The 60779-nt window shown below is 36.8% G+C and overlaps 9 protein-coding genes across 10 annotated transcripts; 3 read left to right on the top strand and 6 right to left on the bottom strand.

Annotated features, from left to right (window-relative positions):
• The first annotated feature begins 5892 nt into the window (after window positions 1-5892).
• Window positions 5893-6738, top strand: LOC120422229 (gonadal protein gdl-like). Its single transcript, XM_039585613.2, has 3 exons — window positions 5893-6159; window positions 6214-6374; window positions 6428-6738. Exons 1-3 carry the CDS (start codon window positions 5930-5932, stop codon window positions 6703-6705), a joined length of 669 nt encoding a protein of 222 aa, XP_039441547.1. The 5' UTR covers window positions 5893-5929; the 3' UTR covers window positions 6706-6738.
• A 1988-nt stretch (window positions 6739-8726) lies between these two features.
• Window positions 8727-9770, bottom strand: LOC120422226 (peptide methionine sulfoxide reductase-like). Its single transcript, XM_039585611.2, has 4 exons — window positions 9622-9770; window positions 9399-9559; window positions 9085-9345; window positions 8727-9025 (listed from the first exon to the last, which is right to left on the bottom strand). Exons 1-4 carry the CDS (start codon window positions 9622-9624, stop codon window positions 8791-8793), a joined length of 660 nt encoding a protein of 219 aa, XP_039441545.1. The 5' UTR covers window positions 9625-9770; the 3' UTR covers window positions 8727-8790.
• A 4415-nt stretch (window positions 9771-14185) lies between these two features.
• On the bottom strand, window positions 14186-15632 carry LOC120422221 (peptide methionine sulfoxide reductase-like). Its single transcript, XM_039585605.2, has 3 exons — window positions 15479-15632; window positions 14953-15413; window positions 14186-14686 (listed from the first exon to the last, which is right to left on the bottom strand). Exons 1-3 carry the CDS (start codon window positions 15488-15490, stop codon window positions 14452-14454), a joined length of 708 nt encoding a protein of 235 aa, XP_039441539.1. The 5' UTR covers window positions 15491-15632; the 3' UTR covers window positions 14186-14451.
• Window positions 15633-21072: 5440 nt separating this feature from the next.
• On the top strand, window positions 21073-26528 carry LOC120422222 (protein midgut expression 1-like). Its single transcript, XM_039585606.2, has 2 exons — window positions 21073-21308; window positions 26241-26528. Exons 1-2 carry the CDS (start codon window positions 21274-21276, stop codon window positions 26425-26427), a joined length of 222 nt encoding a protein of 73 aa, XP_039441540.1. The 5' UTR covers window positions 21073-21273; the 3' UTR covers window positions 26428-26528.
• A 9837-nt stretch (window positions 26529-36365) lies between these two features.
• Window positions 36366-37164, bottom strand: LOC120422214 (DNA-directed RNA polymerases I, II, and III subunit RPABC3). Its single transcript, XM_039585599.2, has 2 exons — window positions 36736-37164; window positions 36366-36679 (listed from the first exon to the last, which is right to left on the bottom strand). Exons 1-2 carry the CDS (start codon window positions 36944-36946, stop codon window positions 36438-36440), a joined length of 453 nt encoding a protein of 150 aa, XP_039441533.1. The 5' UTR covers window positions 36947-37164; the 3' UTR covers window positions 36366-36437.
• A 3202-nt stretch (window positions 37165-40366) lies between these two features.
• Window positions 40367-42152, top strand: LOC120422236 (COP9 signalosome complex subunit 7). 2 transcript variants are annotated; one of them, XM_039585625.1, is made up of 4 exons: window positions 40367-40700; window positions 40766-41239; window positions 41302-41449; window positions 42030-42152. In XM_039585625.1, exons 1-4 carry the CDS (start codon window positions 40500-40502, stop codon window positions 42035-42037), a joined length of 831 nt encoding a protein of 276 aa, XP_039441559.1. In that variant the 5' UTR covers window positions 40367-40499; the 3' UTR covers window positions 42038-42152. The 2 variants fall into 2 exon arrangements, with proteins under 2 accessions (XP_039441559.1, XP_039441557.1); XM_039585623.2 differs by lacking the exon at window positions 42030-42152 and adding an exon at window positions 41797-41940.
• Window positions 42153-45372: 3220 nt separating this feature from the next.
• LOC120422200 (maltase A1-like) lies at window positions 45373-50049 on the bottom strand. Its single transcript, XM_039585582.2, has 3 exons — window positions 49543-50049; window positions 45547-46724; window positions 45373-45490 (listed from the first exon to the last, which is right to left on the bottom strand). Exons 1-3 carry the CDS (start codon window positions 50047-50049, stop codon window positions 45373-45375), a joined length of 1803 nt encoding a protein of 600 aa, XP_039441516.1.
• An 81-nt stretch (window positions 50050-50130) lies between these two features.
• On the bottom strand, window positions 50131-54918 carry LOC120422199 (maltase A1-like). Its single transcript, XM_039585581.2, has 3 exons — window positions 53731-54918; window positions 50871-50978; window positions 50131-50816 (listed from the first exon to the last, which is right to left on the bottom strand). The coding sequence occupies exons 1-3, from the start codon at window positions 54850-54852 to the stop codon at window positions 50208-50210; spliced, it is 1839 nt and encodes a 612-aa protein (XP_039441515.2). The 5' UTR covers window positions 54853-54918; the 3' UTR covers window positions 50131-50207.
• A 203-nt stretch (window positions 54919-55121) lies between these two features.
• On the bottom strand, window positions 55122-59368 carry LOC120422201 (uncharacterized). Its single transcript, XM_039585583.2, is given in 5 exon segments — window positions 55122-56572; window positions 56629-57149; window positions 57434-58103; window positions 58155-58724; window positions 58786-59368. Coding segments are annotated over 5 exon segments (3630 nt in total). The 5' UTR covers window positions 59344-59368; the 3' UTR covers window positions 55122-55261.
• Between the last annotated feature and the right edge of the window lie 1411 nt (window positions 59369-60779).

The following is a 60779-nucleotide window of genomic DNA, read 5'->3' as shown; positions in this document are numbered from 1 at the left end:
ATTATTTTATGTTTTTTTTTTATTAAATCGCCAATTCAAATTAATATTAGTTATGGCCTAATTCATTTTTTATCAGCTTATTTTGTCATTTTAAGTGTTGCTTCAAAAAGACTCATCCACTCGCGAGCACAAATCGGAAGCGACGTAAAACTGCCCTGAACGTTTCCTATCGTTTGTCACTTCCACACCAATCGCTACGGAATAATCTCTTTTGCTCTCCCTTTTTCTCTCGAATTAGCTAGTGCAGCGAATGGTTCAGAAGGGGCTGATTCTAGGGCTGATTGCGCTGTGTCGCTCACAGCTGAATCATAACAGTCAGCGATCAGCTTTGTTTTGATCATTTTATGATTGCTTAAAATCGATTTTATCACAAATATTCTACAATTTTGTTGATAACACAACATTAAAGACGCATTTGATTTACGGAAAACTATGGTAGTGAGCGCCGCGCTGGTATTTTGTTAGATTCTCTCTTCTCTGAATTCACAAAGTATTTGTATCGCTGAGTGAAGCAATTGGCCAATGTCCTGTCCCCAAGCCTAAAACAGCAAACCTCTTCAAACCCAGAACTTTTGCACATCTTACTGCTTCAAATTTATCAACCAGAATGACCCGAATCAACATGAGGTTGATTCGAGTAGGCAGAGAGAATCCTGTACGAACACATGATTTCCTCTCCTAATACTTGCTTTCTCACTCACTCTCCCTTATTCCTCAATTTCTTGTGCCCTTTTCTCACTCTCTCTCTCTCTCTCTCTTTTAATTCGCTCTCCAATGCAATCGCGCCGTCTATTCCGCTTATCTGTCAGCCAAGTCGCTAGCAACTAGCGAGTCGTGTTCGCTCACGAATGGTAGCGCGCATCCGTCGGCAGATTCGTTCGACGATGAGTGAGTGCTTTTAGATCTTTGAACTGAAAATCTTTTGTGTCATTTCTTCAATGTTAGTATTTTTTTTTTTTCCTTTTTGCCTTTGTTACAAAAGAAAGGTTTAAGGTTTGCTTTTGGAAAAACGCTTTTCTCCGAAATCTTAAAAAAATCGTGCACGGCGAGAATTCGTCCCAGGAAAAAATCCTATAACATAATTGAAGGTTTAGATGCGCTCTTTCGATTGAATTTTGGCCCGAAACCCGAAACTCCAAGTCTGATTCGAGCTCTTTTTCTAAATACATGAGCGATGTCTGTATCCGCTCTTAAAAAAATGTGTCTTCCATCATTGGAAAACCGCTCGTAAAACCCACAATTTTTATATTTCAGATCTGTAGCCGTGGGGTCGGAGACGAACATTTTATTTTTACGATTCACAATTTTCGACCAGCAAATGTGGTCAAAGCTATTTTTAGAGGTATTTTTTGGACTAATTTACAGATAACACTATCAAATTAAAAGAATTCAGTTTCAAACAAAAAGCCATTCGAAAATATGCGCCATAAACTGCTTGGGCCCAAAATTTGAAGCTTTTCCAAAATGTATTTCCAGAGATATAGCCATATTAGCGTTTTTCGTCTTATTTTTACCCTATTTTTTCCTATTAAATTTTTGGTTTTATACAAAATCATATACTGAACATCAAATTCGAAGTCCCGGCTCGTTCTCGCTGGAAAGATCGACAAGTCGTCAAGTCGAAGCATAAACGCCAGCACATTTATGCTTGCGCGTGAAAGTGTGCTTTCTGGCTTCTCATAATAGATCGACCAAGTGCAATATCGATACATTTTTTTCAATTTAATCATAGATTAACATTAAAGACTGAGTACCCTTTATTTTTATTTTTTTTTTCTTATAATGTCAATCCAATAAGTTTTTCTTAATCTATAAATATAAAAAATTTCGACGGTTTTGTTCGAACGCGAATCAGTTCCATACGGAGGGTCAGATCAAGTTGCTTTTTGTTACGTTGGGTTCGTAAAAGTCCAAGGAAGGTTTATATGCTGAAAAAATGCCACTATGGCCACTCTGGGACCGATTCCGGAGCATCTGCAGATTGTATGGGAAAAGTTACGTAAAAACAAATTTTGATCACAGGAGGCTGAATAACCAAAAAAGTTAAAAACGTCAACAAACGAAAAAAGGCAGAACGAAGTTTGTCGGATAAGGCTTGTTAAATATAATTATCTTGCGAAATTTAAAAAAATGGCATTCGAGGTTTAGTCTAAAAAGATTCGAAGCTTTAGGTCAAATTCTAACTCTTATTAATTTCTAATCTAATTAATCTTCTAATTAATTGCACCAATATATTTTTCGGAGTTTCATCATTTTGTAAGAAAGGCTCTATTTCACCTCTGGTGATATGAGATCGGGTTTTTCAAACAGCTTTTTTTATTCGAATAAAACTTGAAAACAATAATTAAACAGACCTTAGAAAATTTAAAAAAAAAATGTTTGCTAAATTCAAGTTGGAATCGATTTTTATATATAAAAGCAATGAGACAAAATGAAACAAAATTATAGCTCAACACATCTGCGTAAAGTGATTTTCGAATGATCCCACTTTGTTTACATCTACAAAGTAAAAGGCTGTTCAAGCACAAGCCCGGTTTTTTTCTTGCTGGTAAATGTGCTGTTTATAAATCATGAAAAAGAGAGAATTTACGAGAGATTAAAAGATTTACGAAATTTCCTGAAACAAAATTGCGCTTAAAAACAAATCAAAAGAAAGTTTTGATTTCTCTTTTAAACAAATACTGACGTTGAGCCGAGTTTAATCAAATCAAAATCAAAAAAAACTTTCACCTAGTTCCACAACATTACCTAGTATGGGAAAATTCCTTTCAATTTTTTTTTTTAATTTATGATTTTTCAAACCAGTACATGGAGTACGTTTATATATTTTGATACCAACAAACTTATTTAAACATGTTCAAAGCTTAACAGAAACAAGCATAAACAGCTTTTAAGATTGAGTTTCTACTTTTTTTTTTCAATTTATCGTTTGATTTAATAAAAACACAATAAGCTATTAAGAAACATTAATAAAAAATAATTCATGAAAATAAAAGTTTTCACAAAACATCCACCAACTGCAGCAGTACGAACCAAGCAAGACGAATAAAGTTGAATTTCACAACTTGTGTTCCTCATACGCGTGAGCGAGTGTTGTATTCCACTCTCGTGAAGAGAAAACGAACCAAATGAACAGAGCGATATTTACGTGAATTCACTACCCCTAGGTTTGTGGTGAGTTCGGAATCATAACAAAGACTACACTGTGAATTTTTACTAAAGATATTTGAATTTATTCGTAATTGCACTATTTAATCTATATTTAAATGGAAGATGTACGATTTTACACAAACACTCAAATTGCCACTAACAACTCGCTTACAATCTAAGATGCTTCCGCTGGGGAAGTCTTGGCCGCGCCACAGGCGCCGCAAGAAACTTTCTGTACTTGATTTCCGTTTCCGGCGAGATTTTGCCCCGGGCAAACGTCGTCCGGATGATTTCACCGTCCGCTTCGGTCGGCATTCGCATCATGCAGAACTGGTCCACCAGATTCCGCTCGTACCGGAGTCCCTCGGGGGTGGGCTCCTTGTGGGCAAAGTCGCGCGGACTTTCGATGATGTCGGAGAGGTTGGGTGACACCATTTGCTCCGCCAGGACACCCTTTCCGAGGGGCGTTGAAGTCACTACCGACTTTTCGACTTCGGTAGACGATTTTGCCAGTTGTGGTGTTTTGCTGACACTTTCCATGTTTGGGGCGTCATTTTCTTGATGCGTGACGTCCAGATCATTCCGTGCCGAGTAGTACCGTGAATTGCTGGTGTTCTGTTCCTCAAGCGTTGCCATCGTTTGTCTCAAACTCCAGGATATCCGAATTACCAGTGTTACCAGAATTGCACTAAGCCACTCAACTACATCACCAACTTCCATTGCAAAGGACTTTATCAAAACTTTTTGGTATAGAAAATGCAAAGTTTTACTTGTAGTGAACCACTACCGCTGCTATTCGCCGTTAGACTGACTGACTGATTGGTACCAGAATATCCTCGTACCCTTCTGGGGAAAAAAGAGCAAACACAGCTTTGTCCAGCAGGTAGGTTCGCATTCTTGAGAAGTCCCTTCTACCCCTGCGAAGGCAATGCATGGGAAAGGGAGACCGCAAGAAGAAGGACGAGGAACAAGCATAATGATCGACATATGCTGGTGGTGCGGGGTAGGCCCAACATAGATCTTGATCGATTCGATTGCTTGGTGACAAGAATGTCCCATGATGAGTAATGGCTTGGCGACAAAAGTTGTAATTTCATATTAGAAATGATTATTTTATTCAGCAACTTAAAAGTCATCATTATTTTTACATTTTAAATTTAAAAATCTCAAAACATATAGTTTTCAAACATCAAACAAATATACCGAAAGCATAAACTTAGATATGTTAAGTTTATGCTTTCGGTATATATTTCGGTATAGAAAATCAATATTTTTAAATAAAAACTGATCATGTGATCTCATTTTGTCAAAACTTGTCTGCACTGAAATAAATGCCATCAAAGCAAATAATTTACATTTATACTTGAGCCAAATATGCGAAAATCGTACCGAAAGCTTCTAGGTAGAAAAACGCAATCTATTGAATTCTTGCCAAATAATAAAACGACCGTTGACAAAGCCAAGTGGTACCTGCTGTGATGCTACATTTGTTATGCTTCTTGCAGTAACAGAAAGCAACAAAAAGTGTCAATATAAAGAAGTTAAAATCTTTAACTCTTGCAATTTTGTTATTGTTTTAAGCATGAATTTTCAAAAAATACATTAATTTATGCCAAATATTTTAAAAAAGTAATTGGCGATTCAAGCCACTTAAAAACTCTAAAAAAAACGATTATCAACCCAGAATAGACGTGCGTCAAACAAAACGGAAATGACTCATAAGTTACAAATTTGCACTTCAATTTACATCACAAGGGGACTTGAAACAGTATTGCGTCCTTGATATGGAAATCAAATATCAAAATTAATCAATATTTCTCTGTCTTTAGTAAATTTTGACTTTGTTTGTTAAATTTGTTTAGAGCATAACAGAAATTAATTTTGATGTCAATTTCATTGCTTTAAAATGTATGAAAACCAATATTAATTGAAATTTTGGGAAATAATTAAATGATGACCGGATAATTTCAAACTGCAAGGAACATATGGAAATTAAGAGGAATTTTGACTTGGATCATATTTAACCCTTTCAACTTAAAAGAGTTGACATTTCAAAAAAGTGTCTCTGATTTATTTTTGTGTTGTATATATTTTTTCAGATTTGTTTGATATTTAGGAAAAATAATTAAAATGTCCCTACTCAATTATCTGAATGTCTCGTCAAAAGCTCACATCATATGTAATCGAATCACGATTGTTTTATAATAAACTATTTCTGGGCCACTTAGTTCAAATATGACTTTAAGAATGTTTCAAATCGGTTTGATAATCTTAAAACAAGATGGCGGGCAATATGGCGACGGATTTCTTTAATTTTTAGTGTAACAGGCAGCAACCAATTAAATTGAAGTAATGAGGGGCAGCAAAACTTTAATGTATAAAAAAAATCCATGATTCGATTATCTGAAACCATTTGAAGAACTTTAAACAATTGAGGTTCTGTGAGGACTGTCTTTTTAACGTGTTTTCAGGAATACTTTTTTAACTTAATTACATGAGTAAAACTATAGTTATACTCATGTAAGTAAGTTATTTTACAATACAATTCCTCTGAATAATGTTTACAGTTATTATTATTTTTACATAAAATAACGAAATTCATGTGTTTTATTTTTATTTTGTTATTCTTGCTGGAATTTTCTACACGCCATTTATATTTATTCACCACATTTGAAAGAAACTCACCACCAAAATCATCTTCAGCAAACGTCAAATTTTGTTTACCAACAAACCAAACACGACCTCCGCATTACCTGCAATAACACAACACAGCCCAGCTATGGAGTCCGAATCGGCGGAAACCCTGCCGGAGGCGCCCGAATCGGCCACCACCGATGCCGAAACCGAGGAGGCGCAATCGCAGGACTCCCAGGAAGCGACCAGCAACATCGACGCCACCTCGCAGGAAAGCTTCTCGGACGATCCGTCGTACCAGAGCCAGGAGTTTCTGCAGCGGAAGCTGTACTTTTTGCTGGAACATTTGAAGAAGATGCACTCGTCGGTGCCGGAGTAAGTTTAAGATATGTTTGGTTTGAATTTGTGATAATTTTGATATCGTTTAAGACAATACCAGGTTCGAATTTCATACGAATTACTAGCTGGATTAGCAAATTCTTTGCTGAATGACACAATTTTCGAGATTGTTAAGGGTTTGATGGAGATCCAGCATGTCACCGAGAAGCATCTGATGCAGGTTCGCGAGAAGGTCGAGAACGATCATCAACGTGAGTTATTTTGATTTACATTAAATTCAGATTAATATCCACTCTAATTTTAGTTGAAGTTAAGCAATGGGAATCGAAAATCCAAGATCCAGAAGAGCTGGAACACATCATAGCGTTGATGAAGATCAAGCACTCGAAAAATCTGAAGGAAACTGACATGAAGCTGGTGCTTCACCTTGATCAGAAGGTCAAGGATCAGCAGTCCACGCTGGAAAAGGCGGGCGTGCCTGGGTTTTACGTCACGGACAATCCGAAGGAGATCAAGATTCAGATGTACCTGCTGGACTTTATTCTGCGGCTCAGCAGGACAAAGTTCGAGCACAATAAATAACATCCGGCCAACTGGTGGGAGGGGGAAATTGGATGAGACTGTTAACTTCTTTTTAAGTGTAACATAACTACATACTGACCTAAAATAAATAAATAAATTAATTTATGTCATACAGTTGACATCCCGAGCAGACGGAAATAACTTGGGAATAACATTTTTTTATATTTGAAAATACTAGTCCAATAACATTTTATGTTATTTATAACAAGATTTGTTATTCATCGTTATGATTTTTTTGTTATTGGATGAAATGGCATGAATTTTGTTATTACCGTCTGCCCGGGAGAGGACCTATTGTAAACAAACCCAAAAAAATATCCCATAACCCGAGCAGACGGAAATATCTTGAGAATATTTTTTTTTCTTGATGTTTGAAAAAACTAGGCCAATAACATTTTATGATATTTATAACAAGATTTGTTATTCGTCGTTTTGATTTTTTTTTATTGGATTGTTATTATAATAACAGACTTATAACACTTTTGGTTATTCTTCGAACAAATCTTTGTTATTATTCTTAATTATTTTAACAACTAATCCGATCATCCCAATAACAGTTGGAGGTAATCTGCCATAACAAAAAAAATCCAAAGTTGTTTTGGCTTTCAACCAATATCAGACCAATAACAAATTTTGTTATGATAACATAAACCCTTATGCAAAAATTGATTTTTCAGGAAGATTCCATAACAATTTCTGTTATTTTAACAATATTTGTTATTGAAATGGCATGAATTTTGTTATTACCGTCTGCTCGGGTACCTTTATGCAAACTTGTCAAAAGTATTGTGAGCCTAAATATTGATACTATCATTCTCCACTGTTGAAAACTATTTTAAATAAAGTTAGATTTTTAATGCAACATACCAAAAGAAACAAAACCTTGCATGCAATATTGAATGCAATTACCCCCTCCCAATTTCAGATGCCATGCATCAGTATGAGTACTTGATCAACAAACTCGTACACCTTCAAGCGCACATGGTTTCTTTGCTTTAGTATTAGTGGTACTAGAAAACCGTACATGTGTAAAACCCCAAAAAATCAAAATAAATATGGCAACGCACGCACAAACATAAACAATCAAATTCAACCACTATTTTGGACCTAATCATTGCCAAAATAAAACACGCTCAAAATAACCCAACAACCCCGCTTTGTCTAGCTTTGATACACAAACATTTTGGGAGATCCACTCCTCGGCGGCGGTTATTGACACCGATCTTTGAAATGTTTAGAAATGACCTGCCTTCTACAACTGCGCAGTTAGTCCCAAACAGACGCAATTGTGCTCAATTGGACCCAATCAGTGAGTGTTTCGCTCTAGCTAGATTAGGTCCAAATTTTTGTTATGATTTCGATGTTATAAAAACCCGATTGAGAATCATTTCTGAACACTTTCATTTTAATGCAAAAAAAAAAAATATTACAAGACAACATTTTTTTCGATGGATCAACTATGGTCCCCTTGGAACGAGCTGTCAAGTAGAACCTTTTCTGTTTAGAAGGGCCGTGAAGTTATTTTTTCAAAATTGATTTAAAAATCCATTTCAAATCTTTTGCGGTCGTACAAAGGGTTATTGTTCTCAGAAAAATAAGCTTTATCGTTGTGAACAATAATATCACAAATTTAAGCTTCATTTTAGGACTTAATTCAAGGACTGTAACTAAGGTCAAGCTGGATATAAAAATTTGGATAAAATTAAATTTGACTTGGACTTCGTCAACATTTGTAATCAAATAAATCATTTTTGACACAAATCGGATCACGATATCTATCCTTTTTAGGCTTTCTAAATCAACTTTGAATGAAATTCCCACGGAACACTTCCCATCTCGTTATCAGCTCAAGTACTCCTGAATGGCCCGAGATCGTCGGCATCAAGTGCTGTGCACTTGAACGATGCTTTACTCTACAACACGTCACCGTGATTGTAATTTGCATACACTGCATACTAATCACGCCGTCCGGCATAGTGGCGCGTGCCACCAAGGCAGGTTCACAATATCAACGATTCACGCATGATTGGGCGTGACGGCCAAAAAATGACGATGTTTGTTTATTATGAATCTCTCTCACTTGCCTCAACAGGCAATACCAGCACCGTCGTTTTCGATTAGATAATTCCGGACGTACTGCTTTTGCGCGTCCGACAGGCCCAGCTGGTCGGCTTCGGCTTCGAACTGCTCCAGCCCTCCCGCCCCGACCAGATAACCGTTCAAGCGGGCCGCGACGTGCGAGCTTTGCAGCAGCTCCGAGGTCAGCCCGAGACCCTTGGCCAGATCGACGTGACCCTGCAGCCGATACTTTTGGTTGTGGCTGAAACGAAGTTTTTTGATAGGTGAGCCGCGCTGAATTGGATTGATTCGGTTACTTACTCTGCCGCTGGGTAAAGCGGACTAGCTGGGACGATCTCGGTTGCGACCACTTCTTCATGCTCCTTGGCTTGTTGAGCGGCTTTACTGGCTTCAGCCAACTTCCGTTGATCCTCGCTGTGATACTGGATCATGGTCATGTACTCGCGCTTAAGCCTGGCCGACGCCCGATACTCGTGGTTCTCCCAGAACATTTCCAGCAGCTGAGAGTACGTGATCTTGGTCGGATCGTAGTGAATTTCGATCACCTCAACGTTGTCACCACTAAAAAACAAACCGATAATGACGATTCTCTCTAAAATTCGAACATAACCTACATATCCTTCCCCTTCGGAGCACCGGTCGTTCCACCGGAGTAGCCAACCCTTGTCCTCAAAACCCCAAACGTGGCCCCAAACAACGAATCCGTGCCCCAGTAGCATCCCATACCGAAGGTGGCCTTCTCGAACGGAACGTCAACGTGATGAAGGGGGGCAGCCTAAAAGGGTCGATATCACCTTAATGAAAAATGGCCGAAAACGGCGATCGTCTTTTGTTTACCATGGTCGATGGAGTCTAATCCTTGGTGTCAATGAAACAAAAGAAATTCACGCACTTATCAGGCCCAATCAAAACAAAAGAAGTGTTTAAACTTGGTTTATGAATAGATCGGAACCTGTCACTTTAGCCCCGCAATCGCCGGCTAAGCGAGTGTGCGTGCACTTAATGGTATTGGTGAAAGTTAGTTTGATGTTGAGCTGGTGGTAGTTGAACGAAACGATTGATTAAAGCTTTATGAATGAATAATTGCTAAAAATTAATATTTTACATAACATTCGAGAAAAGTTCGAAAAGATCATTCGAAACGATCAAGTTTCAAAAAAACGAAAATTAGTTGATCTCAATACCAAAAGAAAGCGTTATCACTAACACCTAACCAAACTGACTAACCACCAACACAGATCAACCGATCAAGACCACGTGCGAGTGGTTCGGAAGTGTGCGAGAGCGCGCTAGAGTTGCTCTTGTTGACGAAGCGCCTAAGCTAAGAGAGTAATCAAAACATTAGAAGCGAGTATCTTCAAGTCATTTAAAATGATTTTTGAAGGTGTTTTTGAGAGGGAAAATTTCGAGATTTTTTGCTCAAACTTAAGTATTAGGTTCAACTCGGAAAGATCTACAAAATGGTGTAAAATTTGTTTAAACTTTTCAATTTTGACAATTTAAAATTTTCTTCTGAAAATGTCCAAAGGGTAAAAAATGTGTTAAGAAATCATTTTAAATTAAGTTCATGAAAATGTTTCCACTTATTACAAAATTTCCATGACAACAGGTGCCAAAACTTCCACCGAAATTCGCAAAGCTTGCGAATCTTCGGCCGAGCGTTCTTCGCGCGAGAAAGAGAGCGGGAAGTGACGAGAGCTAAATTTCTCGCGAGCAAACCAAAACAAATCGCGCTCAGCTGACGGACAAGTGCGCGTCATCTGGGCTGGTGATAGCCCTCGAACTGAAGTCATTTAATCTGAACTTTGAAGCGCTTTTTTGGGGTCTTAATATGAACATTTTTAGCTGAAATTTTGCATTTTGGTTGTCTTGAGCTCATATTTTCAAGTGACGTTTAAAATTTTTGTATTGGATCAACTATGAGTGATCCCTAGACAAGACCCCCAAAATACTTCAAAATCTCAAACTTCAATATCCAAGCAATCCAAAAAGCCCACTTTCACCCAAATCCGCCCACCAGATGCCGTCCAAAAAGGGTTCAAAAATCCGATTTGAATGAAATCCATCCCCGGCGACGATCGCGCCGCAAGCCATTCATCATCGTCTCGTGTTGCTTGTACCATCAGCAACCTGTAAGTTCCTCGTGCTTCGCTCTCAGTTGGCGTTGGCTCACGCGAGTTCCTGAAAAAGCGGGAGAGTCGCGCGCGCAATTGCAAACCAATCCAAGTAGGTACAGGGCGATATTGTCCTGTTGTCAACGTGCACTTGTTGCTTAGCTATAGTTGCGATATGCGCTTAAACGGCTTAAACCAAGTCACCAATTTTTTGCCGTGTAAAGGATCTAATATCACGCGGTCGTTGCATGATTTCTGCGGCGGTTGCACAACTCATTCGGCGTATCAAATTGAAATTTATTTCAACAATACCACCGTAATGACGGGAACACGAGCGCGTGCTCACCGATAAGGTGGTGCGGACGCAGGACCGTGCACAAATCCACCAACACAGGCAAAATGACCCACTTACGTAAAGGTTCGCGACGACGGGCGCCTGATAACCTGGAGGAAGCGATTTTTCGTAAAGTCATGGTGAAACTTTGCGAATTTATTGTTTTTGATTGATTTAAGTGATTCGCACTATTGTTTACTTTGCGCTCTAAAACTGTTTGTAAATTACTTATGGTTCGCCAAAGGCATTGATTACATTACAAGATTGGCTACCACAGCTTTGAGCCTTCTAAGAAAGTTTTTGAAAAATATTTCAGGATTTTGTTTGCTTTAGTTTTAAAGCGCAATTTATAGACTCAAATAAAGTTCAACTACAGTGCAGACTCGATTATCTGAAGGCCTCGGCAAATTTTCACTTCAGTTAATTGAAACTTCGGATAATCGAATCACGAAAAAAAAATTCGACGTCTTATTTTTGATTGTAGAGCTTAAATGTGACCCTTAAACTACGCTAAAGTAATTTAGAATTTTTAAATCCAACATGGCGGCCAGAATGGCGGTGATCAAATATTGAAAAAAATAATTTTGTTATTTAATAGGCAGTCAACTATTCAAATCTGACTAAAATGAGGTCGCAGAACTCAAATTTGAGGTTAAAAATGAGAAAATAAAATATAACGAAAAAAAATTGTCGTGATTCGATTATTCAAACCTTCGGATAATCGAACTTCGGATAATCGAAACTTCGGATAATCGAGTCTGGACTGTATTAGTTTTCGGCAAATTCACGAACTGCCTATAATGTTTAGAAATATTTTCTATACCTCCTTTTAACGCTGTAAACTCGAAAACAATGAAAATCCGTTTTTTGAGGAAAAAATCTAACTTGTGTTGCTTGCAGGTCGTGATGGCCATTTCCACTGTAATAAATCCAAAATTGAGTTATAAAATTTAAAATGTTCATGCAAACATTCAGATAAAATTGTGCAAAAAAAACTTATTCAAATATTAAATATTATTTATGGTTTAAATACATAACTGTAAAAGTGCAGCAAAATTATTGAAATATGAAATATTAAAATTTAAGTTCTTGGGACATTTCACTTTATTCACACTTTATCATCAGAACAATTTTAGTAAGTTTTTCTTATAAATGGTTATGCCGCAATGAACAACAATAATTCCTCCAAAATGAATTATGATTTTACTAACAGCTGACAAAAAAATTCGAAACTCAGGAATATAACCGAATTGAATTGAATTATCCTCAGAGATAATTTTTCGTTATTAGCTTTTGGTTCAATTTGCTTAAAAATATATTGATTTTTGTTCATTAATTTGTTTATTTTAATGAAAAATGCATTTCATTGCGTTTGCTTCAAGATACATAATTTTTCATCTGCTTGAAGTTTTTTTTACGGTTTCAAACTTTTTTTTGCAAAGCATATTTTCAAAGCCGTATTTTAATATTAATTAAACAGTGTTCAAAGTCAATGCTTCAAAGTTTGATAATAAATGTAAACATAAACGTAACTACATGTATTTTTTATCATTAAAAAATTTTTTTTTTGTTGTTTGTTCAATCAAAATAACAATATTAAAAAAAAAACATGTAATTTGCTCCCTGATTTTTTGGGAGGAAGAATTAACTTTAAAAGAAAGAGTCTGTCTTGCTCACGTCAATTCACGTTTACATTAGAAACGAACAGGATAGAATCTTTGTTTACGCATCGGTATTGGCCTATTTACATTGTTTAACTTTAAATATAAGCTTGAACGAATATTTGGAGCAAATAAAAGCACAATAGATTAATAAGTAAATAAATAAATGAAACAAAATAATTCGGCTTATAAAATACATAAACTTGAAAAAACAAAGCCTAAGTGGTTGGAAAATAGCAAAAATCAGTACACAATTTATTGCTTAGATTTTTCTATTAAAAATTCAAATTCAATTTTTTTTTCAAGATAAATTAGAAAAAGAAGGATTGAGCTGGCCGAAAAAAAATCAATTCGGATAATCAAATCAATTTTACACAATATAAATATGATTTATTATTGTTGATTGTCGAGCTTGTTAAAATCCAAGATGGCGGTGATGAAATATTTAAGTAAAATATAAAAGTTGAAATAGCAAGCTAAAGTCTCAACATTTGAATGAAAAATGTGTTTTTAAACGCATTTTACACTAGTTCAGTTGTTTTGCAAACATTAGTTTTCAAAAAATGTATAGCGAAAAAAAAACTTTTTACAGTACTGTAAATTGCATTATTTCCAATAATTCAAAAGATTTTTGAACAAACCCAAACATGCTAAAAAAATTCTAAACACAGGGGAATGATTTTTAAATTGAAATTTGAAACATAAAAATTGAAATTACGCCAAGGTTTCAACATTTAGATGAAAAAAAGTGTTTTAAAATGCATTTTACACCAGTTGTTTTGCAATCATTAGTTTTCAAAACATCTATGAATTGAGTGATTTTTTTTCACGAAAAAAAACCTTTTTGCGGGCAGTAGTGGTATTTCATAAAAGTTATACATATTTTAAAAGGAGTTCAAACATGTTAAATAGGATTATAAACGCGAGAAAATGCATTTCAAATGGGTTTCAGTTGATTGAATTTCTATTTCCATTAAAATTTTCAAGTATTTCGATTTTTGACCCTTCAAGCAAAGTGGTGAAATTGTAAAGTACTACTAAAAACAACTTGGAAAATACAATTTAACCAAAGAAGAAAGAATCAACTGAAACAAGGTTTTTTATTGATTACATGGGCGATTGTATATTCAAAGTCCAAAAATAGTTCTTAGGAAAACATCGACCAAATACAAGCAGTACTTTTAACCTTCGAAATTTTAAAACTGATTTTAAAATGTACAGGAAATTGAATGAAAATAATGAGATCAAGGATGTATTCAAACAGTCATCATAAATAAGAAGAAATAATATCATTCATTATAAAAAGCAGGCATGTGTATTTCGTCCATTTTTGATCACATGAATTAACAATTAATACATTTTGTTATCCCTAATTTAGCAAACCACTATACTAATTTGTGCGAACCTAAGCTACCTTAAATCTAGGTAATTGAATCTGATAACATTTTATAAAAACATTACCGCAATTCTAGCAGTCTAGCGCATATTAAAAGTTTGTAAAACAAAAGCTTCTCTCTCTCTCACTGTCTCTCCCTTTTCCTTATCACGACTTCGATCTTCAGCAGAAGATGCCACCGCCCTCGTTATCGCGCACGTAATCTCGCACGTACTGGCTCAGCTCGGCGCTCAGCCCCAACCGATCGGCGTCCTTGTCAAACTGCTCGACCCCCCCAACTCCGATGAGGTAACCGTTGAGGCGGGCCGCTACGTGGGAACTCTGCAGCAGCTCGGGGGTCAACCCGATGGCTTTGGCCAGCTGGCGGTGGCTTTGCAGACGGTACTTTTGGTGGTAGCTGTAAAATAAGTTAAAAGCAATTAAATTAGTTAAGTTCCTTGCGAAATTTTAAGCGTGTTGGTCATTCTCCGTCAAACGCTCTCTGCGAATAAGCATTGCGAGAGAGTGAGAGCGCGCTTGGTTGCGTAGCAACGTCTAGCGCGCGTCCAGCCTTGATCGTGAACCGTTGGCTAAGCAGCGGCGCGCGCAAGGTCGACGCCGCCTGCGATCATCGCACTCTTGGATGGTATTTATATTGCGGAAGCAAAAATGTTTGATACTCACTCTTCAGCGGGGTAGAACGTGCCGGCGGTGGCAATTTCGGTGATGATCAGCTCCGGTGCCCGCTTGATCTGCTCCTCGGCACGGCTCTGCTCGGAAATGCGCCGTTGTTCCTCGTTGTGGCACAGGATCAGCGACATGTACTGGCGCTTGATGCGCTTGGTCAGACCGTACTCGTGGTTGTTCCAGAACAGGTCCAGCAGATCCGAAAAGCTAATCTGGTTCGGATCGTAATGGATCTCGATCACCTCGGTGTGATCGCCCATGTTCCTGTACACCGGCGAGTCGGAAGTTCCGCCGGCGTAGCCAACACGCGTTCGCAGAACTCCCTTGGTAGCGCCAAACAGCGAGTCACAGCCCCAGAAGCATCCCATGCCGAAGGTTGCCTTCTCGTACGGAATGTTCAGCTGATGCAACGGTTGACACTCGACTTTCTCCAACTTCTCCGGAACGTGCAAATTTTGCTGCAATAAAAAGAGAGAAAGTCATTAAAGCGATCAAATTCCCCAAGTCCACGCTCGGATCTTACCGTTGCGACCATGTTGACGATTCGGCAAACTTCTCCAAACTTTAACTTCCCCAAAAAAATAACAAACTTGAAGTTTTAAAGACCTGCGATTAGCTTGCTCAAGCTACCGATGCTGGATGTGAATTGAGTGATGGAGAGCACCGGCGGTCGTAATTTATACGCGAGCTCGAACTTCGGAATTCTCGCGGCGGCGACGCTGGCCCGAAGAATTTGTTTCGTCGCGTTATCAGTTTTGTGACGATGTGGTGGTTGTGTGGAGTAAACTACAAGTGTACCAGACTAAGCAGAGAGCATTTTGTTGGTTTACAGTGTCGCGATAGAGTGCCGGTAAAGAGGCGATTGTTAGTACACGAAATCGCTCATACATGTGCAAAATCACTGAAGACCGTGTGCAGGTGGATGTGCGATGATCGGAGGAGAACTTGGTTTCCCCTGAAATTGAATGTGAACTTGCTTACAAGTGATGCTTTTTATGCGAAAACAATTTTTTTGAAAATATGTACATAGTTGCAACAATGCATTTAATTGCATCATCTTTATGCTGAAATAAACGACCAACTTCTAAAACATTTGTTTCATTTTCCATAGCAGAACTTTTAAAGAATTTTCGTCATTAATTTTTGAATAAGTTGAAAAAATGACTGATTTACCCTGAATCATTTTTTGTTGGGCACACTAATGCAATCTACACCCAGAACTGGGCATCGGCATACGAGAGGATAAAGAGCACGATTTGGTAGTAAAATGGTACTGTGTGCGGACGGAGAGGATAAATCCCGAAATTACCGCGAGTACTTTACTCATGGGTTCATCTTCAAAAAAAGTTCATCTATCAAAAAAAAGTACCGGTATCGAGATTCGAACCCAGGACCTTCGGCATATTGAATCGTGCCTTTGCCGTATGGGCCACCATGGTTCGGTGACTAAGTTGCGGTCATTTGTCCATATACGCCACACAAAAGGATGAACTGTTCCAATGAACGAATGAACACGCGAGAGGACTATACTCTCGCAAAATAGCACTTTCCTCACGCTTCTTTTCGTGAGGACTATCCCCTCGTTCTTTAACTTTGGGTGTATGTAAAATTATTGATACGGGAAATTAACATTCCGTCATATTTTATTTACAATATAGATTTCGGAATTCAGGATTTAAACAGAAAAAATAGAACAATTTAGACTTAATTCTCGCAAAAAATGCTACAACTTTTTTTTTTAAATATAAAATGTAAATAACAATCTCAAACATTTGAATGAAAAAAGTGTTTAAAAAAGCATTTTACACTAGTTAAGTCGTTTTCAAATTTGCTAAAACATAAATTTTAGCGAAAAGAAACTTTTCAAAGATGCTTAAAATGATTCTAAAAGCAAGGGAATGCATTTTTCATTGATTTCAGCTGATTGCACTTGAGGGATATTTTTTAGAAATTTTTATTGAAATTTTGGATTTTTTTTAGCCCCCTGATTCTTTGGGCCAATTTTGAAGGGAGGGATGGGGTGACAAAAACATTAAATAAAATTTGTACCAGCCTTATTTAAAGTTCAATAACAGTCAAAAACCCAGTACCGGTAAGGAAATGAACCCTGGTCCTTTCACTTATGAGGCGATAGCCGGTAGCCACGGGCCAGTCTTTCTAATAGTATTAGGAAATAATAAAAAAAACTAATAATTTTCGTCTTCACGGCAAAATTTACTCACAACCCAAAATATAATGTGCAGTAATGGATTATTAGTTAATTTCATTTATGTAAATGATTTTTGAGTTAATTCAATAATGCATTGAATTTTATTTTTAAAGTCAAATAAAAATGTGAGTTATTCTCTGAACCCTCTTCGATTTGTGTGAAACTTTGTTTTTTTTTTATATCTTATGACGAAATGGCGGTATGACCTCTTCCATTTTTTTACATTCGAAAACAGATGTGTTCTTCAATAATTTGCAATTTGAAATGGTGAACTCAGAATTTCGAAGTAGAGGTGGGCAAAAAAAGAGCGAGCCGCTCAAAGAGCCGGTTCATTAAAAAGAGCGAACGAACCATGGCTCACAAAAAAAAGAACCGCGGTTCTTTTTTAAACTCCGGTCTTCTGAAAGAACCGTTCCGAGATGGAATGATTTTTAAACTTGTTATAAATAACACAGTTCAACAAAAAATCAAATGTTTCTTGTCTCTGAGAAAAGAATATGTGTTCCTAGTAGATTTTTGCCTGCTGAATCCGAATCCGGGTCCCGAATTGCTCCAAATGGTCCCAATTTTGAGATACACCCATTTGAAATGTTAGTTTAGGCCAAAATTAGCTACTTTGTCGACTATTTTACAAAAGAACTTTTGAATAAACAACTAAACCGATACATGTATCTTAAAGTTCACGTTTTCCCCTTTCTGAAACACCCCTGGTTTTTTAAATTTGATTGTTTCTACGCATATTTATAGCCATTTTAAAATTAGAATTTGACTTGCATGCAAGTTGGAAAAACTGGAATGAGAACCAAATGAAAATATAATTTTCAAATGGCTATAAATATGCGTAGAAACAATCAAATTAAAAAAACCAGGGGTGTTTCAGAAAGGTAAAAACGTGAACTTTAAGATACATGTATAGGTTTAGTTGTTTATTCAATAGTTCTTTTGTAAAATAGTCAACAAAGTAGCTAATTTTGGCCTAAACTAACATTTCAAACGGGTGTATCTCAAAATTGGGACCATTTGGAGCAATTCTGGACCCGGATTCGGATTCTGCAGGCAAAATTCTACTAGGAACACATATACTCGTCTCAGAGACAAAATCTTGTTGGACTGTGTAATTATTGAATTTCGAACATATTGCATCATAAAATTTGTTTTTGAAAATGCAATTCTAAATTGAAAAATAGTTGCTTTTAAACATTAATCCCAAAATAACATTGCTGCTTAACACCACTTAAAAGATTAAAACTCATTTTCAGTTTCCTACTTTTCTTTGAAATTCCAAAAGTAAATGTTTTTCTAAACAAAATGAAAAAACTTTTCTTTATATAACAGATCGTACATTAAAATATTATCCGAATACAAGAACACAGAATATTTTCTCCAAATAAAATGTCAGCATAAGTTCAATTTAAGCAAAATTAAACGCAAATAATTTATAAAGGTCCAATGTGATATAACATCAAAAATCACACCATTCTTAAAAATAACCTTTTTATCAAAATTTTGAAAAAGAGCGAAAGAGCCGTTCAAAAGAGCGGCTCTTTTTAATGAGCGAACGAAAATGAGCGGCTCCTAAAAAAGAGCGGTTTTGCCCACCTCTATTTCGAAGAAAAAAACGTCGGAAAAATACAAAAATAGTTTCAATTTTTTTTCATTTATCGTTACAGTTTTGCAGGGGTATAATGATTGAAAAAAAAAATCATTTTCGCTTGCAAACATTTTTCACTCGCGAAAGAGAGAGCAGGCGAAACACGCAAAAGAAAATCGCTCCCGTACTTCTCGAATAAAAGCAAGCAATTGAAGATTTTTTGCGAATTTCGTTGTAAGAATCACTTAATTTATTTTTTTTCATTTCGTTTACACACATTGCCCATTTACAAAAAGTGACAGGTAATTTTTCGACGTGTGACGTTACACCTGGAAGTGTAGCAGTGAAATAAATGATCCGCCGAATAATCAAGATGATGATTTTTTGAGTTTATTCCCACCGATCTTTCGTGCGTGAGAGAGGAGTTTTTTTTTCTCTTAATGCACGTCAAAAGATTTTCTATTGCTTATTGCTCAACTGTAAACATTTTTGGGAAATGGCATTTTATGGTAAATTTATGTACTTTTCGAATCGGCATTAACCATTTTTTCATTGAGAACATAATTTTTCATTTTCAAATTTTGTGTTTTTTTGTAACCTTGAGGGTTATTTTTTAAAGTGTAACAATGATTTGCAAATTTGATTACGATTTATCGCGATTTTACAAAAAAAAGGTTTAAAAAAATGGACGTCGTTGATCATTGTCGTTCAAGTTCACCCGCGACATTTAAAAAAGATCGAGGGTTTCAAAAATTTTCATTGATAATGACGATTTTGCATTTCAATTTCAAAAGATTTTTTGCTATGTTCTTTTTTTTGGTGGGTAGTAGTTTGGTTGTAAACCTTATCAAAAAAAAATCTTGGTTTCGAAATGTAATTGAAAAAAATGTTGTCTTATTATACACTAGGAGAGTTGTTTTCCGATCATAAGTTTTCACATATTCTAAATTTTGGCGAAATTTTATTTTTGTGCGAAAATAAACTTATTCCGATACAGAACACCTCAAATTTGATTTTAACAAGAGGGATCGTAGTAAGCCTCGCGTGTGTGCGGATCGAAAAAAAATAGCTGTCATTTTCCTCCCTCAATTTCGTTTCAAAAAGTGCAAAAAAATCCCGTAATTTCTGCCGATATCCAGTGGAGAAGGTGGTGGTCGCAGAAAAGGTGTCCTGACGGTGGTTTCCAGCGTGACTTCAGGAGCACATCTTTCTGGATTTTCCGAGCCTGTTGCAAAAAATTGAGCTGCTTTCCGGATTTCAACATCAACGTATCCTGGTAGCAACTCATCGGCGGATGGTGATCTTCATCCGGTGCGTTTCCTCGGACAACCATTGGGTCCGTCGGTGACGTTTTCAAACTCGGCGAAAATTCTTATCATCAACCATCTGGCTGTTTCAAGTTTGTCGACGGATCTCAAGTTAATCAAATCGGACCACTCCTGATACTGAAGATGAAGCTGGTGTTGAAGATATATAATTTGGTGAGCCCGTTCTTGTTATAGTACAAAAAAAAACTTTCACTTATACGCTAACATTCACTCATTCCACTCAAGACTAACTACGCCAATTTCCACTAAATACGCGGTAGGGTGTTCCCTTGGTCGTTCGCTGTGAGTTGTGGATTGCCTGCTTCTCTAATGAAGGTTCGACTGGGGGGGCATGCTTATTAATTTCTCGTCGCTCCATACCCTCAGTGACGTGATGGGAGCAAGGGCGTCTATGCAAAGTGTCCCTACACCCGCTACAAATTTCCGGCGCTTGGGGAGGGAAGAGGGAAACCATTTTGATCTATGCGCCGGTATTTGTAGCACTAAAATTCGTGCAAAAAAACTTAAGCACGTGGGTGTACAGATTACGGAGTAAAAGATGATCGAATTGTTCGCCTAGCGCTCACATGTGTTTCGGGACCAAGTTGCCTGCGGGTATGGGGATCATACATACTTACATACATACAAAATAAACTTATTCCGATACAAAACATCTAAATCTCAGAATTATTTTCAAACAAAATCAACAAGCTATAATTAATTATCATGTTGATTCCCAAAATGTTCAACGTTTTAATTGAAATAAGAATATTTTTACGAATCAAAATCATATTTATTAGTAAAACAGTTTAAAACTGATACATCTTTTCAAAATAAACTGTCATATCCCTCGCTCATTGTACCATTAAACTTCATTCCCAACACAAAACAGTTCATCCCCTTACGTTAGTATAAGTACCACCATCATCCCCTTGAATGAACTTCACCGATTCCGGTCATTCAGCTTCGCATCGCATCGCCATTCATCGCCGTTCACCAGTTCAGTCGACGCCTTGACATCACCCAGCATACATCCGCGTAGAGTCGCTCCCTTTCGTTCCCCGTTCATTACCAACCAGTTTTCCACCCTTCACCAACTGAAGCTCAAACGCACAAACATCTCCCTTTTTATAAACAAACCGAGCGAAAACTATCGCCTTTAAGAAATTGTGAAGGTTTTCACTGAAAAAAGCAACAACAAAAACCTCAAAATGTGCAAGTGTATCGCTGGAAGCGTCGTCTGCTGGTGAGTAGCACCTTAATGTAGACTTAACAATTAAAAGCAGAACAATGTGGATGATTGTTTAAAAAAAAATTGTTAACCAGAAACGCCCTTTTTGCAAAACGAATTTTTTTCGCTCATTTATTGATGCAGTAAAAACACCAAGGATCAGTGTTCGTTAGGGTGCCCAGAATATGGGACTTTTTCTCAAAACCTCGCTCCACAAGCTGAATATTGTTCCTTGACCTATTTTAGGACTCTGGGCCAAATATGAGCAAAATCGGTCATAATTTACCCATTGATACTCGGAGGTGACGTTTGTATGGGAAAAATCGAAAAAATGTATGGAAAACGCAAGTTTCTTACCTTTTGGTCTGCACGGTGCGCTACTTCCATCCAAATATTCTCAAAAGTGAGATTCTTATTGGAAATTTAATGCTCTACAACTTTGTAGAACATACCAAAGCTGTAAAACTCGATCCTGAAAAGTTATTAGCGATTTAAAAAAGTCATTTTTGTATGAAAAACATTTTTTTCATCAACTTTAGGCGCGGGTATCAATGGGTTAATCTCATCCAAATTCGCTCAAAATTTACACAGATGCTTAAAACAACCCAAAAAACCGTTTGCCGCTTGTGGAGCAGGGGGTCATTTTTTCTGGGCACCCTAGTGTTCGTGTATGGACACAGCAGAGCAGACGATGTGGAAGTGGCAATTTACGCTCTAATTTTATACGATATGGGGAAAGCAGGTACAGACAGCCTGGAGTTATCAGTCAAAATTTGAATGAAACAACAAAAAAATTGTGAAAACTTTGTCAATGTTGACGAAGTCCTACGTCAATTTTGCTGGAGCTCTAAATTTATATTCAGAAAGTGACATCAATTTAAAGGATCACTGTAGTTTAGTGAGAGATGCTGGTTAAGCCTCGAGAGGTCCAATCTTCTCACATGAGTAGAATTTTGTTTACACTTGCAATCAGGCGCCACTTGATGGTGTGAAAAAGCTGACACTTAAGGCAGGCTTGAGATTAATGTTATGACTTTAGAGAAAAGATGATTAAGACGGATGAAAGCAATTTTAAGCAATAATTTACGACAATTTTTGGTATATTTTGCTAGATTAATAGAATTATTTATAATTCCTGAAAAATGTGAATCATGTTCCCAGAAAATGCGAACTCATTCTTAGCTTGAACATCGTGCCGGTTTTGTCCTTGACAAAACTCGTTAGAGGATCCACAGATTTAAAAGATTTGCGAAAAGAGAAGGGTAGATTATTGACCCCCGATTACTCTTTGTTTCGTCCAATTTGCCTTCAATAAAAAAGTTGATGCAGCATAGATCTCAAAAAATTTTAATCTTATATTTACGTCAAATTGTTTTTTTAATATAAAATAATTGAAAAAAATAATAATTGAAAAAAAATGGAAAAACTCATTCTCATGAAAAACCAATATACAAGAGTTGTGAAGTACTGACCCAACTCAGGACGAAGGAAAAATGGCGAAAAATATGTGGAAAACCACTTCGCAATTCAGTCCCGTCAGATGGGTCGCATCATAAAAGGAAGGTGGAGGAGAGTAGTCTGGCTGGCGTCACTATGCAATAATCTCCACTACTTCCTCTGCTAGTAGCTACCACTCCCAGCGTAACTCTCTATATTGAAAACTATAAATGGCATCAAATAAAAACGTTGAAATAATGTGCCATTACGTGGTACCCATTGTGTACGGATAGTGTTTTCTTGTCGAGGAAATTGAACAATGGAGGAAGAGAGAATTCATGAATATTTCAAAAAAATACTGAAGCAATATTTGAAATATCAGAATTTAAAATATCTACTCTTTTGGAGATTTATCCTACGTCATAAGTTCCAATCCCCTTCCCCTTAACGGAAAACATCATGTGCGTGTTATTCAATACGAAGTAGGATGTCATGGCTAAACTGACCAAAAACATCCCAAACCATGTTCTGACATTTTTTTCGAGCCTACTTTTTTTTGTTGGACTGTCACAGTTGACGCGAAGGAAAAAAATAAACCACCCGGCGTCTCCGCCTTGGCGTCGTTGTGTGATAAAATCGATTGATTTATGGGAAAGCGCAAGAAATGCAAATGATGACGAAGGAGCGTTCGGAGAAACTTTGATATTATGATAAAGTGGTACGGTATTGTGAGGAATTGCTGTCCGATTCATGGCAAAAACCAAAAAAATTCACTAAATGTAGTTAATTATTTACTTTCTCTTAACTCTCTACAATCCAACCCCGCCTCTAGGCTGGCTTCGATCTAAAAATTCACCAAAAATCAATATTTCAACAAATTTTCGATCTTCAAAAAGCATTGGAAAGAATTACCCTTATTTTTTTTAGAAAATTGACTGTTTGGAAGTGTGACTGGTTTTATGCGACTTAGCCAATGTTTTAAAAAATGTATTGTAAAATTGAAAAAGTGGCTGTAAAAACATGAAAAAACTTAAAAGACAAAAGGTAATGATAGAAGGTGGTAGTATTAGCCAAATACTATTAGAAACAAACATAAACTTAACAAGATAAATGCAAATATAAATACTAAAAATTAAACAAGAAAAACATAAAAACAAGAAAAGTTAAGTTTTTCCTAGAACAAAAGTTGCTCAAAATGATCGAAGGAAAAATTTGGGCAGTAGAGGGTAAACCAATTGGGTACTAAAGCCCTATGTAAATTTTTATGTACAACGGTAAAAACACGATTAAAAACCATTTCTGATCACTTTTTTCATTTTAATGCAAAAAAAAAAAGTAATGACAAGACAACATTTTTTCGATGGATCAACTATGGTCCCCTTGGAACGAGCTGTCAAGTAGGAGCTTTTCTGTCAAGAAGGACCGCGAAGATAATTTTTCAAAATTGATTTACAAATCCATTTTAAACTCTTTGTGGTCATACAAAGGGTCATTGTACTCAGAAAAATAAGCTTTATCGCTGTAAACAATAATATCAGCAATCTAAGCTTCATTTTAGGACCCAATTTAGGGGGAGAGGGGGTAATATGCACCCCCTAAGGGAAAACTGTGATTTCTCAACTATAACAGCATTTCTATGGAAGATTTTTGTTCGATGTTCCAAAACAACTAATATTATTCATGTGAAAAAAGTCTTTAAAAACTTCAAAATTGATCGAAAATATCAAATTTCTGAAAATATTTTTGATTCATTTCAAATAACCATGCGGGGCAATATGCACTACAACAACGGGGCAAAATGCACCGGGTAAAAGCAGTTTTCACTAGTCACCACTAGATGACACCGCATTTTTACAAAGGAGCATCACAGCGGTGCATTTTGCCCCGATCACGCTTTTAGAAGAAAATTTAATTAAAAAACATTTATTAATGTTTTTTGACTCATCTATCTAATGAATAATGAAGATTATGGCAAAAACTATATAAATCAACACTTACAATATCAATAAATGCTTTTTATATTGTCCAAAAATCATATTGAAAGTTCAATGAAAATTAGATGAAAACACAACATTTTAAAGTTTTGCAAATAACTTAAGCTGTTTTTATACTACGATGCTCAAGTTTTTCCAGCATAGTTTTGCAATGTTAAGCTTCCAATTTTTATGATTTTTTCCCGGAAAATTCTTCCCAATACCGAGAAAAGCAGGGGGTGCATTTTGCCCCGGGGGTGCATATTACCCCCCTCTCCCCCTTATTTTTATTTATTTGGGTCCTATAAACCAGGTTATTTAAAAAAGATTATAATTTCAGTATATTTCAACAATATATATCGCGTAACAATCCAAATATATATTGTTAGGAAACCTACTGAGTATACAAAACGAAAATATCATTAGAAATGCTCAATACTGCAAACAAGATTTGACACGGTTTCTACAAAAAACCTTATCTAGAATTTAAACAGAGTTTGCGAGATTGTTTTGTGCCGTATGTTAGTGTTGCCAACACACACAGAAGTTGCCCCGACCCCCTTTCGATTTGTATGAGTGATACAAAACGTGCTGTCCCTATTCGGACTGTAGTCCCGATTCGCCCCAGTAGACGGTAATCGTAAAATACATTTTGCTGAAGACACCGAATCGATCAGAAAATTTCTTCTTAAGATAAAGATTTCGAATATTCGCATGCCCATACCCATTTTCTATGACTATCAGCTATCAAAATTGTTTAAAGAATTGAATTGGCTTAGGATATGTATGTACAAAAGTTCATCTAAATAAACAAAATGAGAATTTCTATTTTTTTTACCTTAGTTTACAGTTGAAAGAATACGGGATGCAATTTATTCATGAGACATTTTTTATATCAATAATAATTCTGAAAATTGCCCTTTGGAATAGAAAATTTAAATATAATAATTATTTTGATATTTGTCATGAGATTCTCATATGTTTGGCAGGTTAAGGATTTTGGTTCATTTCCATCCAATTTGCTGTTTTTTACTTTTTATGCAAATTATTTTTAAAAACTTTTGATAGTATCTTTCAAAAACTAGCAAGTCAAAAACTTGAAATAAAATCAGACAATTTTTTTTGTCGCTTACAGTTTTGCATACACTGTTTTAATTATTCAGAGTTTTTGATTATTTTATAAATTTATGTTTCATAAAATATCGATACGATAAAATTTTGTTGTCAAAAATATCATGAAAGTATGAGTCACCATTTGAAAGCATCACTCCATGGGAAATCCACCTGTTGCTAGCAGGTATCATTAGTAGACGTTTATGTTTATTTACTCGAGGCCGGCAAAGTTGTTCTAGTCACGCCACGTACCCAACGGGACATCCTTGGGGAAATCAAGGCAAACAGTCCTTCTTGACGGAGTCAAGGTTCAAACTGGTTACCTTGACCGTGCCTCGAAGCAGAGTTGAGGGCTGTCGATTTGAATAATAACCTGTGAATCAAAATTCTAATTATTTTCTTATTCTCGACTTCTCAATTTCAGCTGCTGCCAGTGCGCGATGAGCGTGTTCATCTCGCTGCTGTTTGTGGGAATTCTGCTGGCGGCGGCCCTCGCCGCCGGCATCTACTTCGGCGTGCTGAACGTGGACGACCAGGCGCCGGAACTGTCCAACTACATCCACAAGACGGGCGACTCGATCAAGGATGCCGTCAAGGATAAGCTCAACTAGAGAGGGGGCGGGGAGAATGAGTACAAACCAGACAGTGCCAGCCGAATCTCCGAGGAAGAAAAATTACAAAATATTTATACAACTTTAAGAATCTTTGTGGATCTGATGTAACTTTAAAGCGCCAACTACAAAATGTCTTGAAGGATTTGCTTGAATCTCCGTAAGAGGAAGAAATAGATGTGCTACGCTAAATTAGAATAAGATTTACACACAAACACAACGCTTAAGTAAAAAATGCCTAATGCATCACAGAAACGTCACAACAAGCAACTATGTTAACCAACTGTAATCGGTAAGTTTTTTTAGGATTTTAGGTCACCATTGGTGAGCAACTTATTTTATGAATAAACATCTTATTTAATTTCGTCTAAAAGCTTGTTTTATTTGCTACTTTTTGAGAACCATCCCAAGTTTTACTTGAATTGATCTTCAGCTCAAGCTTAGGCAACATTTGCATGATTCATTCAATTATGCGTGTGTGCTTTTTTCAACTCAAGTTCTACCTTGTTCTAGTTCTGAATTACGCATGCATACACTAACAAATTGATACTAAATACACACAAGTTTATGTAGATAGGTTCACCTGAGCAAGCTATGATTCAACTGTTACTATAGTAACTACATTGACACACTGAAAAGAGTTTCAACTATAAAATTAACGAAATTAAACAACCTTATTTTTTGTCAAAATTCCCAACTTTGTCCTACTTTTGCCAAACCTCTTAGCAAAATCTCCAATTTTTCGGGGTCAACTCAATAAAATCTTCCAAAAGAATGTGACACAAAAAGAGGAAAGTCTCCGCCGCCGAATGAGCATCTCTCATCGAAAGTGAGGGTGACTGAATGGGATCTATACCTTTGCAAGAAGAAAAACACAATAAAAACAAAATGCGCGAAAAGAAACCTCAAACGTACGAGTATTGCTGTAAATTCCAAAACTCAATACCTGTCGCTTATAAACACGCGCTTGCAGGGGTGTTGGTTGTTGTTGTATGACGAACGTCTGAGCAGGCGATTAAACACTTCCTGAGTTGGAGGGTGAAGGTGTGTTGGTGGTGATGATTGTACTGTTTGAATAGTAAGGTGGAAAACTTTTATAATTGTTCCATCTTTTAACTATTTTTCATCAAGATTTGAACTATTAGATTCAAAAAAGCTAGGCAGATAGATTATTCAAAAATATAACTATTACATATTTATTGTAATGATTTGTCATCTAACACATTTTTTTTTAAATATGGAGTAAATTAGTTTTAAATTTTCAGTTTTTTTAAGCGATGATTTTGAGTCTTCAGCACTTTTTAAGAAACACTATTTTTATTGTTTAATATGTCTCAGGGGACCATCTTTCTAGGAAATTTTAGAAAGCGCAAAAAATCTATGACCAAGTTAGTTATAGTTTCATGGAAAATTGCGATTTTCAAAAAAAAATTAAAATAGTCATGTAATTTTATTATCAGGATTAACACTGTAAAAGAGCTAAAACCGCTTATTTTGAACTAGTTTTTAAAATATTTGAAATAAGTTTTATTGAAAAGAGCAGAAAATTTCATAAAATTTAATTTGTTAACATTGAAAATCGGACCATTAGTTATCGAGACTTCGGTGATCAAAAAAACATGGAGTTATTTAGATACACTGAAAAAAATTAATATTTTTTTTTATCTTTGCATGGCCATATATATATATATATATCAGCAATTAATGCCCTTATCAAATAAGTTCCAAAGAAACCATCCATAAACCACGTGGACACCTTAGGGGGAGGTTCAGCGATTGTCCACGCTCCATACAAAAAATATTTGTTTAGTATGAAAATTGTCCACAAGGGGGGAAGGGGGGGGGGGGGTCTGCGCTTTCAAAAAAAGTTCGCGTGGTTTATGAATGGTCCCAAACAGCAAAATGTAGGGAATGTTCTAAGCTCTTCGATTTTTTTTCAAAGATTGGCAACGAGAGTGTACAATTTAAAAAAAAAAATCTGCTTTTTTCCAAAGAGACACCTAAAAATAGCTGTAACTTGAAAGCAATGCACTTTGTCTTAATTTTACTCAATTATTTTTTGATTGCAAATTTGATTTTACGTAAAACAAAATGGTTGACCTTTTTTTTAACAGTTTTTTTTAGTAATGCATATTCAAATATTTTTCGTACCTTCTGAAATTTTCTGAAAAGACATAAAACATATCAAAAACTAAAAAAATATATTTTTTTGCAATTCCGTCGTTAAACTACTTACTTTTCCTGTCATTCTTGAACGAGGAAATAGCCTACTTTTCTGTACCAAAAATAACAGAATCGAATAGCAACACTTTTCAAAATAAATGCTGAAAAGTTCTACTTTTCAGCACTGAAATGGGTGCTGAAAAGTTGAACTTTTCAGCACTTGTTTCGAAAAGAAACACTTTTCAGCATTTTTTTGATTTAAACGATTTATTGACAAAATACATGAAAATTTGACTTAAAATTGCACTTAATGGATGTTTTTCGGAATTGCAAAAAATGTTGTATGGAACTCGTTGCAAAACTTGATTTTTTCAGCACTCTTCGTATTTATCCAACTCGGTGAACCTCGTTGGATAAATGTACGACTCGTGCTGAAAAAATCCTTTTTTTGCAACTTGTTGCATAATAGTAGTTTATGCAACAAGTTGCAAAAAGAGGATTTTTTCAGCACGAGTCGTACATTTATCCAACGAGGTTCACCGAGTTGGATAAATACGACGAGTGCTGAAAAAATCAAGTTTTGCAACGAGTTCCATACAACATTTTTTGCAATTTCGAAAAACACCCATTGAGTGAAATTTTAAGTCGAATTTTCATGTATTTTGTCAATAAATCGTTTAAATCAAAAAAAAATGATGAAAAGTGTTACCGTAAACCGGGGTGACTTTGATAGGATTTCAATTTGTTTTTGGAATATTTTGCAACAGGTAAGGTTTTTCTCAAGATTATTATTTTTAAAACATGTACTAGGGTAGGCCACACAAAGTCCATGCACTATTTTGGCAACCAAGTTTTTTCAATAATGTTTAGAAAAAAAATACGTTGAAAATTCTTAGTTTAAATTCCGGGGTGACTTTGATAGTCATAGTTTTTCTTGTTAAAATCATATTTAAGATGTTCAAACTTTATTTGTACGTTAAATGTACCATCACTAAAGTAGCTGATATAGTTTTAAAGAAAAAAATCAATGTTTATATTTAGCTAACTAAGTTTATAAGCTTTTTAACAAAATGCCTATATATTTTAGGTAAAATTGTTAAAAACTCGGAATTTTGCCTGATATTTTTTTAAACTAGTTTTGTTTATAAAATTATCGATTTATATTGCATTTCATACTGAATTTGAAGAACGAATCACAAATTTTCACATTTTACATGAAATTTGTTCAACTGAAATTGCTTATAAATTTGAAGATTTTTTTCAATTGTGTTTCAAAAACACATATTATTTATTATTTACAAACTTATTTAACCTTCTCCTAGTGGAAAATTGTCCAAGGAATCCGAAAATGCATTCCGTTCTCCGATTAAAAATCTTGTTAATTGAGAAAATCATGACACTTTAAGAAGTTTAAAATAATGACTATCATCAACATTTTCTTAACTATAGTTAACTAACTTTTTAAACTTTTAAAAATTTTATGAAAAGTTCTTCTTAAGGTACTTCGAACACTTTTGTACCACAGTCAGTATGATTCTAAACAATTCCGTAAGTATTTTAATTGTACTCTTCAATTTGCGGAAAAATCGCGAACCTATCAAAGTCACCCCGGCTATCAAAGTCACCCCGTTTTACGGTACTTTTCGAAACAAGTGCTGAAAAGTTCAACTTTTCAGCACCCATTTCAGTGCTGAAAAGTAGAACTTTTCAGCATTTATTTTGAAAAGTGTTGCTATTCGATTCTGTTATTTTTGGTACAGAAAAGTAGGCTATTTCGTCGTTCAAGAATGACAGGAAAAGTAAGTAGTTTCACGACGGAATTGCAAAAACTACTATTTTGCAATTCCGTCGTAAAACTACCTACTTTTCCTGTCATTTTCGAACGAGGAAACGGCCTACTTTTCTCTACCAAAAATGACAGCATGGAAAATTTATACCTTTCAATACCAGTGCTGTAAAGCAACATTTTTCAATATTTTTTTTTTTTTTGTTTTGAACGGTGAATTTACTTAACAGATGGATGTTTGATATAAAACTACATTCAAAAGGTTTTTTTAGGAAACTCAAAAAAATTTTTAGCAACTCGTTGCAAAACTCGATTTTTTCAGCACTCGTCGTATTTATCTAACTCTTGTCGTATTTATGTCAACCTTGCTGGATAAATGTACGACTCGTGTTGAAAAAATCTATTTTTTTGCAACTTGTTGCATAAAATACTATTTTGCAGATTTTTTTTTTCAATTCAATTCAATTTTATTGGTGAATAATCAAGATACAATCAGTTCTTTTGCAATTCATAACAGAGTTTTGGAGTTCCTTTCAGCTGTGTGTTGCATCATAATCCATTTTGGAAAAAATATTTCTATAACTAAGGCACTAAGAAGAGCAAGAAGCAGATATTTTTTTAATGACAAAAAACTATTTAAAAAATCTGCTAATTCGGTCAAAAATTTCATTCAATAGATACAGATTTTTATACACTATTTTCGTATGAACAACCAGTGCTGAAAATGTTAGGGGTTATGACGCGAAAATCGGCGACGCTGACACGAATTTTTCATCTCCATTCACTGAATCGCAAAACCGTGACATAAACAAACCCGGCAGCAGTCGTGAGTGCCCCAGCTCATTGAGCAGCTGCAATGCGTGGCAGTAGTCGACACAGACACAGTAGGCTTACAGTCACATGCCAGCAGTGAACTGACATTTTGGTTTGCTTCTGTGTACGCTGGGTTGGAAACTGTTTTTAGGCCTGTGGACCACCATACTGTAATTTTTTTTTTTTTTTTTTATATGATATGGACAAACTGATGATGCAAAATTGCGCTTCAAGCTCATTTCGTGGAGAATTCCACATAAGGTTTAGCAACAATGTATAAAAAGAAAAATCTAAATTATTTTCTCAATTTAGCAAAAAATATTAATTTAGAGTTGAAGATGACTTTTATCGACAAATATAAGGGTGAAACGGATAAAGATCCGCATAAGCAAAATTTCTCCAAATTTATAAAAAAATTAAAAAAACAGTCTCAACATTTGAATTAAAAATATGCTTTAAAATGCAGTTTTCACTAGTTCAGTTGTTTTGCAATCATTAATTTTCAAAAATGTGATATTTGACCAAAAGAAAAATTTTAGCGAAAAAAACATTTTGCATCGAACATTTTTTTTTTTGAAAACAACTCAAACATGCTAATAATTATTCTTTACGCAGGGGAATGCATTTGAATTGATTTCAGCTGATTGCACTTAAATTAAAATTTTGAAGTCCTTTGAAAAAAAAATTTTTTTTGCCCCATGATTTTTTAGTTTTTTTTTAATCTTTCAAAAATATTTGTACCAGCCTAATCGAATCACGAAAAACTAATGTTTTTCGATTTCTTTTTTTGGTTGTCAAGCTTAACTATGACCCTAACGGGCCTAACTACGCTAAAGTGATTTAGAATTTTTATATCTAAGAAAGCGGCCAAATGGCGATGATGAAAATTGTAAAAGTTCATTTTGTAATTTAATATGCAATTAACTATTTAAATTTGACTAAAATAAAAAATAAGAAAAAAAAATTATGTATGATATGATTTTACAAAGAAAATCACAAAAATTGCTATAAAAATACTAACGAAGGATAAAAACACAAATATTGAAAAGCCTAAAATTTCACTGTAACATGAATCGATCGCGCTCATACATGTATTAGTTCTCGCGTTCCCCTTCCCACACCGTAAACGCAACACCACGAAGCCTTCCCCAGCAGCACAAACAAAACAGTCTTCCACTACAGTTCGACCAGATCAGTCCGCTCGTCGTAGGCGCTTTGTTTCGTCGCTCGGTCCACACTGTCCACATTCCAGCGAGTGTGTCGAACTGCAACATTTTTATTAAATTACCGACCATTGCATTGTGTTTGGTGCGCGAACTTTGGAGGGTTCTCTTCACCTGCAATCGCGCAGACCTTTGTTGTTCTGTTGAATAACCAGATCAAAGGTATCGAAACTTTTGACGTGATTCATCTACGAGAAATCGCTTCTAGTGAAATCGCGATCCTCGTCCAGCTGACAAGATGTGCCTCAACTGCGGAACCGTCATTGTGTGGTAATTGTCCGACTTTCCAATTGCGTTTTCATTCGCTTCGATTAGTCACTTTCGCATGATAGCTGATAGTGTGAATAACAGACAACAACGTATAGAAGCTTGTTCTAACGAGATTTAGTTGCAACAGCAAAGTAACATCTCGCGTCATTTCAGCTGCCTCATTTTCGCCATCGCCGTCGCGGTGGCCATCTACTACGGGGTGTTTAACGTGAACGAGTCGGCACCGGAAGTGGGAGACTTCATCAAGAAGACCGGCGACCAGATCAAGCACGGCATCAAGGATGGCATCAAGAAGATCAACGACGATTAGGGGCGATAGCCGACTTCAAAGGACAAAATTCACCGTAATGTTAGTGTGTTTTTATGAAACTTTTTTTATCAAACATTGTTCTTACAAATTTGCTCGTTCAACAGGTGCCGAATTGGACCAAAATGATGCAATAACACCGAATCTCAACACTCGAACAAAACAAAAATGCATCACAAAATGCTCAGAATTCCAGAACTCCACATGCGTAGTGCAAATTTACTCGAACAAATAAAAACAATGTGGAAGTCGTAAAAGTGCAAGTTCTAAACCATATTCTCCTTTTTTAAACTTAGCTTGTAGTAATTTATATGAGACGGATATTCTTTCTTTTTCTAAAGTGTATAACAAATCGACAAGTTTAAATAAAAACTATTAAGTAAAAAGGAAGCTGAAGAAGATTAATTTTCAATTGGAGAAAATACTCGTCCTTTGAAATTTTGGGTTATTTTTCAATGTCTATATTTTTAATCTTGGATTAAGCGAAAACTTTTTGTGCATGCAATTTTGCGGGCTGGTCAGACAAATGGGCATATAAAATTTACAAGAGAGAAATTTCGGTCATTCGATTTTTTTTTTGTATTTTTTAATCCGTCTGAAACTTTTTAGGTGCCTTCGGTATGCCCAAAGAAGCCATTTTGCATCATTAGCTTGTCCATATAATTTTCTATACAAATTTGGCAGCTGTCCATACAAAAATGATGTATGAAAATTCAAAAATCTGTATCTTTTGAAGGAATTTTTTGATCGATTTGGTGCCTTCGGCAAAGTTGTAGGAATGGGTAAGGACTACACTGAAAAAATATGATACACGGTAAAATTTTTTTGGTGATTTTTAATTTAACTTTTTGTTACAAAAACTTTACTTGCAAAAAAACATTATTTTTATTTTGTTTTATTTTTTGATATGTTTTAGGGGACATCAAATGCCAACATTTCAGAAATTTCCAGATTGTGCAGATAATCTTTGACCGAGTTATACATTTTTGAATCAATACTGATTTTTTCAAAAAATCTAAATATTGGTCGCAAAAATTTGTCAACTTTATTTTTCAATGTAAAATCGAATTTGAAATCAAAAAGTACTTATGTGGTGAACCGTTTTCAACTTATAACCATTTTTTAGGTAACTTTTATGAAAATAGTTATTCATTTTTTTAAATTAGTGTCCATGTTTGGCCATTTTTGAAAAAAATATTTTTGAAAAGCTGAGAAAATTCTCTAATTTTTTGTTTTTTGAACATTGTTGATACGACCTTTAGTTGCTGAGATATTGCCATGCAAAGATTTAAAAACAGGAAAATTGATGTTTTCTAAGGCTCACCCAAACAACCTACAATTTTCTAATGTCGATATCTCAGCAACTAATGGTCCGATTTTCAATGTTAAAATTTTAAACATTCGTGAAATTTTCCGATCTTTTCGAAAACAATATATGAAAATTTAAAATCAAGACTAACATTTCAAAATAGTTAAACATTCAATATTATAATCAAAAAAGTTACTTAAAAATTGCTATAAATTGAAAACGGTGCACTTTATCAAAATTTCACTAGAGTACTTTTTGTTTGCAAATTTAGACCGGGCCGTGGCTTAATGGCTACGGCTCCCGCCTCATAAGCGGAAGGTTCAGGGTTCGATTCCCCACCAGTCTCCTTGAAATTTTTCGACTATAATTGAACTTTGAATATGAACAAAAAACGAACGTAATCAGGTGGGATTCGAACTCACACCTTTGGATTGGTAGTCAAATGCTCTAGCTATTTGACCACCGAGGTGTTGACACCCCTTGAGTGACTAAATTCGTAGTGGTGAAATAATGTCACAAGGTCATTTACTATGTAACGATCCCTTTCCCAAAGGATTGCCCTACACACCACACACACCATTATAATCTATAAATAACTCGAACCGGTTGGTACGGTATGTCCCCGGCTTCTTCTTCTTCCCCTGGTGGTTCTATGAAATGTGGGTTCCGTTCATAGAATCTGTCTCATGCGGTTAATGCAACGCACTTCGGGGGTTCTCGAAAGTACTGTAATCATTAATAATGACAAGAAGGAACTTGAGGCGTAATCTAACCATAAGTTCTTCCCGGATGCTTTCTTCGGACTGGCTGCGCTTGTGTTCGATTAGATTAGATTAGATTAGAGTACTTTTTGTTTGCAAATTTGATTTTACATCGAAAAATGAAGTTGAAATTTTTTTGCGATTTTTTGAAAAAATCAGTATTGATTTAAAAATTCATAACTCGGTCAAAGACTTTTTGCACAACCTGGGAATTTCTGAAAAGTTGGCATTTGATGTCCCCTAAAACATATCGTAAAAGTTGGCATTTGATGTCCCCTAAAACATATCAGAAAATCGAAAAAAATTAAAATAGTGTTTTTTTTTGCAAATCAAGTTTTAGTGACAAAAAGTGAAATGAAAAATCACAAAAAAAATTACCGTGTATCATATTTTTTCAGTGTAGTCCTTATCCATACCTACAACTTTGCCGAAGACATAAAATCGATAAAAAGTTCCTTCAAAAGATACAGATTTTTGAATTTTCATACATCATTCTTGTATGGACAGCTGCCAAATTTGTATGGAAAATTATATGGACAAACTAATGATGCAAGATGGCTTCTTTGGGCATACCGAAGGCACCAAAAAAGTATAAGCCAGAGTAAAAAAAAATAAAATCGAATGACCGAATTTTCAGAGAATTGCTCATTATCCAAAAATCGATTTTCCGAAGGTTTGTATGGGAATTCGGATATTCGTATTTTTTTAGTATTTTTTCCTGTTCTTCTTTTTATCATTAAATTCGAGTTCAGTGACAGCGAAAATTAAATCTTGACTTTTTTTTGATAAGGTCCTATAAACAAATGTAAACATTGAGTGTATCCCGCTTACTCCGATGGACTTTGACATAAGGTGTGAAAGGGATACACTCAATGTTTACATTTGTTTATAGGACCTTATCAAAAAAAAGTCAAGAAATATTTTTTATGCAGTTGATATTTATTTAGATGATCAACATGAATTTCATATTTAAAACTCAGTAGGCCAATTTGTGTGTCAAAAGCAGCTAAATTTCAAGTAAATTAATTTTGACTTATTTTGAAATAAATTCTATTTTTCTATTGAACCATTTCAATATGGACGATGGTTTTAACAGACCAAGCTTAGAACCTGTCACGTGCACCTGGTGGGTAAAAACAAGATGTTTTTTTCTTTAAATTGATTTGTAAAACGCAACCTTCGTTACCAAACAGTGCAATCGCCATCATCATCGTGACGGTTCTCATCTTCGCCAATCTTTTCCTCAACATTTGGCTTCTCTTCAAAGTCATGGAGATGTCGGACAGATCAAGATAGAACCGGTTTGAACCGTAATAGCAGTTTTATTCGCAGTCAAAATTACCTTAACCAAAGAACCGGAAGCAGCAGCAGCAGCCGCCTAAAACGCCAGCTTCTTCATCAGCAGATACATGTGCTGATCGATTTCGAACCCGTGCAAATTGTTCGCATCGCCCTGCAGTCGCATCAACAGCCCACCAAAGGACACGTACGCCGACAGTCGGTTGGCCGATTCCGTTTGCGCGTCATCGCCCTCGATCCGGTACACCTTGCCGAACATGACGTACTCGAAACTGTCCGCCCGGGAGCCCTCGATTTCGGCCGCGTTGTACTCCATACTGGCTGCAAGAATAAACCCAAGTTAGAAAATCTCCTCAATAAAACTAGGTATTATTTACCGGGTGTTCCGTCCTCGTGCAGGGTCGTGGCCAGCACCAGCCGGAACTTGTCCCCGAGCTCCATCGGGTAGAGCCACGAGTTGATGTCCAGGATGAGGTCCATTTTGAACGACTCGGACTCGCAGTGCAGCCGGCTGCTTCGGTCGAACTTTTTGCCCTCCGGGTCCATGTCCTTCACGTTGAAGATGTCCTCGAACAGGATTCCGGACATTCTGGACGGTGGTTTTGTTTACAAACGTGGGCAGGTTGAGGTTAGCCGATTTTTGAAGCGATTTATTCCGTCAAAAAGCACTTCTACACTATGTTTTTTTCTTGGGCTATAAAAAACACTTAAAAATTTGTTTTAAACTTTCTTTACCCTGGTTTTTGTAAGATATTCTGGCAAATTTGTTCAAAAAAGACGCGCTTTGCACAAATTTAACGCTTGTCGCGGTTTTATTTTGGTAAACATTGGTTTGACATTTATTTTTTGTTTGCTGTTTATGGGATTCACCTTGCCGCTTTGTTAGTCCGACAAGCTTCGAGGGGTGACAGAAAGGTAGATTACAAGTAATTCTTAAATTCTTAAATTCTTAAATTCTTAAATTCTTAAATTCTTAAATTCTTAAATTCTTAAATTCTTAAATTCTTAAATTCTTAAATTCTTAAATTCTTAAATTCTTAAATTCTTAAATTCTTAAATTCTTAAATTCTTAAATTCTTAAATTCTTAAATTCTTAAATTCTTAAATTCTTAAATTCTTAAATTCTTAAATTCTTAAATTCTTAAATTCTTAAATTCTTAAATTCTTAAATTCTTAAATTCTTAAATTCTTAAATTCTTAAATTCTTAAATTCTTAAATTCTTAAATTCTTAAATTCTTAAATTCTTAAATTCTTAAATTCTTAAATTCTTAAATTCTTAAATTCTTAAATTCTTAAATTCTTAAATTCTTAAATTCTTAAATTCTTAAATTCTTAAATTCTTAAATTCTTAAATTCTTAAATTCTTAAATTCTTAAATTCTTAAATTCTTAAATTCTTAAATTCTTAAATTCTTAAATTCTTAAATTCTTAAATTCTTAAATTCTTAAATTCTTAAATTCTTAAATTCTTAAATTCTTAAATTCTTAAATTCTTAAATTCTTAAATTCTTAAATTCTTAAATTCTTAAATTCTTAAATTCTTAAATTCTTAAATTCTTAAATTCTTAAATTCTTAAATTCTTAAATTCTTAAATTCTTAAATTCTTAAATTCTTAAATTCTTAAATTCTTAAATTCTTAAATTCTTAAATTCTTAAATTCTTAAATTCTTAATTCTTAAGAGGCAGTATTTGTAGATTCTGCTCGGTTTGTTCTAGAGGTCGTATCGAGGTGCTCCGATTTGGATGAAACTTTCAGGGTTTGTTTGTCTATACATGAGATGAACTCATGCCAAATATGAGCCCTCTACGACAAAGGGAAGTGGGGTAAAACGGGCATAGAAATTTGAGGTCCAAAAAACATGAAAAATCTTAAAATTGCTCGCATTTCCGTAAAACTTCATCAATTCCAAATCTCTTAGATGCATTCGAATGGACTTTTGAAGCCCTTCAAAATGTGCTATAGACATCCAGGATTGGTTTGACTTTTTCTCATAGCTTTTGTAAATTACTGTTAAAAATGGATTTTTTTAAAACCTTAATAACTTTTTGCAACAGCCTCAAACACCCATACTCCCATTGGTCAAAAGTTAGGGAATTTCATGGACTATACTGCCGTTCTACGCATAATTGTCCCATGTCAGTTTTGGACGATTTTGACTTTATGACATTTTTAAGTTTAGTTTGACGTGTACTTTAAGAAAACACATAAAATTTGGTACTTTGTTCTGAAACTCATTAAAAACAACACCAAGTCTGTTTGTCCCATCGTTAAACTTCTACGCATAATTGTCCCACCAAGTATTTTCTTACACGGAATCATTAGTTTTACAAAGCATTATGTCTTGTTTACCAGTTGTATAGCAAGATAATCACAAATAAGGGTGATACACTGCTAACTGGGGCGATTAGGGACACATAGGGCGAATAGGAACCCACGGGACAATTATGCGTAGAAACACAGAAATCGGTCGAAAAATTTCAATCGCGTTTTTCTCAGTTGCACTTTTTTGAACATGGGACAATTATGCGTAGAACGGCAGTATAAGCCTACGGTATTAACTTTTTGGCCAATCGCAGTTTTTCTCATAGTTTTACGATTTTTCTATAACAAACATTTTACAACGTTAGTTTTTGCCCTGTAGGCCTCCATAGCGGCACTTTTTGGTCTCAATTTTGCCATATTCGGAATCGTCGGGAAATTTTACATTAGATTGAGATGTTGGAGTTATGAATTTAATTAAGAAAATAATTAAATAAAACATTTATGAAAAAAGTTAGATTTTTCATATCCTGTGTTCAATACGTCAAATGCTGTATCAAGTAGGCGAATACCTGTTTTACCCATAATCCGACAAAATGCTAAATAATATTTTAATTAATTCTAAATGGCATTTTTTCCAATCAAATTCAAAATTTCAACACCTCAATCTAATGTAAAATTTTCTGAGGATTCCGAATATGTCAAAATTGAGACCAAAAAGTGCCGCTATGGAAGCCTACAGGGCAAAAACTAACGTTGTAAAATGTTTGTTCTAGAAAAATCGTAAAACTATGAGAAAAACTGTGATTGGCCAAAAAGTTAATACCGTAGGCTTATAGTCCATGAAATTCCCTAACTTTTGACCTATGGGAGTATGGGTGTTGGAGGCTGTTGCCAAAAGTTATTAAGGTTTTAAAAAAATCCATTTTTAACAGTAATTTGCAAAAGCTATGAGAAAAAGTCAAACCAATCCTGGATGTCTATAGCGCATTTTGAAGGGCTTCAAAAGTCCATTCGAATGCATCTAAAAGAGTTGGAATTGATGAAGTTTTACGGAAATGCGAGCAATTTTAGGATTTTTCATGTTTTTTGGACCTCAAACTTCAATGCCCGTTTTACCCCACTTCCCTTTGTCGTAGAGGGCTCATATTTGGCATGAGTTCATCTCATGTATAGACAAACAAACCCTGAAAGTTTCATCCAAATCGGAGCACCTCGATACGACCTGTTTCACATCGGTGAAAAACTCGCTCTTAAATTCTTAAATTCTTAAATTCTTAAATTCTTAAGTCATTAAATTCTTAATTCTTAAGTTTTTAAATTTTTACATTTTGGTTGAATTTCTTAATTTTAGATTTATATATTTTTTATTTTTAAATTTGTAATTTTACATTATTATTTGTTAAATTTTATTTTCATAAATGTCTGATTTCATTTTTTACATGAAATTACCCAATTTCAAAAAACTTGAATATTTTGAATTAATTTTCAATCAAAAATCAAATCATATTAATTTTATTTCTTCTAAATTTCCTTGTTTAATTTTTTATGTTTTACATCTTCTACCAGATGTTTGTCCAAATGTTTTCCTTTGCTTTTCCCTTTGAATTACTTTATTTTGAGCAAAAAACACAAATCCGTCCGAATCTTTTGTAATAATCGAATTATTACCTATCGGCTACCCCCTCGCCTTTCATTCATTTTGTCGGACTCAAACTGTCGTCCCCTCACAATCCGACAAACGTAACTTTTTGTTTGCGTGAATTCGAGGAAGCGAAAAATATTTTCGATTGTCGCTGCAACTTTTTCTTTTCCGGAAAACACAAAAGAACCATTCCGACGTTCCGTAATCAATTCTTGTGAAAAAAAGCGAAACAAAAATGACTCCCGATCTGAATCTCGTCGACGGGGAGGGTGCCGGCCAGCAGCAGCAGTTTTCCGCCCACAATCCGATCGAGCAGTACGTTCTGCTATCGAAGAGTGCCAAGGGGCTGGCCTGTCTGGAGCTGATCAAACAGGTCCTGGAGGCGCCGGGAGTTCACGTGTTCGGGGAGCTGCTGGCCATGCCGAACATTGCCGAGGTGGGTGGATCTTTAGTGGCGTGTTGGTTGTTGGGGTTTAAGGTTTTATTATTTCTGTTTTGCAGCTTCAGACTGGTCCGAATGCCGGATATTACAACACGCTCAATCTGTTTGCGTACGGAACGTACCGGCAGTATCTGGAGAACCAGGCCCAGCTGATTCCGCTGACGCCGGTGATGCGCAAGAAGCTGCAGCACCTGACCATTGTTTCGTTGGCCATCAAAACCAAGTGCATTCCGTACAAGGAACTGCTGCACGAGATGGACATTAAGAACGTGCGCGACCTGGAGGATCTGATCATCGAGGCCATCTACGCGGACATTATCCACGGCAAGCTGGACCAGAAGAACAAGCAGCTGGAGGTGGACTACGCGATTGGGCGCGACATCCGGAAAGGGAACGTCAGCGAGATTGTAGAAACGCTGCAGGAGTGGTGCGACTCGTGCGAGACGATTCTGGCCTGTCTGGAGAACCAGATTCATCGGGCCAACACCGAGAAGCAGAAGCGGCTGAAGCACAAGGAGTGCATCGAGACTGAGGTGAGAGAGTTGGTTTGAAAATTTCTCCTTAGCTAGAGTCTAAAGATTCTTTTCTCAAACAGATCGCCAACCTGAAAAAGCTGATCAAGGTGCAGGCCGGCAACGATTCGGACGAGGCGATGGCCACCGACTCGGGCCGCGAGATGTCCGCCGGCGGCAATCCGGAGATCCGCAAGAAGCCGACCAAGTCGAAAAGCTTGAAAGCTAGCGGTAAGTCGTGGTTCAAAAATTTCTCCTGAGCAAAATGATCTCCCGCAGTGGTGAATGCCTTCCTGACCTAAGAAAAAGCACTCGGAGTCGGAACGAAGCAAAACGCAAACCTTTCAATACATTCTTCTAACGCAAAACAAAAGCTGTGTTCTTTCCAAACGAGCAAAACCACTGCAAAACGCGGGCTTTCATTTATCTTTGGTTTGGTTTCTGTCCCTGAGTTTTAGTTTCTGTTTGGCTTTTAATTCGGTGTTTTCCTTTTTTTGGGCTGGTGGGCGTGGTGATTAACAAATCAAACAAATGTCTTAACCGACCGCTTCCTCCCCTCGTTTTGACCCTACAAACAGGTTCGGCCGGAATGGTCTCCAGAAAGATGCCCTGAAAAAGAAAGAGCGAATTTAGTTCGCTGGCGATCCCCGTTTATTTTTATTCTTTGGTTAAATCATTAGCCACTTACTTTGCACTGTGAATAAACTTTTTTATGTGATTTGTGTATGAACTCGTTTTTTTGTTTTAATTTTCTTCTAATTTGCTTTCATTGCTCTTTTTTGTTCTTTTATTTTCATACGTGCCGAACTAGATAAATGAGTTTGAAAGAAATGTGGCCCTTTTTTGCTCTCGGAGCGGAACATGACCTTGCAAATGAATTTGATCAATTTTAATATTTTTACTGAAATATATATATATTTGACGATTGTAGGTTTTCAAAAGCTTTTTTTTTTTTGCAATATGGATTTCCACAAATAGAAAAAAAAAAAACATTTCAAAACACGTAAGTATTAAAAAAAAGGTTTTTGAGCAGTCTTATCTACAATGATTGTGGAACGTTGTCCAAAAAATAAAAACATTTCAGTAGACTACTACAAAATTTCACTGGTTTTATCGATGATATTTCTTGAACAATGCACTCAACGATAAAAGGCATGCCAGGGAACTATTCCCGATCAGTCTTATTTATTGTCATGCAAATTAAATCGACAAGCCGACATTTGGCGATGGATTAACTATAGTCCCCTTGGAACGAGCTGCAAACAAGATTCCTTTTTGTCAAGGAAAGTCGTAATTTTTTTTTCCTATTTGAAACCTTATGTTAGAGTATGTGTCCAAGGTTGTTAATCGATAAAATTATCATCGATAATATTATCGTCTGACGATAACGATGACTCATTTTTAAAATCTTTTTAAAATGGTCAAATATTCAAAATTTGCAATATGGGTATCAAACGAAGCGAAATTTTGCATGCTTCTTAAGGTTTGTTCAAATTTTACGTCCAGAGATTTTCGGGATTTCAGACCTCCCCCCCTACGCACGAACACGTCACGCACTTTTCCTATACCTTTAACATGGGCTGTCACAAACCTCAGACCCCCCCCCCCCCCCCCTCACCCTGTTCATGGACGTAATTTTTGAACGAACCCTTAAATACATTCAAATTATTCACGCTCCATATCATACAAAATTTTGCGTTTGATACCCACATATTTTAAAAATATGAGTACTTTCGAAAAAATAAGGTATTTTGTGATTTTTTTTGTATTTTCAAAAAAAAATCTCTATAATGTCGAAAGCAAACCAAATTTCGCTTCGTTTGATACCCGTATTGCATATTTTGAAAATTTCAGTATTTTTGAAAAAATACGGTAATTTGTGAAAATTTTAGTAATTTCCAACAAACTCTCTAAAAAAGTGAAAAAAAACCATACAAAATTTCGCTTTGTTTGATACCCATATTGAAAATTATGAAAATTTGAGTATTTTAGAAAAAATACGTATTATAAATAGTGTTTTAGAAAATATCAGGGGGCAAAAAAAAAATATGTTTCAAAAACTTCAGAATTTTAAAGGAAATAGAAGTCTAATCAACTGAAAACAATTTGAAATGCCTTTTCCTGCGTTTAAAATCATATGTAGCATGTCTGGGATCGATCACAAATATTTTAATTTTTTGTGGAATTCCAAGGTGAAAACTAATGATTGCAAAACAACTGGGCAGGTGTAAAATGCATTTTAAAACACTTTTTTCATTGAAATGAATACCATGGCTTTTTATTCAATTTTTATATTTTTTTACCTCCCTGTCGACATTGGCCAGAGTCGAGGGAAATAAACTTCAAAAAATATTTCCAACGGCCTGAAGTGAAAACAAAATAACCATACAAAATTTCGCTTCGTTTGTTACCCATATTACATATTTGAAAATTTCAGTATTTGCGACAAAATACGGTAATTGGTGAAAATTTCAGTATTTAAAAAAAAACTATAATAAAGTGAAAAAAACCGTACAAAATTTCGCTTTGTTTGATACCCATATTGCAAATTATGAAAATTTGAGTATTTACGAAAAAATACGGTAATTTGTGAAAATTTTAGTTAAAAAAATTCTAATAAAGTGAAAAGCATGCAATATTTCGCTTCGTTTGATACCTATATTGCAAATTATGAAAATTTTAGTACTTTCGAAAAAATACGGTATTTTGTGAACAATTTTGAGTACATATTTTACTTTGAAAATTACTAGATTTTCAAAAAATATATTCTTAATAATTATCGCTGATAGAATTATCCAAATAACGATAACGGTAGATTATCGTTATCGTCCCGACGATAGCGACTGAACTATCATTATCGTTATCGAGTCTGGATAGTTTATCGTTAACAACCTTGGAATTGTCATTGTGCCCTGGGCTTTGTCATAATGAGTGTCATAGGTTTGATGCTTGTTTGGCAAAGAGTATGATTTGATTCGATGTGGAATTAAAATCGAAGTGTTCAGTATATTGCTGAAGCTTCCATTTTTACACATGGACACCACTTCATGCTGCGAGAACCCACTTTGGCGCAGTCTCAGGGCTTAATCGATGGCCGGTAAGCTGTCATCGAGACAAGGAGGTTCTCCGATAGTGGAAATATCACATTTGTACAATGAACATATGTGATTTTTCCCTATCTTAATGTGGGTGTCAGGTTAGGATGCGGGTTTTTAAAAATTTAGTTTTTGTAGAATTTAGGATTTTAACTATAAATATCAACTTTTAATACTTTGCCTTTAGTTATTTAGGGACAACATAAGTAACAGTGAATTTAGTAATTCTATCAGAATCGGTGATTTTCATTCAAGTAGCATAAAAACCATTCTGATTTGTCAAAATTTCCATAGAGTCTCGATCAATCAATAGTGAAATGATATCGGACTAAATTCGTTGATCTGTTGAACTAACGGTTGTCGGATTATGATTGTATCGACCATTGTTGCGAATCGAGGATCTACTGGAATTCTGACGAACAAATGGTCGTCTCTTTTTTTCAATTCACGACTTGTTAAATATGAACTGTTAATCTATTTTTTTGTGTTTTTAGAAGAAGCCAGACAGGTTTTAAAAGAAACGTTCTAGATTTTTTGGCTATTAATTAAAATGTCGGGGATTTGAGATAAGAGTAGCTTTCGGATAGGCTACGTTAAATCTTTTATAATTCAAGTTAGGTAGTTATCCGCAAATGAACATTTGGACTTATATGAATAATTGAACATTTTGGACTTATGAATAACACACAACTGTGCATTTATTCTAGAGTCAGATCCATACAGCGTCAGTGTTTATTTGGTCGAAGTGTACTAATTCATTGGCAGATCTGGTTCTAGTTGTAATGTACGACAAGACTACTGACGGACGTGACAGGACGAGGGCCCAGTTTAGAGGTTTCGACATCAACGATGTGCGGCTGGATCACCTTCCCAAAAAAAAAAAAAAAAAAAACAACCTTGGAATTGTCATTGTGATCAGAAAAATAATTTCTATCTCGTTTTGTGTGATAAATTTAGCAATCTTTACGTGTTTTTAATCGTTGTGCATACAAATTTACAGAGGGCTATTTATTTCAAAAATATTCTGATTAATGTTTCAAAAAGTTGTTTTCTTTCGTCTTACGAAAGCCACCTCTCGCAGATTTCGCCCCTCATCTTGCGATCCTCCGAGCGTCTCGCTCGTAGAACGAAGGCTTCGTAAGCCTGCAGAGTAACCGCACTCGTTTGGACAGGGTATCTGAAAGATTATGTTGTATTAATTTCGAATTTCAAAAGTAATTTTGAATAACTTACCCGACTGTATGCGCTGAACCTCCACTAACCACTCTGTAGTACAGCGTTTTTGGCAGATCCTTCACAAGATTGTTTAAATTCAGTGTTTGGACGGAACTTCCCAGGTTCACAACGGTGAGGTAGGTGTCCGAACTCTTCAAATCGCGTACAATAATGAAAACCTGCTCGTTAGCCGCGATCGTGCTCCAATCGCCGTACAAAAATGTATCGCTGTCTCGCAACACCATCAGCGACTTGAACACGTTCAAATGACTCTTCGGGTCCGCTTCCTGCACCTTGACGTTTGTGGTTTTATAGTTCGGTCCAACCGGAAGCCACGTGGTCTTCCCGCTGGTAAATCCCGCCAAGTTGCTATCGTCCCACTGGAACGGAGTCCGCACCGGATCGCGCGATTTGGCGGCGTAATTTTCCCTCCCTTCGTTACACCCAAGTGGATCGACGGTTTGCTCCCACGAAATGTCCACGTCGATCATGGCGATCTCTTCACCCTGGTACGTTACGCTAACTCCCGGCAGGGTCAGCTCGATCATGGCTATGCCATCGGCCCGTTCGATGCCCAGCCGGGTTGCAACCCGGCCACGGTCGTGATTTCCGAGGACCCAGTTGGCCGAATGCTGGTCGTCCACGATGGCCATCCAGGAATCGATCACGTTCTTAAAATCGTACGCACTCGAGTCCGCGGTCAGCTCCGTGATCAACCGGAAATTGAACGGCATTTGGGCGCCCTCAACTCCCCGAATGTTCCGAAAGTAAGGCTTGATAATGTCCAGTCCCGACCACGACTCGGTCATCAAAATCCGTGTATCACCCCCATGTTTCTTTTGATAGTCCTCCAGCAACTGTCTCCACTCGTAAACCATCTCCACATTCTCCGGACGGTCAATCGTATGGATATGGTTCAAATAGGCAAAGTCCTCCTGGTCCTCGGTAGTCCCGCTCAACGGTTCGTCCGGAAAGTCGCCATTCGCGTCCGCCGGAACCTCGAACATGCACCCGACCGAGTCGATCCGGAAGCCGTCGACGCCGACGTCCAGCCAGAAGCTCAGCACGTCCTTCATTTCTTGCACCACCGTTGGGTTGCGGAAGTTCAGGTCCGGTTGTTGGGCCGTGAAAAGGTGGTAGTAATACTGTTGACGTTGCTCGTTCCACTCCCAGGCGCTGCCACGCATTCCGGAAAGCTGAAGGGTGGAAATTATTTGGGGAAAATCTTTTAATATTTTTTTAAATGGGTCATTTTCTCGATCACGTATCCGAGGTCCGTTTTTTCCGCAAACAGAATTTTGCATAGAGTATTAATTCCCAAATTGAACAATGCCAGCTCAAATCAGAAATTTTTCTGGTGCTTATGTACCCGACCCTCTCCTATTTCGATGAAACAATTTCAAACAAAGTTATAAGAAATCGAGGTTGAAAATCAAGTCTGTCATAAAAAATGATAGAAAATGGCCAAAAACCAAAAAAAAAATGTCAAAAATCGCTTTTTCAAACACATTTATATTTTTAAAACCGCTATATCTTCACAAAGATCGGACTTAGGACAATGGTCAATATGGAGACTTTTATGCTAAATTGTCTGGAATATCGATTCTCACTATCGGTTTTTTAGAAGCTTCGATGTTTAGACCAATTTTCAAAAAAAAAAAATCAGTTTTATTAATTTTTTTTTTGTATTTTTTTAGGGGAGATATTTCATCCTGCATTTTTCGTGAGTCTTTTTGAAACATCTTAGGCTATTTCCTCAAAAATTTTGAAGTAAACTAATCGTGACATCACCCTAAAATTTTACTTTCAAACTTAAAAACCGGAAAATCTCATAGAAGTGGCGTGTATTTTTCTTTCAGTGTATTTTTTTCAGAAAGCCCATCCACCCACTGAGAATTTTGGCTCAAGCCTCAACTCGATTCAGGCTCGATCTCGAGCCAGATCGACTCGAGGATCGAGCCAAAATTCTCAGTGGGCAATTTCTTACAACAACTTTTTGATACGTTCAGCGAGATACAGAAATTTTTAAATTATGAAATACAAAACTATTCAAATAACTTACCCTCTTCGTAAATGTCATTTTCGAGAGCAGTTGGCTCCATATACCCAAAAATGGCTTATATAAGCCATGGGTTGGGTACATAAGAAAAAATCCTGATTTGGGCAGGCATTGCTCTATTGCAAAATGATTATAGCCTTACCTCAGTGAGGAAGGCAAAACTCGAAGTCAGTGAAAGTGCACACAAATTTTTTTATCGTTAAATACCCATATTGGAAATTTTGAAAATTTTAGTATGTTCATGAAATACAGTATTTTGTGGAAATTTTAGAATTTTGCAAAAAAAAACTAAAAAAAAAGTGAAAATTCATGCAACTATTCGAATAATACAGATATTGCAAATAATGAAAATTTAATAATTTTTTAATGAAATACAGTATTTATTTGATTTATACAAATTTGATAATTATACAAAAAAAATCTTATAAATTAAAAATGCACGCAAAATTTCCCACCGTTTTATTCCAATAGATTTTTGCAAAATATTTCGCCATTTTTTTTTTATTTGGATGAAACTCTGTCCATACTCCGTAAGTCAAAAGAAGCAATTTTGAATAGTGTTTACATACAAGTCTCTATACAATTTGGTGTGATCAACCCGTACAAAATAAATACGAAAAAAATATGAAAATCTGCAATTTGAGATGGGAATTTCTGATCTATTTCGTGTCTTCGGCATAATTGTAGAAAACAAAGATGCACTCTATGAAAACCACATTTCTGAATTAAACTTTTTTTCACTACTAGGTGAATTCCCAAAATTCTATTTTTTTGTTTTCGAAATTTTTCATATGTTTTTAGGGAATCAAAAAGACATCTATTGAGCCATTGTGCATGACGGTTTCCTAATTGTTTAAATTTTGAATTATTTTTTATGGAAAAATCATAAAATTTCACAAAAGTTTTATTTTTTACCATTAGAAAACGAATTAACAGTTTCTGAAATATCGTCAGGTGAAACTAACAGGATAATTAGGTAACACTTAGAAAAACTCTTTTTTATCGATTCGAATTCTTTGTGACGCTGTATCTCAACAACGAATTGTCAAACTTTCAAAGTCTCAGAGAGAAAATTGTAGATTTTTTTTTATATTTTTGTCATGAATTCATGTAATTTATGCATGATTTCATAAAATTTTCGTTTTTTTCATAAAATGTATTCTTGATTCCACGAATTTTATTTAAGCCATCAAAAAATCATAAAAAATATTCCAGAATTCATGAATTTTGTGCAAGAATTTATGAATAAAAATTCATGATTTCATGAATGTTATGCATGAAATCATTAATTTGTATTCACGAGATATATTTTTTGATCTTAATCATGAATTTTTATTCATAAAATCATGATTATTTCTCAAGACAGCATGCATCCATTTCATCAAATCATGAACCCTCTGGGATGGGACATTGTATTTCCACGAATGCCCTGGACACTTTTTGCCGTGGTTATAGCACCAACTCGCTCTCTGTAACAGTATTCCTAATACCAGTCCACGCTCACCAAGTCTTCATGGCCTATTGGCTAGCATTTTTGCTTACCAATCCAAAGGATGGAGGATCGAATTCATCATTTCAAATTTATGTGTTCTTAACTTTCTCTTTGGGAGCAGATGGGATTCGAACCCAGAACCATTCACACTTTTTTTTCCGTGCATTTCCAACCCGGTTTGTATGACTAGCCCTCAAAATTGTTAGGAGACTTGTATGGAAAAACTAACGATGCAAAATTGCTTCTTCTAACGTAGGGAATGCATGGACAAAGTTTCATCCTAATAAAAATACTAGGAAAAGTCGATTTGCGAAATCGGAGAGAACTTATCCATTGCAAATTGAAGAAATTTGAATATTAAAAAAATACGATACGTTTTTTTTTGTTATCCTTATCGTCCCGCAATAATGATAACCATATACCATTACCATGATCGAATTAACAACCTTATTGTCAAACTCACCCAATTATTCGGCACCAGCGGCCTGCCCGACCCATCCGGATTCGGCTTTCCGTCCCGCCACACGTAATAGTCCTCATAGCCCGGTTCTCGATTCACCGACTTGATGAACCACTCGTGCTTATCACTCGAGTGATTCGGAACGTAGTCCAAAATCACCTTCAGCCCCAACCGCTTCGCCTCGGCAATCTGGTTCCTAAAATCGTCCATCGTGCCGTACTCGTCCTGGATGTCCCGAAAGTCCGAGATGTCGTAGCCAAAATCGGCCATCGGACTCTTGTACATGGGCGAGAGCCAAAAGCCGCGCATTCCGATGCCCTTGAGGTAGGACAGCTTTTCGGTGATTCCGTTCAGATCGCCAATTCCGTCGCCATTGCTGTCCTTGAAGGAACGCGGGTAGACCTGGTAGAATCCGGCCCGTTCCCACCAATCCTTGGTCGGTTGTTCGGATTTCAGCCGGATCGCCGCGACGAGTAGGAGGGAGGTTAGGGTGAGGTAGATCGTTAACATTTTGGAGACTTGCTTACTAGACGTTTGAAGCAACACTAAACTAGAGAATTGGAGGAAGTCATCAAGATGAGGTATGGTTGATTACAGTCAAGTGTTTATTATTCTACCGCGTTTGCACTAACATTTACCTTCGACAATATTTACTCTAAGATTAAAAGTTATTTGCCATCATTGGGTCGAGAGTTGAGCACTTCATAGTAGAAATAGTTACTTTTGGCACTGATAACAACCGACTCGAATGGATCCAGTACAATTCTACCAACAGCTACAGGTTCACCTTCCTGGTGGATAGAATTCACCGAAACCGCTCGGTAAACCCCAAACTTCTCCAGCGGCAAGTAACCCATCTTGGAGATGTCCACCGTCTGCTGACCTCCCCCATTGTTCGCCAATGTGACCATCGAGTCATAACCCTTCAACTCCCTGAAGATCACCAAAACGTCCCCACTAACCGCAGTCTTCAGCGTTCCCTTCATCCAGGCCAAATTCCTCCGCAAATAACCCAACCGCTTGTAAACCTTCAAGTGGCTATTCCCATCGACCTCTTGCTGAACCTTCACGTTGACCTCCCGATAGCTCGGCGACATTGGCAGCCAGGTGTGGTTAGCCGTTGAGAACCCAGCGTCCTTACTATCGTCCCACTGAAACGGAGTCCGCTCCGGATCACGCGTCGTGTACTGGTACTTGTCCGGACCGGCGTTGCAAGCGGCCGGATCGACCGTGTCGTTGTACGAGATCCACACGTCCGTCATGCCGATTTCTTCGCCCTGGTAATTGGTTACGGTGAGAATCTTTGTTTTGCCTGTATGAACTAGACTTACATTGTAGGTGATGGCAACGCCTGGCAGGGACATCAGGACCATGTTGAGGAGGTCGATTTTGGTTTCTCCGAATCTTGAGGCCACGCGGTGCTGGTCGTGGTTGCCCATCTGAAAGGAATTTATAGAAAATTTTAAGAATATGATATTAAAATTCACCAATAAGTATTCAACTTTCAAAGCATAACAACTAAACTAAAAACTAAAAACTAAAAACTAAAAACTAAAAACTAAAAACTAAAAACTAAAAACTAAATAGCAGCAGCATTGGTGTCTACCCGTAGTTGCTACTCTGTTATTGACCAGGACCTCCAAGAATTGCTCCGTGGACCACAGATGAAGAGTAGGAACCAATCATCACCACTTCGCAACTTTCAAATGTCCCTATCATGCTAGCCAATCACAGCGCCGGCCACGACCAGTGGTAAGACACGGGGAAGTGGATAGGAATTAACTAAAAACTAAAAACTAAAAACTAAAAACTAAAAACTAAAAACTAAAAACTAAAAACTAAAAACTAAAAACTAAAAACTAAAAACTAAAAACTAAAAACTAAAAACTAAAAACTAAAAACTAAAAACTAAAAACTAAAAACTAAAAACTAAAAACTAAAAACTAAAAACTAAAAACTAAAAACTAAAAACTAAAAACTAAAAACTAAAAACTAAAAACTAAAAACTAAAAACTAAAAACTAAAAACTAAAAAACTAAAAACTAAAAACTAAAAACTAAAAACTAAAAACTAAAAACTAAAAACTAAAAACTAAAAACTAAAAACTAAAAACTAAAAACTAAAAACTAAAAACTAAAAACTAAAAACTAAAAACTAAAAACTAAAAACTAAAAACTAAAAACTAAAAACTAAAAACTAAAAACTAAAAACTAAAAACTAAAAACTAAAAACTAAAAACTAAAAACTAAAAAACTAAAAACTAAAAACTAAAAACTAAAAACTAAAAACTAAAAACTAAAAACTAAAAACTAAAAACTAAAAACTAAAAACTAAAAACTAAAAACTAAAAACTAAAAACTAAAAACTAAAAACTAAAAACTAAAAACTAAAAACTAAAACTGGCCCGATTTTGGCAGAAATATTGTTTTTGACTGATTTTGAATTATCAGAGATTAATGTTATCCAATGTGTTTTTAATTTTTCATACAAAATGTATGAATATTTCTTTTTGGGAAAACATATGGTAAAAAATAAGAAGAGAAATTTCAAAAAAAAAAATTAACGGCTAGCAAGCTTTTTGGCAAGGTTATTGGCAAGGCAAAACATTAGTTAAATTGTTTTAAAGATTTCGTAAACGTACAGTTTTGTAAACCTTATTTTGTAAATTTGAAATATTAGATCAAAATAGCCAAAAAGGCACTTTTTCAATAACTTACACAAAACTTATTTTTTTCACTTTATTTTGTAAACGCCAAAAATTTTACCCTAAAACAAGTCAAAAACACGAATATGGGATATTAGGTAAAAATTAAGTTTCAAAAAGACCGGTGCGTACTTTTGCCCCATACTACTCTTTGGTGGATGTAAAACCGATGCGTGCATAACTGAAGCACAAGGCTTATGGAAATTTTCACAAAACTTCGTATTTTCGAAAAAAATAATATTTTTTTTAATATGGCATAAAATATTCGGGATTTTCCATCCATTTTCCAATGTTTGAAAAACTAAAAATGTTCATTAAACTACGTATTTTCGAAAAAATACTGAAATTGTGTTATTACTTTTGAAATGTATAAAAAATCCCGAATGGTTGATACCCATATTGTAACAAACTATTTTTTTTAAATATTTTGTTCGAAAAAACGTAGTTTTGTGGTAAAAATTAGTATTTAAAAAAATTTTATAACTTTCAAAATCCATGAAAAATTCAGATCATTTGATATCCATATTGTAAAAAATTTATATTTTGGGTATTTTTTTTCGAAAAAACGAAGTTTTGTGAATTTTTTAGTATTTTTAAAAATTGGTGTTATTACTTTCAAAATATATAAAGAAAATCCGATCATTTGATACCCATATTGTAAAAAACTGAAATTTTCCGTTTTTTTCTTGAATATGTAGTTTTTTGAAAATTTTGAGTATTAAAAAAAATGAGTTAATACTTTCGAAATGTATGAAAAAATTCCGATCATTTGATAACCATATTGTAAATACTGAAATTTGGATTTTTTTTCGAAATTACGTGGTTTGGTGATTTTTTTTTTGTATTTTTAAAAAAATGCGTTATTACATTCGAAATGTATGAAAAAAATCCCGATCATTTGATACCCATATTGTAAAAAACTGAAATTTTCAGTATTTAAAAAAAATACATAGTTTGGTGAAATTTTGAGCAATTAAAAAAAAAATAGTTATTACTTTCGGAATGTATGAAACAATCCCGATATTTTCATACCCATGCTGTAAAAAACTGAAATTTTTATTATTATTTTTTAGAAAAAGCGTAGTTTTGTGAAAATTTTTAGTATTTTTTTCAAACTTTTTAAATGTTTGAAAAAATCCTTATCATTTTTTTTATTTTTATTATTTGGGAATAACAATAATTGTGAGCATTTTTTCGAAAAACATTGCACTTTCAAAACACAGGAAAAATACGTATTTTTGTGAAAATTTTCATGTTATTAAAACTAACATTTATAGCTGACATCATCCCAATTCCAAAACACTAATGAAGTTAGGATAAGCCAATGTCTCCCTTATAGCCGAGGCAGCTTAACGATTTAAGACCGGGGCATGACTTTATGCACTTTAATATTGATATTTAATTTTTACTCCAACTATTTGTTTAGAGCCCCATTTGTATATTCATCCCATAACCTAATCCTGAATTGATCTACGTGATCTACCTACCACCCAATTCGCCACCTGCCCGGTTGGCATGTTGCTCATCCAGTACTTGATCGTGTTATCAATGTCCATCGCCGACGAATCCTTTCCCAGGTCCGTTATGAACCGAAAGTTGAACGGAATGTGCGATCCCAGCACCGTCCCATTGCCGTAATACTTCATCACGATGTCGATCCTCGAGTACGACTCCGTCATCATAACCCTCGCGTCCCCGCCGTTGTCCTTCTGAAACTCATCCAACACCGCACGCCACTGGTACACCATGTCAAGCGTTTCATTGCGATCCTGGGTGTAGATGTGGATTGTGTAACCTGGGTCGTCCGGATCATTCGTGTTCCCACTCAGCGGTTCATCCAGGTAGTTCCCACTTGCGTCGGGCTCAATCTCAAACAGCGTTGGCACGGCATCGATCCTGTATCCGTCCACACCTCGCTTCAACCAGAACCGCATGACGTCCTTCATCTGGTCGACGACCCGCGGATTGCGATAGTTCAAGTCGGGTTGCTTCACCGAAAACTGATGCAGGTAGAACTCTTTGCGCTTGTCACTCCACTGCCAGGCAGATCCTCGGAAGAAGCTGACCCAGTTGTTTGGTGGTAAAGGTTTAGACGGGTCCGCCGGGTTCGGCTTGCCCGGATGCCACACGTAAAAGTCCTCAAATCCTGCCTCGCGATTCTCCGACTTCCTGAACCACTCGTTCTCGTCGCTCGAATGGTTCGGTACAAAGTCCAGGATCACCTTCAGTCCCAGCTGCTTGGCTTCCGCCACGAGCGCATCGAAATCGGCCATCGTGCCGTACTCCGGCTGAATGTCGTAGTAATCCGAGATGTCGTATCCAAAGTCCGCCATTGGGGACTTGAAGATCGGCGACATCCAGAAGCCCTGAACTCCGAGCTCCCTGAGGTAGGGCAGCTTCTCGATGATCCCGCGCAGATCACCGATGCCATCGCCGTTGCTATCCTTGAAGGAACGCGGATAGATCTGGTAGAAGGTGGCCGTCTTCCACCACTCGTTGTTGGCCGGAGGGTTCCGTTTCAGCGCCAGCAGAGCCTCCCGGACGCCGAGTGGCATCCGAGCTTCACATACTGCTAAAATGCACAAAACTAGTAACTTCCCGAGTAACATCGCGATGATCACGCCGCAACCGAACACGACCAACTGATCGGTCGGAGTTGAACTCGGCCGCGCGACCATGTCGGAGAGCGATTACAGGATTATCATATTACTCTTTGTGATTCTCTGTTTGTTTTTCCCTCGTCCCTATAACTGGTCGTGGATCATTTACGCCACGGCAAAGCAACAAGATTGTTTGAAAACAATTTACAGTGTGATGGTGGTATGCAACGTGATTAGGGTGTTATTTTTAGATTCGGAGAAAGAGGGAAATTGATCCGACTGTGTTGTTAAGGCGCCTGGTTCTAGGAATAGCGATTTCTTTGAGCAGTGCCGCTCAATTGAGTCGGTCAGGAAGATTCTTTCAGGTAATTGAGCGGACTACGCTTCTGGGAAGATTGTTTTATTCTTAGTTGGAATATCAACGATACTGGAAGAGCGCAGTCAATGCCAGCACTATCAACGTAATCATACTCGTGGAGATTTTCGCTCCACTTTGTATTACCAGTGCTTCATACGGATCCAGTTGAATCGAACTCAGCGTTACCGATTCCTTAGCGGTCCTCTTTGAGGAAACACTAGCCACCCTAACGACTGCAGTATCGAACGATTTGGTAGTGCTGAATTTGGTGAAGATTTCAGCGACATTGACCGTGTCTTGGGCATTCGCCAAATTGACCAACGTGTAGTATGTTGCGCCATCTCCAGCACGTAGAATCACGAACGTATTCGTTCCCAGAACGGCTGTCCCGTACCTGTTGCTATGAAAATCATCTTCATCTCGCAACTTCATCAACTCTTCGAACACCTTCAGGTGACTTTTGGCCGACTGCTGTTCTGCTTCTACGTTGATCGTAACATAGTTCGGATTCACCGGAAGCCACGGCTTGCTAGCGGTCGTGAAGCCAGCGTTCGTCGTAGCATCCCACTAGTCCTTACGCTCTGGATCGCGGGAATACTGTTGGTAGACATTCTCGTTGGATTGACAAGCGTTCGGATCTTTGGTTTCTTCCCAGCTGACCTCGGTATCGACCATACCGAGCTCATCGCCCTGGTACGTAACAGAAACACCCGGCATGGAAAGTTCGACCATCGCCATGATGTCCGCCATATGATCACCACCCATTCTGGACGCAACACGTCTTCGATCGTGGTTTCCGATGACCCAGTTAGGAGCATGTCCAACGGGGACCGTGTCCAGCCACGAGTCGATCACCGTCTTGAAGTCGGTGGCTTTCGAAGTTTTATCCAGGTGAAGAATCAGTTGAAAGTTGAACGGCATTTGGGATCCCAAGCGTCCGTTGGAGTCGTTGAAGTACGTTGCTACGATCGGTAGATCAGACCATGCTTCGGTCATCAATACCCGTGTGTCACCACCGTGATTCTTCCGATATTCATCCATCACTTCGCGCCACTGGTACACCATATCAACCGCTTCCGGTAGATCCCTCGTGTAGATACGGTTAAGGTATTCCGGTCGTAACGGATTGTCGGGTGATAGTCCCGATGGAGGTTCATCTCGTAGCTGCTCATCCTCAAACAGCCATGGCACGGCATCAACTCGGAATCCGTCAACGCCCTTGCCGAGCCAAAATCTCAACACGTTCTTCATTGCTACCACCACAGCCGGATTGCGGTAGTTCAGATCCGGTTGCTTCCGGTGGAACTGATGCAAGTAGAACTGTTGCCGTTTCTCACTCCATTGCCATGCACTACCACCAAAGTCTTCATTCTAGAGAAAAAAAAGTATCTTAATACCTCCTCCGACATGATTCTTCCTCCTTATACCCAATTGTTCGGTGGCGATCGCGTCCCATCGTTCTCCAACAGGCCATCGTTCCACACGTAAAAGTCCTCATACCCCGGCTCTCGATTCTCACTCTTGCCAAACCATTCGTGCTCATCGCTCGAGTGATTCGGCACAAAGTCCAGAATGATCCGCAACCCCAGCCGTTTCGCCTCCTGCACCAGATTCTCAAAGTCCGTCATCGTTCCGTACTCCGGTTGAATGTCCACAAAATCGGAAATGTCGTAGCCAAAGTCCACCATCGGACTCGTGAAGATGGGCGACAGCCAGAACGCCTTCACTCCAATGTCCTTGAGGTAGGGTAGCTTTGCGGTGATGCCGTTCAGATCCCCGATACCGTCTCCATCGCTGTCCTTGAAGGAACGCGGGTAGATCTGGTAGAAGCCGGCCTTCTCCCACCAATCGCTGACGTGAAGCTCTCGGAGGCCTTCGGATGAGGTATCACTAGCAAGAAGTGATATCAGAATGATTTTAAGACTAAATTTCCTGAACTCCATCATTACTGCAATGGAATGTATGAAGGACTAAAGCAATATCGAAAAGTGCCAGATTTATAAGCAATGAATGCCGAGTTAAGGTGATTACTTATAGCTTTAGTATTGTTTGTTAAATTGATGACAGAGATTGTGATATTTTAGATAGCAGTTAAAAGTTTGTCTTTCAAATCCGATATTTGCGATAAGATTTATTTATTTTTACTTGAATACTTAAATCAATTGCCCCCGTAAATAACAGCAAGTGCCAGGATTACCAAAACGAAAACAGATCTACAGTGATTCGCCCCACTTTGCACTACAAGCCCTTCATACGGATCCAGCTGAATCGAACTCAACGTAACCGATTCCTTAGCGGTCCTCTTTGAGGAAACACTTGCCACCCTAACGATTGCAGTATCGAACGATTTGGTAGTATTGAACCTGCTGAACAGTTCAGCGACATTGACCGTGTCCTGAGCATTCGCCAGATTGACCAACGTAAAGTATGTCCTGCTGTTTGTGGTTCGGATGATAGCAAATGTGCTCTGGCCCAGCGCAGCTGTCCCGTATTGAAAACTGTGAAAATCATCTTCGTCGCGAAGTTTTACCAACTCTTTAAACACTTTGAGGTGGCTATTGTCCGCTTGCTGCTCCGAATCTACGTTGGTCGTCGCATAGTTGGGGTTAATCGGAAGCCACGGTTTGCTTGCTGTTGTAAATCCAGCATTTGACGTGGCATCCCACTGGAATGGAGTTCTTGCGGGATCACGGGTGTACTGTTGATAGACGTATTCATCGGTTTGACATGCGGACGGATCCTTGGTGTCGGTCCAGCTAAGCTCGGTATCGGTCATGCCCAGTTCTTCTCCCTGATAGGTGATGGAAACCCCCGGCAGGGACAGCTCGACCATCTCCATGATGTCCGCCATGTGTTCTCCTCCCATACGTGAGGCCACGCGACGAACGTCGTGATTCCCTAGCTAAAGATATTGGTATCATCAAGAGCTCGATGTGATCTTAATACTACTTACCACCCAGTTGGGTGCATGTCCTACGGGAACCGTATCCAGCCACGACTCAATCACCGTCTTAAAATCAGCAGCATTCGAGTTCTGATTCAAGTGAAGAATAAATTGAAAGTTGAACGGCATTTGGGATCCCAACCGTCCATCGGAATCGTGGAAGTACGTTTTAATAACTGACAGAGCTGACCAAGCCTCAGTCATCAATACTCGAGTTTCACCACCATGCTGCTTTTGATACGCATCCATCACCTCTCGCCATTGGTACACCATATTAACAGTTTCCGGTTGATCCTGCGTGTAGATGTGGTCCAGGTATTGCGGTCGTAACGGATCGTCCAAAGATTCTCCGGACGGTGGCTCATCTCGCAGCTGTTGATCTTCAAACAGATTCGAAACGGCATCTACCCGGAATCCATCAACGCCCTTGCCAAGCCAGAATCTCAACACGTTCTTCATCGCCTCCACGACAGCCGAATTGCGATAGTTCAGATCCGGTTGCTTCCGGTGGAACTGATGCAGGTAGAACTGCTGCCGTGTCGCACTCCACTGCCAGGCACTTCCTCGGAATGCTTCATTCTAAACAAAAATTGGTTTCTCATCTATTAATACCATGTAAGAGAATACTCTTACAACTTACCCAATTATTCGGTGGCGATCTCTGCCCATTACTACCAACAATACCGTCATGCCACACGTAAAAGTCCTCATACCCAACCTCACGACTCTCACTCTTCACGAACCACTCATGCTCATCGCTCGAGTGATTCGGCACAAAGTCCAGAATCACCTTCAATCCCAACTCCTTATTCTCAAAATCCGTCATCGTCCCGTACTCCGGCTGGATCTCCACAAAACTCGAGATGTCATACCCAAAGTCCGCCATCGGACTCTTGTAGATCGGCGACAGCCAAAACGCTTTCATCCCAAGCGACTTGATGTACTCCAGCTTTTCCGTAATTCCCTTCAGATCACCAACCCCATCACCGTCGCTGTCTTTGAACGAGCGCGGATAAATCTGGTAGAAGCCGGCCTTTTCCCACCAATCGCTAACGCTAAGCCCGCGCAGGTTATCGCCAAACAATCCACCAAGAATCAGTATCAGCAGAGCAATTTGTCGTTTAGTACTTCCGGTCATCTTGGGGGGCGTGACTGACAGTGATGGGAAATTTGGGCTCAGCGGTAGCTGCCGGTACATGAGCGACTGGAGGTTTCGCGTGAAAAGCGGCTAGGTTTTACGAGCATCAATGTCGAGTGGCAGCCAGTAACTCCATGTGAATATTTGCTATAGGGTTTTGAATTGGTGGCGGAATAGATATGTTCATCATTCCGTTAAGAGTTTTTGCCTTCCTAACTGAGGAAAAGCTATAAAATCATTCGAAAATTGAGCTTATTAAACACACCTCCTAGATATACCTTCAAATTCTGAGCGAATGTCTGTAGGGATGATTTTTTCCACACGATTATCTTAGAACTTCGGTCCGTTTTGGGGTCCCATAAAACGCTATTAAAAATTACGTAGTTTAGTGAATAATTGCAAAAGTTATACTATGAAATTGAAAACTATACTATTTATGTAGTTGTAGATTCAAAAAAGGGTTAATATTGCAATAGTTCCGCAGTGCTTTTTTAGATGATTCTTCAAATTTCCAATAGGTGGCAGCAGCTTGTTAGCCTAAGCTTTTATGGCAGAAACGTAAGTGAGATTTTATAGCATTTTGTTTGCATTCGCAAGAAGGAAGGCAGGTGGTTTAAGTAGGTATCCTTTTTTATTACAATTTTTCAATGTGGTTCATTTTTAAGTTATTTTTTGCTCCCTAAATTCTTGATTAATTTTGAGATTTTTTAAATATATTTATAAAATATTTGCAGCGATCAGTATGAATAATTTGCTTTTTTAAGGTTTTTTAAGGACTGAAAAATTGTTCTGGATAAAATACATTAGTTTTTACTAACTTATTTATAAAAAAAATTGAAAAAAACTTCAATGTGAAGTAAACACAGTTAAAACTGAATGTAGTTTCAATTTAGTGTCTTATTGTACATTTTTAGACAATAATCCAAGTTTTTTCATAAATTTCACAATCATACGAAATTGATAATTTTGTTTTCTTGCACCATTTTTCAGTTTATCAATAAAGAAATTATAAAAATTTAAGAGCGAGTCCACGACAGGGCATACCCCTTTGTATGGGACGGCGTTTGGGCATCACCAATCTGCCTGAAATTTTCAGGGGTTGTTTGTACATATAAAACTAGCATCTGCCCAAAATATGAGCACTCTAGGTCAACGGGAAGTGGGGCAAATCGGGACACAAAGTTTGAAGGTTCAAAAACGTCAAAAATCTTAAAAAGGCTATACATTAGGTAAAATTCAATTTAATTTTAAAATTCAAAATGCATCAGAAAGGGCTTAAAAAATGCAAAAAAACAAAAAGATGAAGATTTTTGTTATCTTCTTCTTATCTATCTATCTTCTATATATATAAAAAATTCGACGGTTTTGTTCGAACGCGCATCAGTTGATAACGGAAAGTCGAATCGGAGCGCTCTTTGCTGCGTTGGGTTCGTATAAGCCCAAGGAAGGTTCTTACGCTAATGAGTGACAACTTTGGCCACTCCGGAACTGATTCC

Source organism: Culex pipiens, chromosome 2 (genome assembly GCF_016801865.2).
Source record: "Culex pipiens pallens isolate TS chromosome 2, TS_CPP_V2, whole genome shotgun sequence".
Taxonomy (NCBI): domain Eukaryota; kingdom Metazoa; phylum Arthropoda; class Insecta; order Diptera; family Culicidae; genus Culex; species Culex pipiens.
This window is presented reverse-complemented; position numbering and strand designations above follow the sequence as displayed.

Excerpts from the sequence above, each read along its gene's own strand:
- LOC120422229 (XM_039585613.2), top strand. The coding sequence starts at position 5,930 with ATGGAGTCCGAATCGGCGGAAACCCTGCCGGAGGCGCCCGAATCGGCC. Across the intron at positions 6,160-6,213 it reads ATGCACTCGTCGGTGCCGGA|ACAATACCAGGTTCGAATTT; the intron begins GTAAGTTTAAGA and ends ATATCGTTTAAG. Across the intron at positions 6,375-6,427 it reads GGTCGAGAACGATCATCAAC|TTGAAGTTAAGCAATGGGAA; the intron begins GTGAGTTATTTT and ends CTCTAATTTTAG.
- LOC120422226 (XM_039585611.2), bottom strand. Across the intron at positions 9,346-9,398 it reads GCTCCGAAGGGGAAGGATAT|TGGTGACAACGTTGAGGTGA; the intron begins GTAGGTTATGTT and ends TTTGTTTTTTAG. Across the intron at positions 9,026-9,084 it reads CCGCTTTACCCAGCGGCAGA|CCACAACCAAAAGTATCGGC; the intron begins GTAAGTAACCGA and ends ACTTCGTTTCAG.
- LOC120422221 (XM_039585605.2), bottom strand. Across the intron at positions 14,687-14,952 it reads ACGTTCTACCCCGCTGAAGA|CTACCACCAAAAGTACCGTC; the intron begins GTGAGTATCAAA and ends CTTATTTTACAG.
- LOC120422222 (XM_039585606.2), top strand. The coding sequence starts at position 21,274 with ATGTGCAAGTGTATCGCTGGAAGCGTCGTCTGCTG. Across the intron at positions 21,309-26,240 it reads GCTGGAAGCGTCGTCTGCTG|CTGCTGCCAGTGCGCGATGA; the intron begins GTGAGTAGCACC and ends TCTCAATTTCAG.
- LOC120422214 (XM_039585599.2), bottom strand. The coding sequence starts at position 36,946 with ATGTCCGGAATCCTGTTCGAGGACATCTTCAACGTGAAGGACATGGAC. Across the intron at positions 36,680-36,735 it reads GCACGAGGACGGAACACCCG|CCAGTATGGAGTACAACGCG; the intron begins GTAAATAATACC and ends TTATTCTTGCAG.
- LOC120422236 (XM_039585623.2), top strand. The coding sequence starts at position 40,500 with ATGACTCCCGATCTGAATCTCGTCGACGGGGAGGGTGCCGGCCAGCAG. Across the intron at positions 41,240-41,301 it reads AGGAGTGCATCGAGACTGAG|ATCGCCAACCTGAAAAAGCT; the intron begins GTGAGAGAGTTG and ends TTTCTCAAACAG. Across the intron at positions 41,450-41,796 it reads GAAAAGCTTGAAAGCTAGCG|GTTCGGCCGGAATGGTCTCC; the intron begins GTAAGTCGTGGT and ends CCCTACAAACAG.
- LOC120422200 (XM_039585582.2), bottom strand. The coding sequence starts at position 50,049 with ATGTTAACGATCTACCTCACCCTAACCTCCCTCCTACTCGTCGCGGCG. Across the intron at positions 46,725-49,542 it reads CGCTGGTGCCGAATAATTGG|CTTTCCGGAATGCGTGGCAG; the intron begins GTGAGTTTGACA and ends TCCACCCTTCAG. Across the intron at positions 45,491-45,546 it reads GGTTCAGCGCATACAGTCGG|ATACCCTGTCCAAACGAGTG; the intron begins GTAAGTTATTCA and ends ATAATCTTTCAG.
- LOC120422199 (XM_039585581.2), bottom strand. The coding sequence starts at position 54,852 with ATGTTACTCGGGAAGTTACTAGTTTTGTGCATTTTAGCAGTATGTGAA. Across the intron at positions 50,979-53,730 it reads GGCAGGTGGCGAATTGGGTG|ATGGGCAACCACGACCAGCA; the intron begins GTAGGTAGATCA and ends AATTCCTTTCAG. Across the intron at positions 50,817-50,870 it reads GCGTTGCCATCACCTACAAT|GGCGAAGAAATCGGCATGAC; the intron begins GTAAGTCTAGTT and ends ACCAATTACCAG.